Source organism: Alligator mississippiensis, chromosome 2 (genome assembly GCF_030867095.1).
Source record: "Alligator mississippiensis isolate rAllMis1 chromosome 2, rAllMis1, whole genome shotgun sequence".
Taxonomy (NCBI): Eukaryota; Metazoa; Chordata; order Crocodylia; family Alligatoridae; genus Alligator; species Alligator mississippiensis.
This window is the reverse complement of record NC_081825.1, coordinates 141,156,783-141,228,871: the sequence shown is the minus strand read 5'-3', so window position 1 is coordinate 141,228,871 and position 72,089 is coordinate 141,156,783. Positions and strand designations below refer to the sequence as shown.

At 45.4% G+C, this 72,089-nt stretch overlaps 1 long non-coding RNA gene across 1 annotated transcript; it reads left to right on the top strand.

The window, feature by feature from the left end:
• Nucleotides 1-30,402: 30,402 nt before the first annotated feature.
• Nucleotides 30,403-58,825, top strand: LOC106738026 (uncharacterized). Its single transcript, XR_001371973.3, has 3 exons — nucleotides 30,403-30,490; nucleotides 35,989-36,107; nucleotides 58,110-58,825. It is a non-coding gene; the product is annotated as an uncharacterized LOC106738026 (long non-coding RNA).
• Nucleotides 58,826-72,089: the final 13,264 nt, after the last annotated feature.

Sequence of the window (72,089 nt, the reverse complement as noted above, 5' to 3'; positions counted from 1 at the left end):
TCTTTTTTTTTCTTTCCCTTTTACAGAAGAGGCCAGACACCAGACTCATCAGATGCATCTTGAGTTGCATGAGATGATGTTTGCTTTTAGGTTTTGCTGGGAAGTAGATGAGAAACTGTACTTGAACTCAGCTCTTGCATTTGATTATTGGTTGCTAACATTTCCCTTGTGCAGCACTTTGCAGAAGGGTTCTGTCTCCTAGCACCTGCTCTCAAGCTCATTCAAACCAGTGGCATTCCTACCTTCAAAACATTGGACCCGAAGGGGTGCTCCGAGCCATTGAGTTCAGTTTCCTGCCTTCACAGATTCACAGTTAACCAAAAGACTCCCCCCACAGCACCACTACAAGCCATCACGATAACGATGAGAAACAATACCTCAGTCACCAAGAACACCTTACAACCTGCCACAGGTAAAAGCAGGGGAAATGAGGACCTTGTTACTGCAGCAGTAGGAAAATAGCTGGTTAATGTACGCTTAGAAGATCCTAGGAAAAGAGCCATGCCTCCAAGTTACATTGAAGGCAAAGCCTCCTTTGATCTATGACAATCTTACCTGAGGGAAATTCCTTTCTGACCCCAAATTTGGCAATGGGTCTGACCCCAAGTGTAAGAGCAAAGCCCTTTAGCTAGAAATCACTGGGTTCTGTGGGCATTGACAGGAGCATCTGCATATCCCAGTCAAAAAATCAGTGGGTTTTTACTTATCCCCCATTTTGGGAAGTATAAAGAAGGCTGCCCCCTGTGATGAATTAAGTAGCTTTTAATCCCCTGTTATGTTAAGCCAAGGCTGTGCTTCCAAAAGAGAATAAGCTACCTGTCTATGGTACTGCTGAACTGCTATTATCATCAACCCCCCACCTAGTCAATAATAGATTGATTAATTTTTATCAACTGAAGCAATAACAAAAAAATCAAGTACAGAGCACTTCACATGGAGGAGCAGTTTGGGCTAGAAAGGGTCTAGCCCTGCCATATACACCTATGAGGTGCATAGAACCAGCCCCATCAGCAAAGGATCATCAGTTTCAATAGCCAGTATAAGTGGCTTATACACAATGGTGTGTCTACATGTGCATTAATGTGCCTTTTTAAATGTGCGTTAAATTTAGTACCTCCAATGTGAGGTACTAAATTAATGCATATTGGCCTGTGCTAATGCATAGTAGTGCATTTGCACACTTTTTAAGTGACACAATGCACAGTAGACTATTTTACTGCAGATTAGTGTAATGCAATGTTTTTTTACGTGACACTTCAATGTGCAGTGAAATAATCTACTGCACATTAAAGTGCATGTGTAGATGCACCCAATTATGGGCATCTTGATTCCCTATCTGAGGCTGGTAAAGGAGGAGATGGATGGCCTTTGGCTGAAAGTACAGAACTGCATTATTGCAGTACAATAGTGCCTAATAAAACCACTCTCTATAGCCCATAAAGATCACACACTCTACATAGGTTAAGAGGCTGGCCCTTCTAGTGCATCTAGGATTATGAGGGGTATAAGTTGTAGCTATGTTGATCTGCCTCTAGGATTTTGTGGGTTTTTTCCTTTTTCAGTGTATGGATGAGGATTTTTTTTCATTTTAAAGTGGAAATAACCAAGAAAAAATATCAATAATAATTTTTAAACATATTTTTAAAAATAAATGACTGAATTTCCTCCCTCTTCCACCATAAGAAAATGACAACGTTTCTTCAAAAGGTCTTTCATTGGGATTCCTATCCTGCTAATAATTTTCCAGTCCTGTTCCTTGTAACTTGCCTAACTTCCTGACCATTCTCTCCTGAGGCCACTTTTGGTCAAGCATTGTACCAACATGCATTAGCAATGCCTTTTAATGGTGGCTTCATAATATAGAACCACCAGCTGCAAGAAATCAATTAGGCTGTTTATGAAAGTTTTGGCATATTTTCCTAAAGAAGCATCTAATTTCTGCTCCAGTTATCATGGTCATCATGGTCACCATTGAAAGAGAAATTCTTCATAGATTTCATAGATTCATAGACATTAGGGCTGGAAGGGATCTTGGAAGATCATCGAGTCCAGCCCCCTGCCCCAGGGGCAGGAAGTCAGCAGGGGTCATAGGATCCCAGCAAGATAAACATCCAAATGTCTCTTGAAGGTGTTCAAAATAGGTGCTTGAACCGCCTCCGGTGGCAGACTATTCCAGGCTTTGGGGGCTTGGACAGTAAAGAAGTTCTTCTTCATGTCCAGCCTGAAACGGTCTTGGAGGAGTTTGTGACCGTTCAATCTTGTCATCCCTCGGGGCGCTCTGGTGAACAAATGTTCCCCCAGATCCTGGTAAACACCCCTGATACACTTATAGGTGGCCACCAGATCACCCCTGAGCCTGCGCTTTTCCAGGCTGGAGAGTCCCATAGCTCTCAGCCTCTCTTCATAAGGTCTGTTTTTCTGACCTCTGATCATGCGTGTGGCTCTCCTCTGCACCCTCTCAAGCTTCCCCACATTCTTTTTGAATTGTGGAGCCCAAAACTGGATGCAGTGGTCCAGCTGCGGCCTCACCAAGACCAAGTACAATGGGAGAATGATGTCCTGGGCTTTGCTTAAGAAGCATCTAGGGATGCAAGCCAGCATTTTGCTCGCTTTACTAGCTGCAGCATCACATTAATGGCTCATGTTCATCTTGTGGTCAATCATGACCCCAACTTCTTTTTGTCCATAGTGCTAGCCAGTGTAGCACTGCTGAGCCTATAATCATGCTGCAGGTTTTTCCTCCCAAGGTGGAGAACCTTGCATTTTTCAGTGTTAAACACCATCAGGTTCTTGTCCGCCCATTTCCTGAGCCTGTCAAGGTCAACCTGGATCACCCTCCTGTCCTCAGGTGTGGATGCTTTACCCCAAAGTTTAGTGTCATCGGCAAACTTGGCCAGTCTGCTTCTGACACCAATGTCCACATCATTAATGAAGCTGTTGAATAATATAGGCCCAAGGACAGAGCCTTGAGGGACCCCACTGGTCACAGCACACAAAGACAATTGACTTCTATCAACCAGCACCCTCTGGGTCTGACCACAGAGCCAATTCCCCAGCCAGCGGATCATGATGAAGCCAAGGCTGCAGTTGGCCAGTTTTGCTAAAAGGTGATCATGGGATACCAGATCAAAGGCTTTTTTAAAGTCAAGATATATGACATCAATCTCTTCTCCCTTGTCCAGGTGATAGGTCACCTGGTCATAAAAGAAAATAAGATTGGTCAAGCAAGATCTACCTGCAACAAACCCATTCTGGCTATCCCTCAGGATATTGCCATCAGCCAGTCTGTTAAGAATGGTCTCTTTGATAATCTTTTCTAAGATCTTCCCTGGGATACAAGTCAGGCTGATGGGCCTGTAGTTTGCTGGATCCACTTTCCTCCCTTTCTTGAAGATAGGTACCACATTGGCCTTCTTCCAGTCTTCGGGCACTACACCAGAGCGCCAGGAGTTCTCGAAGATCTTTGCCAGGTGCTGAGCTATTATGCTTGCCAGCTCCTTGAGTACCCTCGGGTGTAGATTGTCAGGGCCAGCTAACTTGAAGGTATCCAGCTTCTCAAGGTGCTCCTTCACAAGGTCAGCATTGATGGAGGGTAAGGAATCTCCCTCACCCAGGCCTTCCCACCCCGTAATGAGTAGGGGCATCCCTTAGGACTGCTGAAAAACTGACGCAAAGTACCCATTTAGCAAGTTGGCTTTTTCCTGGACGTCGGTTTCCAGTTGTACCATCTGGTTCAGCAGGGGTCCAGTGTTGCCCTTGCTTTTTCTCTGGCTCCCCACATATCTAAAAAAGGACTTTTTATTGTCCTTCATACGTCTAGCTAGCTTGAGTTTAGTCGTAGCCTGGGCTACGAGTATCAAGGAAGTATCTTCTTTTTTTCACAGGCTACAAGGCTAAAATGAAACAATCATGAATAAAAATTGAAACCAAATCCCAGAATTCATCCATAGCTGTCTGTGGGCACATCTACACATACAACTAATGCGAAGCAATAAACTCCAGAGCTTATTGCTTTGGAGTTTATTGCTCTCTGGGTGCCATGTTTATGTGTGTGCCCAGGATCATAGCACATTGAACCAGGCTGGAGCAGTCCCGGCTGGCAGGGGACCCCAGAGGTCAGCATGCCATCCCAGGGCTTCACCTGACTGGCTCAATGTGCTGTGGAGAGGCTGGCTGGGGCACAAGGGTGCTTCAGGGTGTGGCTACCTGGCAGTCAACCCCTGCACTGAAGCATCCTCATGTTCTAGCCAACCCTATCCAGCATCTATACCTGAAATGCTTCAAAGTAAAAAACTCCACACCAGGATAGTACTTGTATCCTATTTTCAAGTACTGTCCTGTGGTGGAGTTTATTAGTTTACTCCAGCCTAATTGCCCTGCACATGTAGATGCCAAGATGTTTACTGCAGAGCTAATTAGTCTATTCTGCAGTAAGTGTCTTGTGTAAATGTTTCCTGTATGTACATGCCCATGTATTTCAGCACTACAGATCCCAAAGATGAAAAAATCATGAGTAAAACTCTCCCCACATTCTGAGATTAGCCTAAACATCAGGAGACTTAAAAATAAGAGTAAAATGTTGTGGTTTTTCGTTGGTCTCCTGTTTTCTGCATCTTCAGGATGCATTTGGTATGCATTTTCAAGCTTTACATAACAAGCTAGAGGCTGGAAGCTTCCTTTTTGGAAAAAAACTCCAAAGCAGAAATGCTTATGTACTCAGTTGTCTTTAGGTGTTCAAGCTGTAGGTATTGCCACACACAAAATATTCAGTTGAGTTTGAATGAAGGGTGTGGGAGGCATATTCCAGCTGTGCAAAGCACAGACAGTGAGAACAAAAACAATGAAGTCATTCATCCAGCCCTCCCTCCACTCTACCCATCAGTTCCACTTCTCAAGACTCATCTCTTCGTCTTCTACCCTGTACTGCCCACATGTCTCTGCCTCTGATGCTGGAAGTACTGCTGTTCTGAATCAATGTTAATAGATTTATTTAGGAAATACAAATTAGCAACAGAAAGCAAGAATGGAAATGATATTCCAGTCATAGGAACAGCCTTGGCCTCTGGTATAAATAGAATTTAGTCCACTGTGCTTTATGTATGCTGTTATTTTTTCCCCCCACAGCCTCAGGAAAATTCCCATGGGTGAAATGTCAATTCCAATTGCATTTTCCGTTTTTAGTGTTTTGCTTCCTGTAGAATATTTTCCCAACCATTATATTCGCCTTTCTCATATAGTACCAGCTTGGGTGCAGTTTTAATGGTTTCTTGGGGGAAAAAAAAATCTCCCCTTTGTGACTGGAGGAATACCCAAGTCAGCTGATGTAGCAGGTGTATTGTGGAAGGCAAATGTACCCACAAGAGGAGCAATCCATGTGTCTGCTCTACAGGGACTGCCCCAGCTCCATCATCAGTGAGTCAAATGTTTACCCAGCTCCTTGTGGTTTCAATTGTTTGAAAAGAAATGTGCCCCCAAAGCTAATGCCCAATGCTTTCCAGAATACAGGCTTCCTAACCAATGAGTAAGTCACTTTCACTTCTCTTGTACCATAAGTATAAGAAGGTTACTCATTCCTGCTCCAGAATGCCAGCTTGTCAGGTTTGCCCTGCACATTGTAATTGTTTTTCCTTAAAAGAAAATCATTCTTTTCTTCCTCTTAGCTTTTTTGCTGACTTTGTCAAATGCCTTCTTCCCAGCCCTTACCAGGGACATATCTGCCATTCCTAGATGGCTATGCAGATAAACCATATAAGAAACAATTCCCTTGCATCTACCTATAGAATGCTTCTTTTCCTAGGAAACCACTTACCCTCATTGGATGAAACAAGGGCAATGTTTTCAGGGCAGACATGATAACTGCACGGTGCCAGAAGTCAGTACATACAGCCATTCCTTCACAAGCAGAGGGAAACACTCTAGGACCTGGTTTGGAAGAATTCCTGCTGTCCATGTCCCCTCTGAGTCTCTTGATTGGAGTCTTCTATTTTAGTATATGCAATAATGGCCCGATTTTGAGGTCTGGTATGCTCAGCCATTTCCCATTGACCTCAGTGGGATTTGTAAAGGTGCATTTGAGAACAGGAGTGGCAGCAATGAATTACACTCTAGATTTTGAAATGTCAGGAAATACAGCCAGCTTCATGCGTTTTAAGTACATCTCATAGACTATCAGAGAGACATGCAGTCCACTGCTGTGCAAATTGCCTAGGGCACAGCTCACTCAGCAGTCATCAGTCCAGTTTTTTTCTTATTGGACTAAATACAACGCTTTTCTATACCAGTGCATCACATGCCTAATTTGGGACTGTTCGAGGAACCATATTCACCTAAGTGCAAAACCAGGGACAACAGTTAAACACTGAATCAAGTTCAAAGCCTTAGAACTCGTTTTCAAAGCCCAGGCCCTTGACAGCTCTGGGGTGAAGATTTTAGTCAAAATGTTTATTGCTCAGGCACAGTGAAACTTTCTATGGTTAGTGTAACACTTGCCAGTGTGAGAGAGTGAGCTTTTTTTGGAGTCAATGGGCACATCTACATGTTTAATAATTTGCAGTAGTTACTGCGCATTTAATTTAGTACTTGCTTAATGAACTACTAACTTAATGTGCAGCATGAACGACTTGTTCCCCCAGCGGCTGGCAGGGCACGGTGGCGGCAGGAGCGTGGTGGCGGGAGTGGCAGGAACAGAGTGGTGGAGAGCGAGGGAGCTCCTGCAGATGCTACCGGTGCTGTTGGCAGTGGGGGGTGGCGAGTGCTGACCAAGGGTCGGTAACCACCCACAGTCACTGCTGGTGTTGTTGTTGATGGCCAGTGGGGATCGTGGACCGCCTGCAGACGCCACCAGCGGTATTGGTGGCAGGGTGGCGAGTGGCAACTGCCCACAGGCACCACCAACAGTGTCAGTGGTACCCTTTTGTAGGGGGTATACTGCCACACTCAGGGGGCGCATGTGTACTTGCATGCACCCCTTATGCGTCACCCCTGATATGCAGTAACTAGCGTTACTGTGCAGTAGCACTAGCGCACAGGTTTTTTGTGATTCTTACTGTGCAGTAGCCTAATATGACTACACAGTAGTGTATTAGTATGGTTTTGCCCGGCACACTACTGTACAGTGTTATTAGTCTACTGCACATTTAGTGTCTCAGGTAGGCGCACCCAGCAGAACAAACTAAAAACCCTCACAACCCTCAGCACCTTCTGCTTCAAACTCACAGGGTATTTCTTTAGCTCTTTTTCTTACCATACAGCAACTATACAGCATGCAATAGACAATAACACAACAACATGGTGATCCTATGGATGCTATGGCTAAAGGAACTTATACAGTGCTAAGATTAGTGGAAGGAGAATGGAGATACAAGACCAAATAAACACGTGTTTGAAAGCATTTGACACGACTTTCTCCATTTTTGCCTAGTGATGCTCTTGGTCTTTCTTGTGTGGTCCCATAGCCATTGTTGCTGAGCACCTATGACAATCCATGGGTCTTATTATTCAATTCAATTGAATTACTATTCAGTTCACTAAGGGATATCTATCTGCCTGTCTGTCTGTCCGCCTATATTCTCATTCTATCTGTGGAGTTAGAGCCACTAACGTGGAAAGGATGGCATAGTGCAGTCATTCTCAACCTTTTTAGACTCAAAACACCCCTCAAAGCACTCCTAGTCTGCTATGCCGATATGCAGACTACAGTGCATATGGGGAAATAGTCCCTTTTTCCTTATAGAGAGCAAGCAGCCAATAAGATTGTCTCAGCCTGTAGAGAACTGCAGAGCTTAACCTACTAGATTATCCCATATGCATGCCCATACTAGCCCTAATATGCATGGCACTGTTTGCCTTAAAGCATTTATGCCTTTTGGCCTCTTCCCATGTCCTACAAATAGTTTGAATAATTCATCTTGGCTTGGCAAAAGTAATGTCTTTCCTCTCTGCATGCTGGAGAAGGATGCAAAGTAAGAAGCAACACAAATAATAATAGTAGTAATAGTAATGATAGATTCAGTAGCATCAGAACAAAGCTGTTGCTTTGTTAGGAAAACAGGGCGTTTCCTGAATCCTGGCATAAGTATACTCAGCCTGTATTAATGTGTTTATCCACAGCCTGTATTCTTTATTAAGTTTAGGTTGTTGCTGCTGCTGTTCCCATTAAAGTGCTGTGTTGTGTGCTGGGAGAGGAGCACGTGCAGTTTCATGGAAATTGGAACGTTAGAATGACAGTCCACTCTTATCAGAACCAGCTCCATGGCCATAAGTTTGGGAGCTTCTTAAAAACGAATGGGAAAGCACATATATTGAAATCAGTGGTTTGAAGCAGGTGGGAACTGAATTAATTCTATGGGCCACAAAATCTCTTAGGAATTCTCTATCCACTATACCAGTGTTTCTCAATCAGGGTGCCTTGCCATCCTTTCAGGGGCACTGTGGGGTGCCACACAGTGTTAGCACTGTTAAGTATGCAAGCATGATTCACAAAGTAAGCCCAGAGAGATTTCAAATAGAAATCCACAGCATTAAAACCATTCTGACTTACTGTGGTCTTTCTGAGTTCTTTGCAACAGAAGAATTGCTCTAATATTTTTCTGTAGTCACAAAACAAGTGGAAGCTAAGAGCTGGCATTTTTGAGGGGGTGCCTTTAGTTCATCAAGGGGTGCCTTGCATTTATTGAGGGGTGCTTTGAGACTAAAAAGGTTGAGAACGACTGCACTATGCCATCCTTTCCACCCTAGTGGCTCTAACTCCACAGATAGAATTAGAATATAGGCAGACAGACAGACAGGCAGATAGATATCCCTTAGTGAACTGAATAGTAATTCAATTGAATTGGATAATAAGACCCGTGGTTTGTCATAGGTGCTCAGCTACAATGTCTATGGGACCACACAAGAAAGACCAAGAGCATCACTAGGAAAAAATGGAGAAAGTCATGTCATACACTGTCATTATAAAAATTAAAAAGAAGGAAAAGTCATGGCCTATGCTATTTCATTTTTAAGGACATTAATTTTGTCATAGGAAATTGTAAGAAAACTCAAACAATGTCATTTTAAAGTATACCTAGTCCAAAAACGTGTATTAGGGTGTGACTAATAGTGTGACACCAATTAGTAGCCTTCAATGTGCCCCACGGGACATAGAACCTCACTGTCTATACAAACATGCATGGAGGAGTCTTACTCAGTTCTGGGCTGGGTTGGGTCATGGCAGCACCTCTGTCTGATCACAGTCATGGGCGTGGGAAAGTCAGAGAGCCTCAGCCAGGACAATGCTTACAAACATGAATGCCTTTCCTGCTGATCGCTTCTCCTCTTTGTACCACTTTTATTCACTAGGGACAAATCCCCAACCCAGGGCTCAGTCCATGGAGTGGGGGAGGGCACAGAGGCCTCCTCTCCCTTCCAGGCTGCAGTATGGTAGCTGAAATGTCTCTAAGAAAATTCTCAGATTATAACAGCCTAGGTCCAGCAGGCCCCTCAGCAATGTGGGGTGAAAGCCCAGTGGATGGGGGGAGTGGGTATGTGCTGGTATGGCAGGTAGCCCTGGGCAGTTGGTGTGCTATATCAAATGACTACTGCTACACTGCCCCTGAGCAAGCAGTTTTTATGGAGCTCAGCCCCCAATACCTGGAACAACACATGTGGTCAAGAGGCTTCTCCCAATCCCACCGGGCAGATTCCCCTTTATGTGGGCCCACTGATACTAGTAGGGGAGCAGGAGGGTCCAGTATTTCCACGTCCTGCCTGGAGCCATTCCCTGCTGAATGGGGAGGCTTTCTAAAGGGGAGGCTAACACTGGGGAGGGGAATGGGATTGACAGCTGTATTACTCACAGAACAAGTACATTGAAGACAATGCCAGGGTGGGCCTTCCCCACATGGTCCTAGCATAGCTCTTACTTATTTAGTTGCCTTGTGTGGACTTGGAAGACTAACTCTCATTCCTGGAGAAGGTCAAGGAATTAATTCAGTGATTCTCAACCTGGATGTCACAGTACCCTGAATACCACACACTGTTACCTTGGAATACCACACTGCCTTGGAATACCACACACTGTTACCACTGTTAGGTGTGCAAACATGATTCACAAGGTAAACCTATTGATTTCAAATACAAATCCATAGTACTAAAACCATTCTGAGTTGTGGGCTTTCTGAGTCCTTTGAAACAGAAAAATTGGTGTATTATTTTTCCAGTCAAAAAAATGGGTGAAGACTAAGAGCTGTCATTTTTCTGAGGGATGTCTTGAGTATGAAGAAGGGTGCCGTGAGTCTAAAAACATTGAGAACTGCCGCCCTAATTAGATTCCAGCAGGGCAGAAGCTCAGGGCATGAAAGGGAGTGTAAGATTTTGATCATCCTGTTGTTGCATGGCTTCCAGCTCATTAGTATTTAGGATCATAGGATCATAGGAAAATAGGTCCTATGATCCTAAATTAGGTCTTCTCTCTTCGGCTGGAAATTGAGACTTAAATAAGCCCCTGTGTCTGGTCAGTGCATTGCTGGGGTTTATGTGGTTTATATAGTTATTGTAGGGCTCTTTGGCGTACAAAAAAAGCCATAGTACTGTCCCCCCTCCCTCCCACCCACCTGTTTACAGGTCTTTTCCTTATCCTATTACCTCTCATTTTCTACCTCCTATGACCTAGCTTCCAGTACCAATCATCAGTCTTCTCTCCATCTCCTCCCCACATTGCTAGAACTCATGCCTTTGCCACTATGGAGCCAAAATGGCTGAGTAAGCCATATGGAGAAGACCACAAGTGAATCCTCTTGGAGTAACATAGTGTCTGTGCATTGCTCCTTGCTCTGGGGGGTGCCCCCTATCTCAAAAGCTGAACCCTCAATATCTGTGTTCTTCAGTTTCTGCCCATGAGGGAATCAGGGGCAATGCTAACACTGAGCATGTCTACACAAGACACCCACTGCAGTTGTTAGTGTGCAGTCATTTAGGACTTGAATAACCAAGTACTAAATGACTGTGCAGTAACCAGCATTACTGCACCCTGTGCGCATTAGCATCCCGGCACAGTTGCCTGGTGACGCTTACTGCGCAGTAGCTTGTTATTACTGTGTAGTAGTGTCGCGTCACAGTTTGTGTCTGGTGATGATACTGCACAGTAGTAATGAGCTACTGCACAGTAAGCATGTCATCTTAATGCACCCACTGAGCTGGAGTGTACTACCCTGATAATTCAGATATCCAATTCAACTCTTCTGTTAGGCACCATAACTCTGCCATTTATTTGTTAGAACTGCAGTGCCTATGTAATAGCTGACCTTTGGGGCAGTACTGGGAATGGTGAACCAGGGGCCCTTGCATTTGAAAGGATGGGTCTACATCTTGAGTTACAGGCTGCATGTGAAGCTTTGCATTCTGTTAGCCCTGCTATTGCCACCAGTGCTCTTGAAAATGAGCTGTCTGCCTTTTGGTAGGGTGGCAATGAGTGGCAATGAGTATCTCACGCATACCACTTCCCTAGCAGCAGCATCTTGTATTTGAGAGGAAGTAAATGAGGAAATGGGTCAGGCCTTATCAAGATAAATGTGTAATATGTTTCTAGAAATCCCTACAAGAAATACACAGATGAGTCCTGAGACTTCTGGAAATGCGCTACTGGGAACTTGGATGGAGTCATTTTTGTCTACTGAAACCCCAAATTCTTGACTTTTCTTTTACAAGTATGAAGTAAAAGTTATTAAAAAAGGAAAACTTTCATGAAGATAATGACTTTAGGACTGTGTGTGTGCACCTCTTACCATTGCCAGTTTGGAAATGGCAGGCAGCCCTCTGGAGCTGATTTCAGCACATAAATACTAAAACTCTTGTCAGGAGCTGCTTTACTCCTGTCTCCCCACATTCAAAGGAAACTTATGGGGACTCAGCACTGCTAATGCTGAACCCAAATGCTAGCTCTGATACTACTCTGAATCTCCACCTTTATCCTAGACCTAATTAGATTGTCTTGGCTTAGCTAATCATTAAATAATTCAAGACATCTGGTAGGACTAGTGAATAGGTTCTCTTTAGATTGTAGTTATGTGCCCAGAACATGCTATATCAGGCATGGCCAAGAAACATTGCAAGGAGGACTAGATATTTTCCTGCATGTTCATGATCATCAGTGGCATTCACATCACTGTAGGAATGCCAGCCCCAATATTTCAGCTCTCCTGCTAGGCCCTGCAGCCTCTCTGTCATCTACTTGTGTGATGGCCACCATCACTGGTATTTTCAGGAAGATCAGATTGGGCAGATCCTCCATCGCTAAACGAATGGGTATCTGCAGTGCTTTAAAGAAATGGGCTCCCTCACTAAGACATGCAACAAACCCTTCAGTCTCTGAACCAGGCATTTAGAAGGATGAGTAACTTACACTGACCAGGGGATTATGCTTGGTTAAATTAGAGCTGCTGTATAGAGCAGTCAGAGCTCCAGATATTTTTGTAGGTAAGGAGCCATTATGTTTGCTGATAAATTAGACACATGCTTGAAGACTTCCATACTGGAAATTGTTTTATCTTCTATGCAGCAATAAAGGTTCGTGTGACTTTTGGAAATCTGGAGCAAGTGTGGGCAGAGAGGCTTCCCAACAACGATGAACCAGTGAACTGCTAGTCAAGAAAGCAGAGGGTTGTATGTGAGTGTACTGTGTGCCTGCAGTTGTCAGCCAGACACTTGCTTATGTGATCAGAAGTACTGGCTATGCAGATATTTAATGGACTGAAAAAGACAGGCCTCCCCATCAGAAGACAATAGGTAAATAACATCAAGTAGCAGGAAGGCCAACCATCAAGATACAAGGACAAAACCCCTATATGGAGTGGGGTTTTGTGGGTGTGGACCCAATTTGATGAGAGTATTCAAGGCTCTCTGTAGAGTCACAGAGAAGACCCAGACGGTTCCAGACAAGGCCCACCGTCTGCACTGTGGGGAGGAAGGGGCCAGTACAAGAAACTGTGGCATTCCAGGTGTCATCATTCTGGGCTACCCTCTTCTCACCTAAGCACCCTGCTGCATGTCACTAGTACCTCACTCCCAGACAGGAAGCAATGCAAGCCATCCTATCCCAGGGAATGTCTTTCAGATGCTGCTCACCTACGGTGGGATGCCTAGGCTGCTCCCCTAATTGGGTGGGACAGTCCCAGAATGGGAACATCAAGTCCCAGTCCTGGGCTGCTTGACTCTGGGACAACATTTGTCCCAGATTCACAGCATCATGCAGGGACCCAGGATTTCCATTTACTGCAGAAAAATGCAGGCTGGCAGCCTTGCAGGCTGGCAGGCTGGCAGTTCCTGCCCACAAGGGGCTGCTAGGAGCAGGACGGGAATACATCCCCAGGCAGTGTGGAAAGCAGCTCCCTGCAGGTAAGTCTATGGGAGGAGGGTACATAGGAGGCCCAGATTGGGGCCCCCATGGTGAGGGAGGGAGTGGGGCAGGGGCTGGGGGTGCTGCCCAGTCAGGGCAGTGCATGGGGCCTGGGGCTAGGGCATGGAGTAGAATGGAGCCATGGATGGCTTGTTCAGGGGGTGTAGAAAAGCAGCTCCCCATCACTGCACATACTTCCAAGGGAGGAGGTATGGGGGGGCATGTGCCCCCCTCCAGATTCATTTGTGGGGCAGATGTGGGCTGCCTGCTGTGGGCTTTGTACTCCCCACCCTGCTGCCCTCCTCCCAGGAGCTCCATGCTGGCTGCACCACCATGGTGAGGTGCCCCTTGCCTGCCCAGCAACAGCAGGGGTGGTGGTGGTATGGAATTGTGCCCCTGCTGCTGCCAGGTAGGCACGGGGCACACGGCTGACACGGGGCTCCTGAGGGAAAAGCAGCAGGGCATGGAGCCCTGAGCCCACAGCGGGAAGCCCATATACACCCCCACTCCACTCAGCTCTGCTCTGGCCATGCCACCAGAGGGGGGAGGAGGGAAGAGGGAGGAAGGGGCAGGCATGTGTCCTGCTGTTCCATTTTGAAAAAGTGGTCACCCTGTGTTCACCCCCTATCAGGGGTTTAAAATTTTACCTCTGTGACTTTCTGGGTGTGTTTACACCAACAAGGGAGAGCTAGTCTTCTTGGCTATGAGATCAGTACTCTTCCCCCACTGGGCAACCTACAGCCTGATTGCAAAGCTGGCACCAGCCTCAGTGAACCTTTACATCCTGAGCTTATCTGTTCACACCTCTCGTTCACAAGACAAGTTTCTAGCACTAGCTTTTCCACGTGTCTCATGTGAAAGTTGCTCACGTTCCAATGAGACATCCCAGCCGGCAGCAGCATTCCTGTCCTACCAAAGCTTCTGTAGTGGGTGTGATTTGGCAATGCCTGGGGCTCTGACAACAGCTCCACCTTGTTGGACTCCCACAGGTGTATTGCTTAAAAATTAAACATGAGACCAGTGCAGCTTACAGAAATAGCAGCCTGACAAGAAACCAGCTGTTTCACTGTAGTTTCCCTTGTTCTCTGAGTGGTCTCTTCCTGTCTCTTCATCTGCCCACTGCTTACAAGAACTCTCTTCATTCAGAGAAAAGACCATTTGACTGAATACACCTCATTTGTTCTGGGAGCCTGAGAGCCCAGGTTAAAAACAGAGAAACAAAAGGAAACCCACTGAAGGCCTATCATGTCCACCAGGGCTTTCTGCATCCAGAAACCTTCCCCATCCCCCAAATGGATATCTGTGCTGTTTCAAAGTGTATTGGCCTTAACTATTATGTTTGTCCAAGGGACTCATATATAAATAACTGTAGCCACACATGTGGGAAAGAGTAGTGCCAGACTGGCAGGCATCGCCTATATTGTAAACATAAAGTAAAACAAGACATGCACTGGCATTAGCCAATTCAACAGAAGGTATATTTAGATTCAGATGTGAAGATTCAATACATTCACATAGCTCACATTAACTACTACTACTCTTTGTCCCAGACTATCTATTCTAAAACCCTCTGGCTGAGACACTGCACTTCAGTCTCTTTCTTCAACACATCCTGTACACTTATGTGCTTTTCCTATCCTATCAAATCTACAGGTTTCTACCTGCTGGCCATTAAATATCCCTGTTACATACTCGCATACCATAATAGGATCATCTCAACCTCAGTATTATCTCTGGCTCAGTCATGAAGAATGATGAAGTGAATGTTCAGAGTCATTTATTTGGGTTTATTAATTACTCAACTAGCAATAACAATGGTTAAATGGCACTCACAAGACCATATCTAGGACCATAATGACACAGCTAGGACTAGTTAATTGACACTGAATTACTTCTCTAAGGTGACTGTCAGATCTCATGCAATTCATACACAGACAGCTTTTGCTACTTGATTGTAGCAACTCAAAGATAGACAGACCCAAAAGAATAAAGCTCAAAGATAGGCCCAAAAGAATATAAAGCAAATGCTATATTGCCCTATGCAGAATATGGTAAAATCTACACTTTGAGTTAATTACCAGTTTGCTCTTCATTGGGTAAATCTTCCATTGAGCCCAGCTATTGTTATTATTCTACTGGTATTCTAATAGTGCCCATAATATATGAGGTATTAGTACACTTAGGAGCTACAGTCTTTGAGCCAACAAGATGTCAATCCAGTACATCCAGTATTTCAAGCTCATTACAGGGGTGCTTAAAAGAGATTTGCAACTTGTGCACAGAAGAGTGAATATGAATGACTTTGATGAGTTTCATTTGGGCAAAGACAATTTTTTCGTTATATGTAAATGACATATGAGATGTGAGACCCCCCCTCCCCCCCAAAGTGCACATTAGCTCCACAAAGCATAGTGTCAGAAACAAATGAAGCATTCTTTTTTCAGAATAGTGATATTTTTTATGCTATTAGTCTGGAGAAAGATGGCTTTGAATTGGCAGAAGGATCTGAGAGTGACTGTTTCAGTCGGACAGGCAGTTGATGAGGGATGTGGTCAAGTAGTTACAGCAAAGGGCTTGGAGTCATAACTTTTGAGTTCTATTCCTGGCTTTGGCTCTGACTCACTCTCAGGCAAGTCATTTAGCCGCTTGGTGCCTTAGTTTCCCCACCTATAATAAATAAGCACAATAATACCTTACTGCCCCAGTGGGTATTGTGAGACTTAATTAATATTTGTAAAGCACTTTAGAGTTCTGAGATGAAAGGCTATGTAGAAGTGTATAGTATTGTTATTGCCATCATTTTGTGTCCCACACTTGTGATACGTTTTCTGTGTGCTGCATCTTTGCTAAAGAGAAAACTACCATTTTGTGATCAGATAGGTGGCTGGTTGGGTAGTGGGCATACTCTATGCTCTCCCAGAGAGTTTAAATTGGTTCTTTCTTATTTGGTGGCTAATATAAAACAGAAGCTGTTCTGATTCATAAAATATGAATGTTCTTTGTATACAGAAAAACACAATGCTCAGTAAGTTATCATCTGAAATAACACATCGTGATGGGGGGGGCTGGTGAAGTGAGTCACATGGTTCTTAAATGTCACACGGAGAAGTTGTCTGAGAACAAGAAGCTGAGAGACTGGACTGCACCTGTACAGGGTGTGGACACATGTGTATTTGGAGGCCTTTCAAAAGGGGAGCATTTCAACAGGGCAGCAGCTGGTACCTCCTAATTGGTATTTGTGAAGGAGCAGAGAACAAATCAAATATAGCAAAACCTCTCCAGCTTTAACACTGCCGTATCTAGGGTTAAAGCTAGAGTGGTTTTGCTGCATTTGAATAATTCTCAGCTCCTAACAATTAGAACATAACAGCTGCTGCCCTTTTGAAAAGCCCCCTTTAGAAAGGGCTCCAAATGTACATGCATCCACACTCTGCAGTTCAAGACCATGAAAATACATCCCCCATCACATTACCTGGTGTCTCTTTCCCTTTGCTTGGATTGACTGGTGGTGGGGTTTGCCTGTAAATGGGAATAGACATGTTCAGTCTTTCCTGGATGTCATGCTAACAATTTGGGTGTCTGTTCCGACAGCCTGGGAACATAAGCATTCTGGAGCAGATGCATACCACCACAGAGAGCGACCTGCATGGCATCATCTTAGCTCTGTATCCATCCTTGGTTTTGCCCACTACTGCAAGGCAACATCCACATAAAATACCATATTTTATCACATACAGAACACACCTATTTCCTAAAACTCTGATGCTGGAAATTACGGCACACATTACAAGGAAGGAAATACAGTGATAGTCGTGTCTGCCTCTGCTGGGAGTGGGTGGAGTGAACGTAACTCTAGGCACAGACAAAAGCGACAATTTTGACCCAGTCTGGCCCCTGAAAGCTCTCTAAAGCTGTGACCAAACACAAGAGCTGGTTGCTTTAAAAGGGCCTGACTCCATGAAAATCTGAACTCCCATAAATGAGGGTTCAGATTAAGGCACTCCAAAGTGAAGCACCTTCAGTAATTTTTGTCTGTGCCTGCGGAGAGCAGAGTTCAGCTGACACAGCCCAGCACTGCTCCCAGTGCTGTTTTCAGAATGGGAGAATGGAGGGAGCTCATTCTGGGGGTTGCCCAGCCAGCGCAGGAGGGTGGGGTGATTGGATTGAAGCCCGCCCTGAGGTGGGGGCCCAGTGTGGCTGGGGATACCCCAGAATGGACCTCTCTCCCCTGCTTCTCCCCCTCCCATCCTGAGTCAGTATGGGAGCTGGGAGAGAGGGGGAGGAGCTAGGGGAAGAGGTTGCAGACGTGCAGCCTCTGTCCCCGCATGGGCTCCAAATTCGAGCTCAATCTCCCACCCTCCCAACCCAACAGCTAATATCTGTTGAGTTAGGAGGATCAATCTAACTCATGGCACTTTCTGCAAAGCACCGTGAGTTAGACCTGGGAACTGCATTTCTGCCTGTGCCTTTTGCAGTGCTGCAGTTGGGGCTCCTTAGCTACTGGCTGTAGATACTTTCTCTTTCTCCCAGGAGAGCTTCTGCTACAGAAGCGCTACTCAGTTACTTACTGCTATTTACCAGTATTTTCAAGGAAACCCCTTTTTTGATTCATTCTGCTTTTCAAAAACAGTGTGTGTAGCTTATTTGGAGGCACATTACACGTGAGAAAATATAGTAGATCACCAAGAGCAAGGTGCTGAGTGGACTTCCTGGCTTCTCTAGCTCCTCTTATTTCAGATGATAAGGGACTCTCTTGGACTGATCTATATCTAGATGTGCATGGAATTATCTCCTGAGCCCTAGGAGAGCTTTGGCTGCCTCCATAATATACCTTAATCCCTACTGGATCCCTAAATAGTGCTTAAATGTAATTTCCCTTTTATTTCCTAAATTGACTTTATTTTTAACCAGACCACCCAATGGCCATTCAAAGAGGGAGGGTTTGACACCCCAGATAACACCTAGACAGACTGGAGCAGATTTTCAAAGCTAAATAGGTACATGTACTCATAGTCTTCTTCTGTACCAAAATGCTAGGCACACATGCACAAAGAAGACACTTGCACTTACATGTGACCAGCTAGGGGCCTTACCAGTAATATGGGCCCATGAATCCAGCCCTATATACATTATGTGAGGTGTCTCTGACTCTCCTTCCCTTTTGGTTTCCAGTGCCCCTCCTGTTTGTACACACATAGCAACAATAGAGAGGGGAATAAGGAATACCTGTTATGAGCCCAGTCAGAAGACTAATGTACTAACAGGATAATAAGAGTAATGTTATGTAAGCAGCATGATAATAAGCCATAATGCAATGCTTTAATGGGATAATATGGTTGGTGAACAAGGATTATGCTCACTGCCACTTAGTAATATGTCGAGCTCCACCATGTCAAATACCATGAGAATAATGGAAAATGACTCCTGACATCTGCCTAGTCACCATGGAGCAGAACAACATCCCATCTCCGTGGGGGCTTTTGCTGAGTTAGGGAAATGTATGTAAGCACAGGCCAGGTGCATTGTTCTCTCAGCATTTGAGGTGAAGATTATGGACTACAGTCAAAATCAGGGCTGAGCCAGATCTGGATTTTTTAGCTGAGGTGCATCTCTAGTTTAAACAAAGTTTTGCCCTATCACCATTGATGGCAAAGCTGTGTCTGGAGCTAGACAGGAAACACCATTGATGGCAAAGCTGTGTCTACACTGCTCCCTCCCTAGGGCTGCTCCCAGGCCCCTTCTTTTGCCTAAACATGCCTATCAGCCACATTATAAACCTCTAAACTGGCCACTTCCCCTGCCAGTGGTAGTTCAAAGATGCCTATAAAAGATCTGCTGAGCATCTTCCCTGCTAGCCTTTGCTTGTCCCTCTCCATGAGTTCTGTACACACCTGAGAGTGGCAAGGCATAAGCACAGGAAGTCTGCCACTGGCCTTTCTGCCCCTCTCTTCCTGTCTCTACTGAATATAATTTAAGCACAGAAGGGGATGCAAGGAGTGGGCGTGATTTTTAAAAGAGCTCCACCACAGAACAGGAAGCTCAAATGGAGCTTTCCTAGGGCTGTGTGTGAATGCTGCTGGTTTTTTCTGTGCTTCCCATGTGCTACCAGAGCAAAGTAATTTAGGTGGGGAAGAGGAGTTCATGTGGCCTGGGTGAGTAGAAAGCTGGCACTCCTGCTTCTAGTCCCTGCAGGAAATGCTGGAGGGAGTGGAAAAGGAAGATATGGAGGAAATAAGTTGATCGAGCACCTAGCAAGGCGCTGGCTCAGATCCAAGTTGGTCTGGGTGGAGACAGATCAGTAGCCTTTCCTTTCCCAAGTTTCAGTCTCAATTTCCCACTGGCAGTCTGCCATGTAGGGTGGGATTTCATGACAAAAGGGGCAGTTAGAGGACACATTTTCATGCTTGTGGTCTCTTAAGCATAGACATTTGTTTCTGGGATCACTGCATGGGATCCTTGGCATCAAGAACATTTGAATGCATGTGTGCCATGATCTAGGAAATGAAGGTGTTTCATTGTGCTTGGGCTCTCAGGGGCCAAGGGAGATTCATACATTTTAAGACCAGAAGGGACTGGTCCATCAGTTTGATCTAGAGAGCACAGGCCATGGACCCTGACCCAGGACTTCTTAATTACACTCATCACTCGTGTGTCAGCTACAGCAGATCTTTTAGAAAGATGACCAGTCTGCACTGAAAGACTCCACATGATGGAGAATCTGTCATGTGCCCTGGTAAGTTTTGCCAAAGGTTAATTACTTTTTGCACTGAATTTAATGTGGCTCCAGTTCCTACCTTTGTCTTATAGATGAAGAGTCCTCTGCTACCAGAAACCAGTTGAGAGCAAACAAGTCACTTCACTTTTCCTTCATTAACCTCAACTGAGTGTCCAAAGGCAAGTCTCTGGACTTTGATTGATTCTCGTAGCTCCTTTCTGAACCCTAACTAGGGATGAGAACTGTATTAACCACAGGTTAAGGTAGACCACTGTTGCTATGAACTGGATTCTAGCAAGGCCTCCCTAATGTGGGAATACAACATTTTTGTCCAGGCCCTCCTGGTGTCTCAAAATCACGTCAGACTGGCTAGAGGCTGGGCTCTTACCTGGGTTAGCCTGCACTACTTGCCGAGACAAACCCTTCCTATTGATATTGACTGGAGGCGAAACAGTGCTAGAACCTGCTTGCTATGTAAATATGATTAAGGTTGATTTAACCATGTCTTCTTGGCAACCTTTCAGAGCTTTGCAGTGCTGCCTTGTGCAGGTTGTGCACTATGTTGGAGGCAGTGCAGTCATCTCTGCGTGGGCAAGGCTCTTTGGGTAGATGTGATGTCTTTTATTAGACCAACTGACTAGATGGAAAAAAGTTTTTTGCAAGCTTTTGGGAACAATCACCCTTGTTCAGGCATAGGAAGTATCTGCTGTTCTGAGACTTCAGAACAGTAGGACTTGAGACTTGGGGAGTGTGGTCATGATAGGTTGCAGGTACAGGAAAACCTGGACAGGCTGGAAAGGTGGGTGGACCAGAACCAGATGAAGTTCAGCACTCAGAAGTGTAAGGTTCTCCATCTGGGGGCAAACAATCCCCAACATACCTACAGGCTCGGTGGCGACAATTTGACTTGCACTACGGCAGAAAGAGACCTAGGGGTAGTGATCGACCATAGCATGAACATGAGCTGGCAGTGCGATGCTGCAGCCAGCAGGGCAAACAACACACTGGCATACATTAACCATTGCATCTCATGCAAAACTAAGGAAGTGATACTCCCACTGTACTCCACACTGGTGAGACTGTAGCTGGAGTATTGCATCCAGTTCTGGGTGCCACACTTCAACAAGGACGTGGAAAAACTTGATAGAGTCCAGGGAAGAGCCACCTGTATGATGAGGGACTTGCAAGGCAAGACATACGAGGAGAGGCTCAGGGACTTGGGCCTCTTCAGCCTACAGAAGAGAAGGCTGAGAGGGGACTTGGTAGTGGCTTACCACTACATCAGGGAGTACAACAAGAACTTGGTGAGCAGCTGTTCACCAAGGCACCCCTGGGGAAGACCAGGAGCAATGGATACAAACTCCTGGAAGGCTGCTTCAGGCTCAATTCCAGGAAAAACTCCTTCACAGTCAGGGTGTCCAGACTGTGGAATAAACTCCCTCCAGTGGTGGTGCAGTCACCTACCCTGGAAATCTTCAAAAGGAGCCTGAACAGTCACTTTGCTGGGGTCACTTGATCTCAGTTGCCTAGTGCAGGGGGACTGGACCCAATGATCTACAAGGTCCCTTCCAGCCCCTAACAATCTATGAATCTGTAAGACTCCAAGGAATAAAAGAAGCTAAAAATGTGACAGGGTATTTGCTGTTGAGGTTAGCTTCTTTTTTCTTCATGTTGTGAAGTTGACATTTCAGCAGAGACTTCCTATGCCTGAAGAAGGGTGTCTGCGCCTGAAAGCTTGCAAAGAACTTTTCCCCAAGTACTCAGTTGGTCTAATAAAAGATATCACATCTATGCAAAGTGCCAAAACCCCAGTCAGCTCTGTGTGGCACTTCAAACACTCTATTAATACTTTCGAGGAACAGGGCCAGTGAGACTTCCCCAAAGCTAGCTGGCCTACCCCTTGTCTACCTGGAGCCAAGTGTGATGCGGATGTGGTGACACTACTATTTAGAAAGGACACCATGTGGAATAGGGTTGTGCAAAATGGCACCATTCTGTTTCGACTTGAGTTTTGAGGTTTCGACAGAACAGCATTTGGTTCCGAATTTCATTTTGATTTGAAACTGCTGTTCCGTTTCATTGAAACAGTGATGCTGTTTCACCGCTGTTTCAATGTTTTGCCAATATGCTGTAATGGGGAAGCTCAAAACAGCCTCTCTCATCCAGCGGGCAGATGGGAGCCCACAACCCGGGGAGGGCTGTGGGGGCTGTGCCAGTCCTCCCAGGGCTGCGGGCCCCCATCTGCCTGCCAAATGAGGGAGGGGAGCCAGGTTCTGCCGCATGGGACCAGGGAGCTGGGGAAGGGAACTGAGCCTGATTGCTCAGTTCCCCTTCCAAAGACTACGGTCAATCAGGCTGGGGAAGGGAACTGAGCCCAGCTGCGCTGAGTTCCCATCCCCAGCACTATGATCCAACTGGGGAAAGGAACTCAGCCCAGCTGAGCTGAGTTCCTTACCCCAACCCCATTGTAGTGCTGGGGATGGGAACTCAGTCCAGCTGGGCTCAGTTCCCTTCCCCTGCACTGTGATCGGCTTCCCGCAGCCCAGCCGCAGGAGGTGGGGAGAGCCAGGGCTGCACTCCCAGCTGAGCCACATGGGGCTGTGGAGTCACTAGGAATGCAGCCCTGGTTTTCCCCTGTCTCCCACCACCTGGCTGCTGGCTGCTTCAAAACTCAAAATGTTTCAAAACTTTTGAAACATTTCAACTAGCCTCATTTTGTTTCGAGGCTGTTTCAAAGCTCTTTGTTTCAATTTGATTTCGCTGTTTCAAGCCTGAAATGAGTCAAAACAGTGTCAAATAGAAACAGCTGGCGAAATTTCACACAGCCCTAATGTGGAACAGTATGGTGTGTCTGAGGGCACCCCTGCTGGGGCTGATGTACTTTCCATGCAGACATGGACTCAGTTTGATTCCAAGTGAGCAGAGCTTCACCTGAGTTATCTGCATTTCAGTTACTGCAGGGTGAACCCAAGTTATCTACTAGTAGCAGAGATGGATTCAGGATTTCTCAAAGAGGGGTGAGGAAGGAGCAACCTGCATTGCAGGGGTGGTTATACCCTTTGCTCCCAGTCTCCTCCACTCCCACTAGTGGTGACACCATGCTGCATGCTGTGGAAGCCTCCAAGGACTTTTCTAAGTCCCAAAAGCAGGTGAAAATCCCCTCTCCCTTCCCCTTGCAGCTCAGAGGAGGGAAAAGAGGAGGGAAGGGGTGTGACTCTGAGCTGGAAGGGAAGGGGCATTTTCATCTCTTTAGGGGCTTTGAAAAGTCCCTGAAGGCTCCTCTGATGCGATTCAATCCAAAAGGGTGGTGCAGCCGCACTACTGCACCCCCTCTGGATCCACCCCTGACCAGTAGCATAACTTGGAGGGAGGCGTGAGCAAGGCACCAGCACCAGGTGCCAATTCAGAAGGGATTCCAGAATAGCAGCCTCCAGGGATCCCACACTGTCACCACTGCCGCTGCAGTAGCCCCTGTTCAAGGAGTTTGTGCTGAGCCCACCCCAGAATACCAAAATGTCAAGTTACACCCCTGTTACCAACACTCAAATGACTCCTCTTAAGGTAGTCCTCTCAAGAGGTGCAGTCATACTGTGAAATAGTATTTGGTGTAAACTGAGCTCCTCTGATTCTTTTCCACTGAATTGTGGGAGAGCTTGTCTGTCCTATGTGCATATTTAAGGAGAGGAAAATTATGGGAAGGCACTGGAAGACTAGTGGCACTTGAATGACACAAGTCTCAGTGCAAAGGACACTTCTTTCTCAGTCCAATTTTAGCTTATGCCTCCTGACACACCAGTCAGTTCAGGTTACAAGCATCACCACACCTGATATCAGAGTTTTTACAGGAGGTTGGGACTTGAGATAGAGGCAACGTTTCTGTTAACTTTTATCATGTAGTTCATGTTAGCTTGGAGAAGCCAGCAAGGATCAGGCATTTTGGAGGCAGGAAGAAAAGAAGTTAGTTCCTCCATACTGCACTCATGTGGAAATTTTCTTTTAAAGTTGATTTATAATGTGATTAAACTGGCTTGAGTGGCCACAACTGAAATATAGTTTGCACTGACCTATGTGACTGCAGGTTACCAATAATATAAAGAGCCCTCCAGGTTTCGCTGTGATGGATGTCAGGGTTTCATTTTGGGTGATGTCAGTGTTTGTATAGATGTGGCTGTGACTGGTTTATTCCTATCTTGCCCTCCCACTCTTGCCTGCAAGAACCAAGCAGGCACAGATCACAACCCACAGTGACCTCAAAGACTTGGTAACACAGCTGGATAATCATGACTCAGACTTTATTTGGTAGGATTTCCATTTTTTTCCAGCAGCATTCAGAGAAGGCACCACACACTTTAAAACCACATGGAATAAACAAACCACCTTGCTTTCTCAGGGAGGTGCAGCTGAACAGCGGGGGGCAGATGCTGTACTTAGATGGCCAAATGCAGGCATGGTGCACCCTGGCCAGAGTCAGTGCAGAAATGAACTCAAGGCCTTTTTTTTAAGGGCATTTTTGGTGGCCAGATTTTCCAAAGGACTTTCCTCCCCCTTAGCCAACTGAACTTCCCGGCCTATCATAGATGCCAAACACCCAGCAGTCACACCCTTCTCTCTGCCTCTGCTTATCCACCTTTAAAAGGCACTAATTACTCTTGTCTCTTTGAGTGTCTACACACGTGCTCCAGGGTGGGGGGCGGTGCTTTAATTAAAGTGGCTCTAAGACCTGCTCTAATTAAAACGCCTGCAACATCACATGTATTCAGCATCCCACACATCAAAATGGTGGTGGGGGTGCTTTAACTAAAGTTCATTCAACAAGCTTTAGTTAAAGTGCCCCTGCTGCCATTTTGAAACATGGGGATGATGAATACATGTGACACAGAGCCTGCTGGAGCATGCTAATGAGCACGCTCCAGCAGACTCGCAGCAGACTCTATTAATCAAGTCTGCTCCGTGTGCTAATTAGCACACATCGGAGCAGAGCTTTGTCACATGTATAAGTGTCCTTTGTAACTGATGGTCAGATCTCAATGGGAGCTGGCAAAAATGTGCCCATGCATTAGAAACCCAAATAGGCACTAAGGCCAGATCTCCAAAGGTATTTAGGTACCTGTCTCCCACTGCAATCAGAAAGTGCCCATGGGAGCTGGGGATCTGGGCCTTATCTCTTTGGGAAATCTGTCCTGTGGAGGGTCTGTGCTCATCTAACTGGGATTATGAAACCAAGGGATCACAGCTCAAATGGGAGATAATTCTGCATGAGAAACAGTCCTATTGCAAAGGGATCACAGAAGACCAGGGCAAGCAGCTTGAAGACTGACCACATGCTGCATTCCTCTGCTGCACTCGCTGGATGTGCCATCCATCAGCTCACTGCGTTTCATTACCAAACAAACCACTTTTATCTAAATGCCACTATGCCTGTGTCTAACTCAGGGTCTTAAGTATGTCAGCTGCAGCATGCAGAGCAGATCAGCCTCATGGGACTGGAGGAGTCATAGGGCAGCTGGTCTATACACATGGAGCCAGTTAGAGAGAAAATAAAAATTATCTGGGGATTGTAATAGAAGTTTAGTTTACTGCAACTGTAGGACATTAATTTTGGGACCTATTGTAGAAGCACCCAGCAATTAATTTTTTTCTTAACAAAGAGAAGGGAAATAAGAAAATATAAATAGCAAGGCTGAGAGGGTGGCGGGGGAGGGGGGGATCAGCAAAAGACAAAGCTGTCTTTGATGAAATAATTGCCTTTGGTGTCTTCTTAAGTCCTCTCAAACAGGATGGTAAATATTTCAAAGTTAATTGGGACTTTAAATGAGGTTTCTGCCAATGCAAAGGACATAGGAATGTAAAGCAGGCTGGGGTGAGAAAAGGTCTGGGACACAGAGGACATTGCTGTCTTTCAGGGTTTCTTAGGCTGGGATTCACGCAGTCCTGTGGGCAAACTTCCAGAGTTAGGAACGGGAAAGGAGGAGAAGGGGAAGAGGCAATATAAGTGGAGGAAAAGAAGGACAAGAAAAAATGAAGAGGGACTCTGTGATTCTGTCTTAGGTGGCTGGAGAGCTGCATTGTGGATGTAGTGACATGAGGTTACCCAAACATGGAAACGTGGGGTACACAACAGCAATACAACAGGGCAATCTTTGCACCCTGGGCAGCCCTGGTATGTGGGGCAGCACCAGCTGCCATGGCTTTAATGGCTGCAGCTGCTATTTTTGCACCCCTTCTCCTCCAATGGCTGCCCCAGTCACCTTTCTCATACTCCCCATTATGCTACTAGTACACAGCATACTTCAAAAGGGGCATGTAAACTAACACATTTTGAGAACCGCTGCTGTATTTAACAAGGAACAGATACTGGTGGTGAAAGCTGGAAGAAAATGTTCTTTTAGCCAGCTGACATTGTTAACTGCCCTAGTCCCTTTTATTAAAAGCTAAGAGTCTTATGGTGATACCGCCCACACTGCACATACAAAGTACCCAGTGATCAGGACCCTTGCTCAGTCACTGTTGTTTAATTATTGAAATTGTCCAGTGCTTTGGGCATGTAAACGGCCATATAAAATACTATTGTTATCTTTCTGATATGCTTATGCTGTATGTCCATACGAGCATGATCCTATTCCTACTGAACTAGGGTCCTAGCTAAGGAACAGGCACTGCAGGCTATTGCAGTGAGCCTCAGCTCCTGGAAACATGCAGCCATCCCAGAATCTCATTTTTTTAAAGTAAATGTCTAGTCTTCATGAAAGTTTGAAAACATGAATTGAGTGCAGCTGTTTCAGTGAAGCTTGCCTTGTGTCTTCAGTGAGCCTGAGATAATGTGAGAGAAGAAGTTGCCCTGAGAATGACAGATAAAATATTTACCTTGTGAAGGCTTACCTGAATGGGGAAAGTCACTAGCATACTGACAAATACAGTGCTATGGAAGTTTGTTGGCATAGCAGTGTTGGCCAGGAGTGTGGAACAAAAATCATGTTTACGCGACAGTTATGCCAGCAACCCCCACCTCCCCTTCTCCCCATGTACAGCTTATACTAGCAAAACAGCCCTTTTGCCAAAGCAAGTTTTGTTGTTCTGGTGGATTTAATTTAATTATGGTGGCTAAAGAAATTAGGGCTATGTGAAACAGCACCGTTCCACTTCGACTTCCGTTTCGACAGAACAGTGTTTCGTTTCAAAAGCACTGTTTCGTTCCGCCTCCCCCAGCCGGGCTGAGTTTCCCAGTGCTGGGAACTGAGCCCAGCGGCAGGAAGCATCTCCCCCCGCTGGGCTCAGTTCCTGGCAGCTCGCAGCCCCATGGAGCTCAGCTCGGTGGCAGGAGGCGGAGTGCAGCACCGGCTCTGCCCGCCTTCCGCCACCAGGCTGAGCTCCATGGGCCTGGCGGAGCCGATCAGAGCGCAGTCCGGTGGCGGGATGTGCAGAGAGCCAGGGCTGTGCTCCCCGCTGGGCTGAGCCACGTGGGGCTGCGGAGACACTGGGAGCACAGCCCTGGCTCTCCCCTGCTTCCTACCACCTGTCTGGCTGCTTTGAAATGTGAAACGTCTCAACTGGCCTCGTTTTATTTTGAGGCTCTTTCAAAGCCCTTCATTTCATTTTGATTTTGCTGTTTCGAGTTCAAAATGAGTCAAAACATCATCGAAACAAAACAGCCGGTGAAGCTTCGCACAGCCCTAAAAGAAATCCCTCTGATGGTATAAACCAGGGGTGGCCAACCTGTGGATTGGGTAGCCTCTCTCTGTGGTACATAGCAGACGAGGGAGGGGACAGGCAGCGCAGTAGCAGATAGGGTGGGGAGCAGAAAACAGAGCAACAAATTGGGCAAGGAGCACAGGACAGGAAGCAGAAAGCAGAGCAGATCAGGGAAGGAGCACACAACAAAGAGAAGAACCCAGAACAGATGATTGAGTAGGGTAAGGGTATCAGAGTGGCACTCAGAGAGGGTGTGAGGCTAATTTGTGGTATGCCTAACAAAAAGGTTGGCTTCTATTGGCATAAACTGCTTCTGCTAAGAGTCTTTCATAGAATCATAGAGAAGAGGTGGGGCTGGAAGGGACCTCCGGGAGTCATCTAATCCAACCACCTCCCTGAGGCAGGATCATCCCAATCCAAACCATCCTATACACTTCCCCATAAGCTAAACTCTTTGTAAAACTACTTGACACAACACAAGACATAACCTGCCACAGGGGAAGCAGGGGACCCACAGCAGCCGATGTCCTGCTTCTATAAAAGGTTGTTAATATACACTCAAGAGATTCCAGAAAGAGGGCCATGCCTCTTGCTAGGGAGAAAGACAACCTGCCCCCACCAGTCCGTATCAATCTAAACATAGGGTAAAATTCCTTCCTGACCCCAAATATGGCAATCAGCCTGATCCTGAGAGGAGGGGGAAGACGTTCTACCCAGGAACCTCTGGCTTTGGTCTCAGCAGTTATGGTACAGCATAGCTGTAGTACAGGCTAATCCCTAATGTGGAATATACTATAAAAAATCCCAAAGTTATATAAAATAAATCAAAACTACTCCTAATCCAGACTAAGAGTTTTCACACAGGGAGTTATACTGGAAACAACTATGATATAATTCTACCAGTCTCAGGATGCTGGTAAATTCGGTCATGCAGACAAGCCCTGACTCTTCAGAGAGCCTGAGACAAGTGCACCAAAAGGGGAACTGTTCCTGGTGTAACTGAGGCAGTGACATCAACATGAGGCTTCAGACAGCCTGAAACAATGACTCTAAGATTTGGAGCTGCTCTGAGTTTAATCAGTTTGGCAGCATCTGCCTGAGCCTTCAGGCAACCTGGGACAATACCTCAATGAAAGGGGGAACCATGCTTTCCATGCCAAGAGGAACTCAGTGCCAAGACAGCCCGGCTGTGCATGTAGAAGGAAGGAAAGTGCAACAGATCAAGGCATTTATGCAAGCAGATACAGGCTGGGTGCTAGGGAAGCACCGGGACCCATTCTGTGCTTCAGGTGGAAAGAAAGGATTGCTGCTGCTGCTCCCAGGGGACTGCCTGGCTTCCATGCTGTGAGGGCAAGGCCACAGCTCTGCTCCTTGTTACCCAATCTCTGCCTCTAGAGCAGGGGTGTCAAGCTCATCAGGCCCAGGGGGCAGGTTGAATGGCGTGACCAATGCTACTCACGCAGTAGTATAGCAATAGGTGGGCGAGTGGGGCAAGAGTTTCGGGTGCTGCTTAAAGGGTGGGGTGGGCACTAGAGGGATGCCTCAGCCTCCCATCCCAGTCCCTGCCTTCCCCCTGACACGTTGAGCCTTCAGCAGCTCCAGCTCTGGCAGGAGGGAAGTGGCGCACAGTGCAGGAGCAGTGGCTGAAGGTTGTCTGTTACAATGGGAGAGGTCACTTCCTTTTTTGCCACCAAAGATTGGTGTTTAAATGGCTGTTTGATACACATCAGTGGCAAAAAAGGTGACATCTCCTGCTGAGGAAGCGAATCTCCGGTTGCAAATCCTGTTCCATGGGCTGTGCCACAGCCCAGGGCACAGTACTAGCCAGTTAGTTCTCCGTGCTCACTCATTTTCTTTACTAATCCGGTGATGTTTCCATCATATACATATACATACATACATGCATTATATATCTTTATATCTATATATATAATGTGTGTGTGTGTGTGTGTGTGTGTGTGTGTTTAAACCAAATTCTTGATTCAGCAAAGCACCTTTGAGACTGGGCTCAGACGTGTTGACTCCAATAGGATTTGGGTCAGGCCCATAAGCAACATGCATTATTTATATTTCATCACAGAAGAACAAGCTTAAGTCTGATCCAAAATACATATTATTCTTTCATCAGTGTCCTTAAGCTATCAGCGCAGCATATACATGACCATATTGATTTGGTACCTATCAATGAGTTGTATAGAACAGCCACCATGAGCACTATCTGGAAATGACCTGTTTTCAAAAACGCTGACTGAATAGCATTCAGCAATCTGACCTCAAGTGCACCTTGGTTTGCCTATTTAGGTACTGTTCCTAGTTACTGTTGACTTGCTTCTCCAGAGGATAAAATGCAAATGAATGATTAACAAGCTCCTAGAGTCCCAGTGCATTAGCATGTTTTTAGTAATTAATACTGGTGCAAATGCATTTCAATGAATTAATGAAGTTTCTGTTACTTGGGTGGAATTTCCTGTTGTTGGCACCTGGGTTGGATTTGCTGTATATTTGCATAAGCATGCACATATGTAACTCCAGACACAAACAAACCGGGCCATTTCTAGATGCACGTGGTCAAATGCTGCAGAGTCTTGCGTAAATATATATTGGGGGGGGGGAGGGGCTTCAGGGTTCAAGGTTCAGTGGCTCCTCTCTCAGTAGGAAAGGAAACAGTGTTTGCGATGGCTCTTGTATGACAGAGCAGCATCTGGCACAGTCTGGTGAGTCTCTATTTACAGTTCACATTTCCAAATGTCTCTTCTGGCACCTGGGGTGAGATGTCTCCTCCTTTCTTCCTCCCAATGCCTTCTCCCAGCCTGGTGATCCAGCCTCCTGAGCTTGGAGCTACGCGTGATACTCTGATGATATCAAGTGCAGGATTTCAGTTCTACCACCAGGAAGGTTCAAAAGGCACTGCTTATCTGACAAACCCCTTCCACTATGGCAGGGCACGTTTGTGAAGGTGTTGCTGAATACCCAGAGAAAAGAAGCCCTGTGCCCTCTCCTGGGTTCCTTGAAATGGCTTTGCACGGGAATGTGGCTGTGCCTGTAGATCTGGGCAAACTGGAATTGTTTAAATTACCAACCCAACTAAAAGAATTAAAGAAAAAATCGTGGAAGTTTGCACAGAATTAATTATTTTCTCATTTTGTTGCCTCCACCAAAAATACAAATCAGGTCAAACTGAACATTTTATCTGCCTTAAAACTAAACATTGCCCTCTATTTTCAGAGAGGGAGGCATTTTGACTCTTCTTAAATTAAAATGTAGGCACATTTCAAAATAAAATGTCATTGCAGAATGAAAAATCAAAATATTTTGTATAAAACATGTTGGCTGCATGTTTGTGTTTTCCTTTTTTTTTTTGGCATTTCTTTGGACTGAAGCTGTTTGATAGGGCTTGTGAATAGCTGCAGTTGGCTCAAATTTGTGTCTTTCAGGAAATAAAATATTTAGCTGAAAAATTTTGCCCTGCTCTACATGCCATTGGATCCATAGCTGCTTTGCCAGGCATTTTGCTCAGGGATGTATTTGTCCCTGCTCTAGGAAGTATAATGAAATCAGGCACAGGCCTTGGACCTACCAAGCATAGTACACAGAAGGCAATCCCCAACCCCTGGCCTTTCAAGTGGTGAAGCTCTGAAGAGGATGTCAGAGGCAGCCCCCTACTCAAGAAAGTTCTGCAGGCTTTTAACTTAAGAACTGACAGCAGAAACTTGCTGGCCAGTCTTCAGTGCTGCAGTGAAGCACAAGGCAAGAAGCAGTCTCTCAAGTAAACAGGGTCAAACACTTCCGGCTATAAAGGAGCACCTGAAGGGGCATGAGAAGCCAGCGTTTAAACAGAGCACAGTTGTCAGAAGTGCCTGGCCTGATGCTGTGTTTGGCAGCTCTGTCCTGTGTCCAAGGTGGGGATGACTGACACAAAACCTTCATGGTCCCCTGGCATCCTGGAAAGCTGGAAAGCATTAGATAGAGGTTTGAAAGGACAATGTAGTTCAGGGGCTGGGACACTGAACTGGGGGCTCAAGGGGTGGAGCTTTGCCAAGAGAAACTAGGATCTGATACTAGACTGCAGCAGCTGCAGCCGCTCTGTGGCTTTCGATTTGCAGTCACTTTGCACTGTCAGTAACTCAACATTCACCCTTCCACAGTTGATAAGGTTACCCAATAGCAACTAGTCCAACTATAAAAAAATGCCTGGTGCCTGTGCAGGTGTGCAGGTAAATGTTGAGCTTTTAAGGGCATCCACTCTAATTGTTTGCATTTACATTTCCTGTTAGTTTCAACAGAAATGTTAGGTCACATGGCTTTGGTGGATTTTATGTTTGTCCTTTTTCAGAGTCAATAGAAAGCTGTGTCATCCAGCTTCCCATTACTTTTCAGTCATAAACATTCGATCTTTGAGCTCTGTAAACCCCAAGTTGACCTAGCTAATCTTTTGGATCATTTGGAGGCATGTAAGCTCTGACTACGAAGATCTTGTCATGTTTACCATACTCAGGTGAATTATTCTAATATATAGTTTGCTAAACTGAGCAGTAAAAATGCAGTCATACTGCAGACTTGTGGTGGTGAATCAGTTATTCTTTCAAAGGGGGGTGTTATGTTTTCTGTGCAAGAAAAGCAAGAAAGGGATCATATAAATAGAGGCAGTATCCACCCAACATCCTTTACTTGAATACGATTCTCAGAATTCTTGATCAGAGTTTCCTCCACTATAACCTACCGGATGTGCTCTGGCCATTGAACATCACCCCTCAAGTGTTGGAAACAGTGTGTGGTTTTCATGCTGTGCGACTTAGAGTAGAATCAATGGAGAAAATTTAAACAGAGCTTTGAAAAGAGATGTAAGGGCTGGTTAGCAGCACACCCACACAAAACTGTGAACAACTTATTTCTTATTAAATCTCATACCGGCAAATTATGGCACAGCGCTCTCCTGGGGGGGTGTGCAGTTTAGCCTCTTTCTGCTGATAAATGGAGGTGAAAAGCAGCATGATATATACAGAGCAGTAGAACCAGGATCTGGAATAATAGAAACTTAAGATTAAGCCCCTGAGTCTATAGTCAGGCATCTAAATGAATTGTCCCATGTTTTCAAGGGGTACTTAGTACTTAGCACTAAAATCCTCTTCCCCTTGAGCCCCTGATAGCAGAAGGTGACAGTGCTGTGCTGGGGTAGGTGAGTCAAGCATGGTGAGCGTGCAGATGACTGTGCAGGCTGATGTGCTCAGAGCACCTTTTGTCACATCATTCACAGCACCACTTAATGTGTGAACTGGTCTGCCCTTGCAGCTCTGACCTGCTCCCTGCTGATACATCCTTTGTCTTATGTACTTTTTCCTGTCCAATGACAAGGTGCTACTGTTGCTGTTCAAACAGGCTACTGCCTTCCTTCCCCATGGCCCTCCACTGCAGGTGCTTAGAGCTCTTAGAGCTCCAAAACTTTAGCCAATCAGTCAAACTTGTCCAAGTGCCCTTTTCAGAGCAACCTTGAAGCCTTTCTTTGGACAACCATGTGTCCCCTACTCACATGCTATTTCACCATTTTGGTAGCTGCTGCGGCATTTCTGGATCATCTCTCTGAGCCACAGGCCCAGCTCATTGCAACTGAGCCTTCATCATTAGCAACCTGACTGGTGTGACAACTCGGCAGCAGCTGGGTGATGCACACACCTGTTTCCTTACACTGGTGATAGATAATATGGAAAATAACTTTAAATATTGGCCTAAACCATTACCTTATATACTACCATGTTGGGGTAATCTATATATCAACACAGTGCACTCTGTTTAAGTGCATAGCCTGAGGACTGGAAATAGGCCATGCATTTAGCCAGAGTTTTACCCCAACTCAAAGTACACAATATTCATTAACTACAGGAACTGCCTACACATTAAGCTTTTTGTATTTTAGTAAGGCTCTATACCCACCCTGTTTCTCAAAGCCCCCTGTTCCCCAAATAGTAGCTGTGAGATTAAAAGGACCTAGTCAGTTCTAGGCTGCTTAACAATCTTGACACTGACAGCTTCTTGTCACTTCACGTTCACCAATTATGCAGTTAAATGGTGTGTACTTCTGTTACAAAGTAGACAGTAGAACTGAAAGATGCTATGTGCGTAAGCGAGTTATGCACTTCATCAATATTCATAGATTCACAGAAGTTTAGGGCTGGAAGGGACCTCGTGAGATCATTGGGCCCAGCCCCCTGCTCTGGGCAGGAAAGACTGCTGGGGTCAAATAACCCCAGCAAGGTGTGCGTCTGGTCTCCTTTTGAAGCTCTCCAGGGTAGATGCCTGCACCACCCCTGCTGGGAGTCTATTCCAGAGTCTGGTCACATGAACTGTGAAGAAGTTTTTCCTTATATCCAGTCTGAAACCTTCTTCTAGGACAGCGGTTCCCAACCTCAGGTCGTGACCCAAATGGGGGTTGTGGGGGCAGTGCCGGCAACGCCACACACAAGGGCTGAGCTGCACTGTGTGCTGGGAGCTCCCCTGCCACCGCTGCACTCCGCTCCCAGCAGTGGGTTGTGGCAAAAAAAGGTTGGGAACCACTGTTCTAGGAGTTTATGACCATTCCTCCTGGTTTTCCCCTGGGGTGCTTTGGCAAATATTTGTTTGCCTAGCCCCTGAGCTCATCCCTGATATATTTGTAAGCCATCACCAAATCCCCCCAAAGTCTTCTCTTTTCTAGGCTGAACAGTCCCACATCTGTCAGCCTTTTCTCGTATGGCTTGCTCCTCAGGCCTCTAATCATATGAGTGGCTCTTTTATGGACTCTCTCAAGCTTCTCCACATCCACCTTAAAGTGTGGCACCCAGAACTGGATGAACTAGGGCTGTGCAAAGCTTTGGTAGCCGATTCAATTTGGAGGAGATTTGGCCTGATTCGGGGGCTGAATCTCCAAATCCAAATTAAATAGGGAGACCCATTAAAAGGTCTGAATCAAATCAGAAGCCTCCCAATTGATTCAGAGATTCAGGAGGTCCCCACTCACTGCCACAAGGAGCTGGACCTGAGCTCCATGCTGGTAAGAAGGGGGCAAGGTCAATAGAGTGCACTGTATTTCAATGTCTAATAGAACATATTTCACAGTTTGTCTTTCAATACATATAATATCAAATGTAATATGATGCAACATGCAATGTATGTATGTCAAGTTTCCACAGGAATCATACTAGGGAAAAAAAATCATATGATTATAAGCGTGGGCATCATTTCATTTTCCTTACCTTCAAATGAGATCCTCCACCCTATGATTTTAAATAATATTGTCTATGGCACAAAAGAATCTGCCCTAAGAATGCATTGCACCACACTCCTCCTTAAATATACTGCACGTGCTATATTAAATCAAGCCAGGAGAATCTGAGGAAAGCATAGTACAGAGCGTATCCCATGGAGCTCAGAATCTGTGATCCCTTTATTGGCCCTGTGCACCAAACCTTTATACAGTAGTTGCAGGCATTCCCCTGGGGAGAAAACTCACCAGCCATTTAATTATCATAGTCCCTAAGGCTTGCTGTGAAACACGTGTTCACTTGCTGTACCTCATGGCAACTTTACATTTGTTCTTTTTTGAGGACTGTTTTTCCTCCATTGCCAGATACTATTTTTGATTAAAAAGATGTAGCCCATCTCAGTGGGCAGTCCCTCACTTTGCTGACTAGAGTTTCAGATGAGAGTCTATTCTCTTTACACTGCACTTTCTCTTGCTTTCCTGAGAAGCAGTGGCTGCTTTGAAATTGGTCCATTACACGAAAAGTAGCTACAGAGCTCCCTCAGAGGCAGACAACGAACTTTCCAGGTTGTCATAGGAGGCCGAATGATCCACAGATCCCTGGTCAGGAGCATTCAGTTTAAATAAGACAAAAGAAAGATGCCTTTTCTTTCCCTCAGACATGCTCAAGATGTTGGCCAAGGTCTAGCAAGGGACGTGAGGTAAACCTGTAACCAGTCATGTGAACTGGTGACCAAACACAACACTCATCTTTATTTCTAGCATCCAGCTGCATTTAGTGCTGTTATGTAAATCTTATTTTTCAGGGATGACCATTTTGGAGTGTACAACGTTCCAGCATCATAATGCTGTGATCCCACTGGAATAAGTGTTGTAGAAACATATGAGACAACATAGAGAGACAGAACAGCTGGCTTTATAGAGAGCCTTCTGGTTAGCATCTCTTGGATCGTGTTTTTTTTCCCCTTGTTTTTACAGGAATCATGCTGTTCAGTTGGTGCTTATCTGGACCTTTCAGTTCAGGCTTTTCCAGACGTTAACCAATGAAACTATCCAACACGCCTGGGAGACAAGTCAGTCTCATTCTCATTGTACAGGTGGGTGAATGGAGGAACTGTCATAACCAGCTGGGTTTAAACAGCAAGACAGAACTATGAATGTACAGCCATCTCTGCAGGAGGGTGGTGAGAGAGAGGAGTAACAGTCGGCATGTTTGGCAGGTTAGCAGAAAGCTCCCATTTTTACAGGATGAAAGAGGAAATGTGAACAAACTGCTAGCTTAAAACTATAATGGAAAAGACCAGTGGAAACAAAGAGATCACATTTTCTATCTGACTGAGCCATATAATCCCGCAGTACCATTATAAATGGCAAAGTTTCCCACAGAGTTAATGGGACACTACTGAGTCACTCTTAATAGTTTTTTATTTCATTTTTCCGCTGTTCCTAATATCCTTTTATGAGCCTGGAAATAACTCTTTCCAATACAGCTTTTGCACTTGTCATACTGTGTGTGTGTGTGTGTGTGTGTGTGTGTGTGTGTGTGTGTGTGTGTGTGTTAGTACGTGTGTGCACCTGTGCATGCTGCATGCCAACTTATGAAAACATAGAAATATAGTCAGAAGGAAACTCAAAAAGCTGCCTAGTCCAACCCCTGCAACGAAGCCCTGTACCTAGATGGAACTCTGCCAGCCTGCAAGGGAAAAGCTACCATTTCCCACTTTTTTCTCCTTTAAAAGCGAATCCATTTTTAAAGTTTGTTTATGACCCTTTCATATATTCTTGTGACCCACTTTTGGGTTGTGACCCACAGGTTGAGAAACACTGACCTAGACCACCTTTAACAGCTATTTGTTTAACCCAGTGGGTGCCAACCTTTTTGGTAGGCATGCCACAAATTAATATCCAAACCTTCCTTGAGTGCCACACTGACCTCATTCCCCTGCCCCATCTGCTGCCCTGTGTTTTGCTCCCTTTTCTGTCTGCGGCTGTGCTGCCTTCCCCTCCCCTGCTCTTCTGTGTGCCATATACAGAGGCTGCTTGTGACATTTGTGGTCATCCCTGGTCTAACCTGCTCTCTGGAATGAGCTCATTACTTCAGGAATTTTCTGATGAAACAAAAGTTTTTTGAAACAGAAGGTGATGATTCAGTGAACCCAGAAGGATTATATTTGAAAGCACCTTGCATTTGCTAAGCTTTTGCTGAATCCAAGGCAAGGATCCATTAGAATCCAGCCTGAACTCCTGGTGGTTTGCATCGGGCCAGGAACCCAGTGTTTTCAGGATCCCTGACTCTGGCCCTGACGTAGCCTCCAGACTGCCCTCAACTGGGGATCTGGGAGCCCCGACTACCCCAGTATTGGAGCAGGCTGGCTGGCAGGACAGATGAGGAGTCACAGACTGGAGTTTGAGGGTCTGCAGAACAGGGCCAGTCACTTGGCAGGGCTTCAGAGTCCATAGGTTTTGGGCAGGTGCAACCAGGCACACAGATGACTCCTGTGCTGAAATCCCTGGGATTTCAGCGGCCACGACTGTGAGGAAACCAGCCACGCCAGAATTTCCAGACTTTCTGCTGTGGAGCTGGGAGCCCCAACACTTTGGAAACCTGCTCTAACAGGGTCTGAGAGGTCCTTGCTGTAGGGAGAAGACTTGGAGCCTTGACATCTTGAGACAGACCTCCAGAGTCAGCGGCTTGAGGGAAGTCCACGTAGCGAGAGTCTCACAGCAGCTCAGCAAAATGAACATACTGTATTTACTTGCATAGCCCATGCACCTTTCCCCACAAAATCAGACCTCAAAAAATTGGGAAAAATATCTTAAGTGGGGGAAGCTGATTTTTCTTTGCTGGAATAGAAGCAGGGCGGAAGAGAACACGCAGACACCATGACTCATGGCCACCAAAATGGATGTGACTTCTCCCTGAGGCTGCAAAAAGTAGGGGTGGAGTCCAGTGTTAACCTCACCGCTGCTGGTGAGACAGTAGCTTTTGGCTGAAGAGCTGCTGAACTGCCTGAGGGCAAGTGAGCTGCTTCAGGTGGTCTGCAATATCTTGATGAGGCTTGTGATGTGGAAACAACAATTTCTTATTTAGATGTACTTCTATGAAGAACTATTAACCACAAAGAAGCAATAGTCTTGCTACTGCCTTTGCAAGGATCTGGGGCTTAACCTTGTTGTTGTCCTGCCATGCCAGAAAGTCCCTGCTGCCTCAGCAAGTCTGTGTGCAGGGATGCTGCATCCTGGGCACTCAGTGTTTCCTGGAGGACTTCCTTTATATTAAACAGTTGGCCATGACTCAGGAAAAAATCTCTTTTTCTCCATATTCTGTCTTTCAAAAACAAGGTCTGTGTTTTATTTGGGGCATGTGATATGTGGGAAAATATGTTATTTGTCCCTACTAGTGCTGTTACTAAATATCAGTTTTACTGAGCAACCACAAGGTCAGGGAATGTATTTTATTTCAGAAACACCATGCATCAATGAAAACAGCATCTCTGATCAAAGGGAAATTTTCAAAATGGTGTCCTCAGACTTGAAAGCAAATTTTAGAAAATAGAAATTTCCTACCAAGAGGAAGATCCTACTCTATGCGACTGGTCAAACTGCAGTTGGAGTACTGAGTCCAGTTCTGGGCACCGCACTTCAGGAGAGATGTGGACAACATGGAGAGGGTCCAGAGGAGGGCCACTCGCATGATCAGGGGGCAGCAGGGCAGGCCCTACAAGGAGAGGCTACGGGACCTGAACCTGTTCAGCCTCCACAAAAGAAGGCTGAGGGGGGATCTAGTGGCCATTTACAAACTAGTCAGAGGGGACCAGCAGGCATTGGGGGAGTCCCTGTTCCTCCGAGCACTCCCAGGAGTGACAAGAAATAATGGTCACAAGCTGGCAGAGGGTAGATTCAGACTAGACATCAGGAGGCGCTACTTCACTGTCAGGGCGGCCAGGATCTGGAACCAATTTCCAAGAGAAGTGGTGCTGGCTCCTACCCTGGGGGTCTTTAAGAGGAGGTAAGACGAACACCTTGCTGGGGTTATTTGACCCCAGTACTTTTTCCTGCCATGGCAGGGGGGCAGACTTGATGATCTGCTCAGGTCTCTTCCGACCCTACCAACTATGAAACTATGAAACTAGGAAAGTCTGATTTTACTCATCAGGGGTGTTGTTGCCCTCCAGGGCAACCTAAATTTTAGAACTATTTTAGTCAAAAGTTGCTCCCTCGGTATTTTTCAGAGTTCTGGCATGCAAACTAGTATAAGCAAAAGGGATGCTGTGGCCTGAAGACTTCTTCGTGCCACAGGAAATAGGACTGAAAGTCTTGATAATATGATGAACAATATTTGTATTTTGCTAAAGAAGTTTCCAGCTATGGAAGCATCTGTACTGCGTATGGATTGTTTTGCAAACACTTGAAATCCAAGAATCAGACTTATCTCAAACTGCCCTTGAATGGGTGGAAGGAATTGACAGACCATTCCAGACATAACAAGATATGATTCAAAATTCTGTCCCAAACTTGGACAAGCACAGACCAAACCGTACCTGTTCTGGGGAGAAGAGGAGAGAGGCTTTTCAAATTTGAGATCACTTTTGTTTTGATTTTTTAAAGGATTAAGTTCTTGGGGGAAACTGTGCACCTAAACAGCTTATTGAGGGTACAAATCTGCCTTGAAGAGATCTGCACCTACTCTCAATTGTAAAAGGGCCAGATACTCCAATGCCAGTCACCCACAGCAAGGACCAGATTTTGAACAAAATCTCAGTTTCTTTTCTGCCTCCTTCAGAAACCCCAGACCCTCCCATAGTAGTGCTTCTGCCCATGTTTTCCAAAGATCTCAATCCCTAACCTGCATACACCATGTTGCACCCTTTGGATAACCTGGCTTGGATCCTGGATACTGTGCTTTTTGGAAATCTGGTACTAACTGCCTAAATTGTCAGCCTTGCACCACAAGTCTACCACCACCATTAGTCCACCAGTATCTTACCCACAGATGTATCCTGCCAGACCTTTTATGTAGCTCATTGCTATAATAGTTTGTGTTGTATATTGGATCAGCCAAGAAAAATAAAACGGGCTTTAATAATTCTTGGCCTTGGAGACTTGAGAGGAGCTGACTAGATGACATAAGAACAGCAGCTGTTGTTGTTTCCTAACCCTATGTCTAGATCAAAAGAAGTTCAGAGTAATGTGTATGACCTCTGAATAAAAAGACAAATCTCAAGCTTCTGATGCTAACATCTTCTACCTTTGATAATGGCCTAGTCTGAGAATAGCTTTTGTGCCAGTACAAGTCTGCTGGTACCAGGTGTGACTAATATGGTTACTAATATGGTTATACTAGTAAAGAGATTCTCAACCAGGATGCCATAGCAAACACCTACAGATGATTTGCAAACACCTCCATGTGATTTGCAAGATAAACTCAGATATTTCAAATAGAAATTCATAGTGTCAAAAACATTCTGACCTGCTGTGGGCTTTCTGAGTAATCTGCAACAGAAGAATTGCTCTAGTATCTTTCCATAGCCTAGAAATAAGTGAAAGCTAAGAGCTGGCATTTTCTGAGGGGTGCCTCGGGTCCAAAAGGATTGAGAACCATTGTAATAGTGAAACTCTGACTCTGGTGCTGCTTAGGGTGATCTGTTTGCAGCCCAGACTTTCCTTGTGAAAACAGGGTTAATGGTAAAAGGCACCTTTATGCTCATCCCTAGGGAGACTGCACCGCCTACACTATGCTACTTTGCTATGGCTTTTCTGTTTAGACAAGCCTTAATTGTCACTCATTCTGCAGGCAGCAGAGAAGACAAGAAGTCTTGTGGGTAAAACACATGTCTCAGAGTCAGAAGATCTGAGTTCTGCCTTTGGGTCTGCCACAAACTTCCTATGGGATCTGAGACAACTCTTGTGACTCTCGTTCACCTTCTGTTAAAATGGAGGAAACGGGGGCGGATCTAGGGGGACGTGGCAGTGCATTTGTAACGCCCTTTGGAGTTGTGTGAAAGCAAGAGCTGAGCACCACTACTCCTCATCCCTTCCTTCTCCCTGCTGCTGAATTCAGGAAGGGATGAAGGGGAAGGCAAATGCCCAAGGTGCTCACCCCAGGGGCTCCGGAGCTGTGGGAAAGGGGGAGGTCCAGCCAGTCTCTGCATTGACCAGGTGGTGCACCAGGTGGCATGTCACAAGTCCACTAGAAGCATGTGCTATACAGTTCTCTTTTCACTGGATGAGGTAAAAAGCTTTCCAAGATGCACTACTACCAAACATTAACAGGTCTTACAAGGCCCATGTTCTCCTTGTAGTGTCCACCAGGCCTGAGAGTCACCCGCTCGTCCTGGCACCCAGAACAAAGGAGAACTTGCTGGATAACTGGCATCCTTCTTAACTTAAAAATTGCAAGTCCAGTGGACTGAATGCAAATCTGGAAACTCTATCCATGCATAGGCACCTGTTAAAGCAGTGCTCCCATCAGAAAAAATGTTTATCACTAACTCAGTCCAAAAGCACTGCCTTTCGTGCAATGAGCTGTGTAGGAGCTGTGCATCTGGCCAGCGAGGGGCAAGTAAAAGAATTGAAAGACCAGAAAGCAGAGGAAGAAAGACCTCGATTGAGCCGTATGGAGCAAAACTGGAAATGCTTTCAAATGTGGTCTGTGAAAGGAGAAAAGTGTCTTCTCAGAGATCCACAGTGCTTTGGAGAGGATCACAGGGCTAAAGTGGGAACCCCTTCTTCACAGCAGGCTTCAGTGGGACTATGTGGATGGGTAACTCCTCTGGTGAGTTAGAGGCTCTCTGTCTACCCTTAAGAGTTTAGCTTCCTTTTCTGCCCTTAGGACTAGTGAAGAAGAATGTCCTCAGAGTTGTTTGAAGAAGGATCATGAATCCTGATGGATGAGCATTTGTGATGTGAATCGATGGCTATGGATGTAGCATGGCCAGTTCCCATGATGTTTAAGTTTTTGTTAGCTTTATGGGTTGCATTGTATCAAGGCTGGCACAGACACTAACTGAGGAAATCCAGACTCAACCCCATGCTCCATCACAGACTCTCCCTGTATCCCTCAACAAAGTCACTCAGTCTCTCTGTTCCTCAGCTTCCCATGTGTTCACAAGTACTACCCTGCTGCCCAGGCAGTATGGGACAATAAATACATTAGCGACTGTTCAGAGATTATTGTTGATGTGGCCACACAAATATCAGTGAGAGATAGATGGCAGAGACTAGATGACCCTTGGAGTCCTTTCCAACTCTTCCAGATCTCACAGGCACATGCATGTTTATTTTTAGCACATCCACTTAAGCCAATCAAACTGTAGCTATTTGATAACAAAAGGATTACAGTGAGGAGCTGCTTAATTGAATAGTTTGGACTAGAAAAACCTGGCATCCTTTCTGAAGCTGGTTGATGTAGGTGCAGAGTTGAGGGGAAAAAAGGGTGCAATTTAGACAGAAAGATATAAATTAATAAGATGCTGCAATTCATGCTGGCTAATGTTTTGTGGTGCACAGACAAACAGCCATTCACACCAAAACAAAGAGTTAGTTATGTGTGTTGAAAATACGCAGCACAAATGTCTTGCAGTCTGCTTTCCTGACATCATGCCTGCTGAAAATACTTCACAAAGTGTTTCCTAATTTCACAGGAAGACAGCCTTCTGGCATCTGACAGTACACGCTGCAGGAACAATGCTAAGGGCTTTAGAAGCATAGCGAGGGCAGAAAGGGACACATTGGGATTGGGCTGAGATATTTTCTCTGGAATCATCATCTCCAAGGCAAGAATCTGCCCTCAGGCCAGCCTGATGATGTCTGTATTTCATTAGGACAAGGGCCAGGCCTGTTCTCACTCCTCCATATGCAGGAGTTCAAACAACAGAGTTAAATGGAGTGACTTAATCCTGCAGATCCAAGCCATCTCTCTCAGGCCCAATTTACAGCTGGAATGCTTTACCTGCATAGGTATAGGTTGTAGCCATGTTGACCTAAGGGCACACCAGCCTCTGGCTTCTTCACCATTCATTCCATCCAGAAAGAGCACAGTCCAACTGCAGATGCTTCCTCAGCCTGACAAAGGGTATTTATACCCAAAAGTTTGCAAAAAATAAATTTTCCAACTATTTGAGTTGGTCTAATAAAAGATATCAGATTTACCCAAAGAACTTTGTTTACCTGCATAGGGGTATAGTGTCAATGTGTTGCTTGTGTGGATAATGCTACAGTGAACCTCCCCTTCACGTGCAATGAATTATACTGGTAAGACAAGCTTGCCAGAATAACCAGGTCTACACTGGAGGTTTCCGTTGGTGCTGCTGCCTCGGCGAGGGATTGCACCTCTTCACATCTCTGACCAACAGAGCTCTGCCTGGAGACAGCTGCCCTACAGACTGAGATGGAAAGCATTGCTGCACATTGGAAAATGACCCTCTGGCAAGCATTTTAGATGGACAGTACTTCTAATCTTAACAATTTGGGGCAGTTAGCATTAGGGGCTATAGGCTCTAGGGGCGGGATAGAGAAGGAAGGAAGGGAGAGGGTGTGGCACTCTATGTCAAAGAGCAGTACACATCCTCTGCCAGCAAAATGGGGTCGGAGGAGGGGCAAGCTGAAGTGCTCTGGGTCAAGATACAAGGGGGTCATGGGGAGAGGGATTTAACGGTGGGGGTCTACTACAGACCCCCCAACCAAGGGGAGGAGCTGGACCAGGAATTTTCGGGCCAGCTTGCAGAGGCACTTAAGGCAAGGGATGTAGTTGTCATGGGTGAACTAAATTACCCGGACATCTGGGAGGAGCAGTCAGCCAGGTCGGTCCATTCCAGGAGGTTCCTGACTGAGGTACAGGACCTCCACTTAACCCAGGAGGTGCATAGTCCCACCAGAGGAAATGCCGTGTTGGGCCTGGTCCTGGTCACAGGCGATGATCTGGTAAGGGGACTCCAGGTCCTTGACACCTGGGTGATAGCGATCATCGCTTGCTGGAATTCATCATCCAGTGCAGGGTGTCAAGGGCCTGCAGCAAGGCGGTAGCCCTAGACTTCAAGAGGGCCAACTTCAACAAGTTGAGGAGATTGGTGGGAGAGGCGCTGGGGTTCTTGAGGGCAGGGGAACTCAGTGCCCAAGATGAGTGGTTGTTCCTTAAGAAGACGTTACTCAGGGCCCAAGGGGTGACGATCCCAACAAGAAGCAAGCGGGGCAAGAGTGCTCAAAAGCCCCCCTGGCTCACCAAGGAAGTCTGGGAATGCCTGGTTGCCAAAAAGGCGGCGTACACCCGATGGAAGGGGGGGCTATCTCCAAAGAGGAGTATACCTCCCCAGCTCGGGCCTGTAGGGCAGCTGTTAGGAAAGCTAAGGTGGACATAGAACTAGGGCTAGTGTCCAAGATCAAAGATAATAAAAAGTCCTTTTTCAAATATATAGGGAGGATGAAGAAGGCACCGAGAAACATGGGACCCCTGCAAGATACGCTGGGCAATCTGGTGGTTGCACCAGAGGAGAAAGCAGACATCTTTAACAAATTCTTCACCTCCATTTTCTTGTGCAGGGACCGGGACTCCCCCACCGTGATTCAAGACAGACTCGAGGGGAACGCCTCCAGACCTAAGGTTGAGGATGACCGGGTTAGAGTGCTTCTGGAGGGGCTGGACGTGTTCAAATCAGCAGGTCCAGATGCTCTCCACTCCAAGGTGTTGAGGGAGCTAGCAGGGGTTATTGCAGGGCCCTTGGCATGGCTTTATGAGTGCTCGTGGTGCTCGGGCCAGGTGCCAGATGATTGGAAGATAGCCAATGTGGTCCCCATCTTTAAAAAAGGGAGGAGGGAGGACCCGAGCAACTATAGGCCCGTCAGTCTTACCTCAATCCTGGGGAAACTCTTTGAGAAGATCATCAAGGAGCACATCTGTGATGGGCTGGCATCGGGGATGATGTTCAAAGGCAACCAGCATGGTTTCGTTAGGGGCAGGTCATGTCAGACCAACCTGATTGCCTTTTACGATCAGGTCACAAAAGCATTGGATGCAGGTGTCGCCGTGGATGTAGTCTTTCTGGACTTCAGCAAGGCCTTTGACACTGTCTCCCACCCCATCCTCATTAAAAAACTAGGGGACTGTGGCATTGATGCCTACACAGTCAGGTGGATTGCAAATTGGCTGAAGGGTCATACTCAGAGGGTGGTGGTAGATGGGTCATATTCGACCTGGGGGGAAGTGGGCAGCAGAGTCCCCCAGGGCTCGGTCCTTCAGCCCGCACTGTTCAATTTCTTTATCAGCAATTTGGTCGATGGGGTGAAAAGCAACCTGTTTAAATTTGCTGATGATGCCAAAATTTGGGGTGAGATGGGCATGCTAGTAGGGAGGGAAAGACTGCAGAAAGACCTGGATAGGTTGCAAGGGTGGGCTAACAAAAACAGGATGCATTTCAATACAGACAAGTGCAGGGTGCTGCACTTGGGCAGTAGTAACCAGCAGCACACTTATAAGATGGGAACTCCCTTCTTGAGAGCACAGAGGCAGAAAGGGATCTTGGAGTCATTATTGACTCCAAGATGAACATGGGCCAACAATGCGAGGTCACGGTCGGCAGAGCTAACTGTACCGTTTCGTGCATCCACAGGTACATCTCAAGTAGGGCCAAGGAGGTGATCCTCCCCCTCTACACAACACTGGTCAGGCCACAGCTGGAGTACTGTGTCCAGTTCTGGGCACCTCACTTTAAGAGGGATGTGGGCAACATTGAGAGGGTCCATAGGAGGGCCACCTGCATGATCTGGGGACAGCAGGGCAGACCCTACAATGAGAGGCTACGGGACCTGAACCTGTTCAGCCTCCACAAGAGAAGGCTGAGGGGGGACCTTGTGACCATCTATAAACTCACTAGGGGGGACCAGAAGGGTTTGGGGGAGACCTTGTTTCCCCTAGCGCCCCCCGGGATAACAAGGAATAACGGCCACAAGTTGTTGGAGAGTAGGTTCAGATTAGACATCCATAAGAACTACTTCACAGTCAGGGTGGCTAGGATCTGGAACCAACTTCCAAGGGAAGTGGTGCTGGCTCCTACCCTGGGGGTCTTTAAGAAGAGGCTTGATGCCTACCTGGCTGGGGTCATTTGAGCCCAGTTTTCTTCCTGCCCAGGCAGGGGGTCAGACTTGAAGATCTACAAGGTCCCTTCTGACCCTACTTCATGACTCTATGATAATGTGGAAAAGAGTACCATAGGGTTCTATGCACATTGTCGCCCAGCAGCTCCACATCAAGACCATGAGAAGAGCTCTGCAGCTCCACACAAGATGGAAATCAGAGAGGACCACGTCCCGTAGCAGGAGAAAGCAGCAGAGCTCCACAACCACCGTAGTTATATAAGATTAAAGGATCTGGGATTAGTTAATGGAGGAAATAGTGTGATCGAAAGGGGAATTCTGGCTCTCCAGCTAGGATGTGTCATTTGCAGTCCCCAGGTTGCAGAGCAGAGTGGAGGGCCTATGTTTTTTTTTTTCCCCATGCTTCTGGGCTTTGCTGGTTGCTCTGGGCTCAGGAAGGAATAGTTTCCCCCTCTTGTTGTTACAGGCATCAGGGAACTTTGACTGGGGTTTGCCGATGCTCCTGCTGAGACTAAAAAACCCAGAAGTTCCAGTCTAGAATGTCTTGTCCCTCTGCCCAGGGTTAAACTGACTGCTACATTTGAGATCAGGAAGGAAGTATACCCCATGGTCACATTTGCATGGACTGTGGGGGAGTTTCTCTTCCTCTATAACAGGATCTCTCAAGTATATTTAAAAAACCACTTCCTGTTTTTGCAGTGGCAGGATGTTGACAGTGCACTCATACCCGTGCTTTACCTGTGGCAGGCCAGGGTGTTCTTGGTGGGTTTAGGCAATGTGCGTAGTAGATGGGTGACAGTTTTTTGTGTGGTTTCAAGATTAGGTAAAACAAACATTTGATGTCCCTTCCAGCCCTACTTTTCTGTGATTCTATGTTCCTATGATTCTAAGGTTGTTCTACTTGAGAGTGAAAGGATTCCATTTTCCACTCAGCCACCCCTACAAACAGCCTTGAGGGGCAGCTGAACTCATATAAGTACAGGGGGTAGAGCTAGGTAGATGCTACAAAACATTGCATGTGACTACTTCTTGACATCATTCTTGACCGCTACAGGCTTGGGACCAACTGGCTTAGCAGCAGCTCTGCAGAAAAGAACCTGGGGGTTAGTGGGCAATAAGATGGATATAAGTCAACAGTGTGCCCTTGTTGCCAAGAAAGTTAACAGTATACTGGGCTGCATTAGTAGAAGTGCTGCCAGAAGATATAGAGAAGTAATTATTCCCTTCTCTTCTGCACTAGTGAGGCCACATCTGGAGTACTGTGTCCAGTTTTGGACTCCCCACTTCAGAAAGGATGTGGACAAGTTGGAGAGTCCAGAGGAAGGCAATGAAAATAGTTCGGTTGGTGGGGCACATGACTTCTGAGGAGAGGCTGAGGGAACCGGGCTTATTTAGTCTGCAGAACAGAAGACTGGGGAGAGATTTGATAGCAGCCTTCAACTACCTGAAGGGTGGTTTCAAAGAGGATGGAGCTAGTCTATTCTTAGTGGTGGCAGGTGACAGAACAAGGAGCAATGGTCTCAAATTGCAGCAAGTGAAGTTTAGGTTGGATATCAGGGAAAACTTTCTCACTTGAAGGGTGGTGAAGCACTGGAATGGGTTACCTGGAGAGGTGGTGAAATCTCCATCCTTGGAGGCTTTCAAGGCCCGGCTCAACAAAGCCCTGGCTGGAATGATCTAGTTGGGGACGGTCCTATTTTGAGCAGGAGGTTGGACTAGATGTCCTCTTGAGGTCCCTTCCAACCCTAATTTTCTATGATTCCATGATTTGGTGATGTAGACACCCACTAGACTGTGGCCAGTAAGCAGGAAAGACTACAACAGGACCAAGAAAAGAAAGAAACAGAACTTGAAATGGGCCAGAAGAGCACATTTTTGGTCTGCATTTTCCTGTAACCTATTCTGCTTGGAGCATTAAGTGAAAAATTTTAGTTCCATATCCTCCCTAAAGGAAATGCTCATACCAAATTCAAGTTCTATGAGGCAAGCACCTCCTTGGGGTAGATCCATGGCACCAAGTGCTCAGAAACCTTCAATGACAGTACACAAACTGTCATGTCCTTCAAGCCAAAACCAAAAAGCAACACCAAGGGAATATTTTGTAAAAGACGCAAAAGCACTGCTAGGCTGATTTTACAAGAAATCTGAGATCAGCAGAAAGACAGAACTTGAAGAGTACTTCATCAAAAAAATGAAACCCAGGAAAAGCCTTAAATAAATAGTACTGTATCACAACATCTGTTGAAATTCTCCAGTTGGACAGGAGCTGAGGAACTACTTGAGGAAGCTGCAAAACTAGTGGATCCAGTGGTCACAAAGGAAGCATAAGAGCTGGGTGCATATATAGGGTTTGGCTGTGTCTGAAGCATTTATCACAATAGGGTTTTTTTGGCAGTGGCAAGCAACTAGCTGGTCTACTGTCTCCCTTATAGTAGATGATGGGCACGTCTACACATGCATTAATACACTTTTCATAATGTGCATTAAATTTAGTACCTCCAATGTGAGGTACTAAGTAAATGTGCATTAGGCTGCCCTAATATGCAAAAGCAAAAGAGCATGCTTTTTTAGTGACACTTAATGCGCAGTAGCCTATATTACTGCACATTAGCGTATTTGTATGGTATTTTCCACAACGCTTTAATGCACGGTAAAATAGGTGACTACACATTACAGTGCACGTGTAGATGCACCTACTGACTGTCTCTTTAATGAGGAAGACTCAGGGCAGCAATTAATACCTCTGGATGGTCAATATAGTATCAAGCTGCTATGCGGACAGGTGTTTAGAAGTCCTGATGGGTTGTATAGATTAGATACTGGAGATAGATTACTGGAAATGACTGCACAGATGCCGTAAAACAATTGGATTTTATACTCAAGAAAAATGTGGAAAGTGGTCTGTCTATGCAAGTGACTAAGCTGCAGGGAACGCAGCCCAGGTGAATCATACTGAGCGTGTATGTGTGCACATCTGAGCAGGCAAGAGAGAAGGCAGCAAGTGTAAAGCAAAAATAAATACATGAGTAAATAAGTAACTACAACAAAATAAGAAACAAACGTCTGAACCTTTCATTTGGTGACCTCAACTGATGCTTGTCTCCTGCATTGTATCCCATAGGAAACTGATCATTTCTTGTTAAAAATGATGCATTTCAGTGTGCTAACCCGGATCTCCACTGAAAGTCTAACCACTGTTAAGACCGACTGTATCAAGCAGAGAGGCCGCCCTGTTGGATTTTGAGTCTTGGTCACTGGGAGACCTGGGTTACATGTATCTCTAACAAGGCTGGTGTAACCCACCTTCCTCTGTTCAGATGGACTGTAGTTCTCCTTCTTGCCCTGCTGGGAGCACAGAGATCTCCTCTTCCCAGAGTATAGAAGACACATGATTCTACATGAAACAAGGTTGTTTTTATCAGTTCAGCATGGGGGCCATTTGCTTTCTGGATTGCAATGGCAGAGGTGCCATCAGGAGTTCAAGTCCCCACAATGGTGACATGGAAGGGCAATTTGGACCTCACCAAAAGGTTGCTTCCTGCAGAATTCAGACCTCAGAATTCAGGCCTGGATGTTGGGAGCCAGGCTTTCTTCAGGCACTGAACCAAAGGTCCAGATGGTACTAACTGGAGGGAGCAGGGAGAGGAAGACATCTTATGGGGCCACCTTACCATTGTGGAAGGTGCCCCAACACTGTGGTGTTGAGCATCAAGTAGGAACCTAGATTAGGCAAGAACACATTTCAGGAATGTCTTCAGTGAAGTCAATGGAGGTACACCTGAGTAAAAATAGGACACATGAGATTAGCATGAAGCCAAAATGCCAGGGGGAGAGCCTGGTGAGGCCCATATGAACTATAATGCCATTGTGGGATTGGTTGGCTGCATGCCTCGTAAGGTATATACGCTGCCTCTCTCCCTCCCTGGTTTGTCAGATAGCATTCCTATTCTCCAGGTGCAGTGACTAACTTTTGATTCAACCTTGCTTCCTTTGCTTGTTTCTGCTGGCATTTATTTTCCCCTGCTGCATGTCCATTCTCTTTTCTGTGCTCCACCACCCTGGGGGAGATGACTCATTCATGGTTAGCTGTATCCCACCACCCCCTGAAGTTTGACTCAGAGCAAAATGTGCAAGTGCCCCATGTAGCTGTCAAAAGAAATCCACCCCCCACAAATCTCAGGGATTGACAGCACCCAAGCTTTCTGTGGGGAGCAGAGCATGAAAGGCAGCCTGCCTGCAAGGATTGATAAGAGCGTTGTAAAAAGGCAATGAGAAGGAAGCTAGTGTGTGATTAACCACTGAGTAAACTGCCTGGTATGAAGGCCCTGCATACTTGGGCAGAGCCCGCTTATAGCTCCGGGCACTTCCTCAGCTCTTCTTTGCCTTGGGTATCATGATTCAGTGCATGCTTATTGGTGAAGTGGCCTATCTGCAGATAAAAGAAATAGTGGCTGGAGGGAGAGCAGTGATGAAAGCTGGATGGCTGATCCCAGGAAATTACCAAGGAGGAATCATAGTTAGCACAGAGGTTACAGGGCTGAGAACTTCCCAACATGTGAGGTTTCATGGCAAAAGGGTGAAAAAAGGGTCTTATGGGTGTGATGTGTAACTCAGCAGGACAGAGCTCAGGCTGGGATCTGAAAGTAGAGGTAGGCATCCCATGGGACAGACAACACTACCAGCAAGGATGATTTCAAACCTGGGACTGAGCAGACAAATCCTCTGACTGTAGCAAAGAGCCCAGCTTGCAGTTCCACAGCCAAATGGACCCTGTGGCTCTGAGACAAGTACAAGGGTACCCAGACCTAAGTCTCCTTGCATACAGAGAGCAGCACTGCTGGGTGAGAATGAGCTGTTTCAAGAGTCACAGCTGGGTGGAGGCAGGAGCTGGGCAGAGGCAAGGATTGCTCCAGGTCTTGCTGCAGCAGGGCGGTTCTGTGGGAGAGCTCCAGACATCCCGCCCTGGACAAATGCTCTCTGCTAAGGCCCAGGCACAGGGATCCAGATAACATATGCCCATGTCCCCTGCATCCTGGCTAACTTACCCTTCCTAGCATGTGGCCCAGGGGAAGCAAGCTTCCTACCTGTGTGCCCTGCCATGTAGCAGCACCCAACTTCCGTAGCACCAAGTGGGAAGCATTTGCAGGTTAGAAGTAGGGGCATTCCACAGAGCAGGCAAGCAGAAAGGCAGTGATGGTTGGAGGATGGGCAAGACAGCAATGGAGTCTGGCACAAGGCATGGCTTTTAGTAGCACTGGAGTGACATTATAGCTATGATGGTCCAGGCAAGGATTCTTGTGGGTGATATCTTTTACTGGACCAACTGCACCGTTGGGATAGACTTTAACAAGCTTTCTGGAAGTTACATGAGCCTCTCCCCTGCACTAAGGTTTGAGCAAAGATGCAAATGACTCAATAATACTTGGCAGCCAGGCACCCACTGGCACCCCAAGTGGGGTTAGCAGAGCTATTCACAACCCTGAGCAATCCCCACCCATGTGGAATGGGGCTCTGCAGGGAGCCCTTTGTGTCACATGTACTATGAATGCTCAACAGGTCTCACAGTGCTCTGGCACCTGCAGAAACACGAGGCACATGGAACTCAGCCCAGGGCTGGGGAGGAGAAGGGCATGGCCCATAGCATCCTCCCAGTGGTTTGTGTAGGAGGCATAGAAATAGGCTTTCGGCTCTGTCCTTGAACTGCAGAATGACATTGAGGGAACGTGATTTTCCTCATGAAGTGCTGTGGCCTGGACTCCCCAGAGCATGATGGGAAAACAGCATTGCCCAGCCTAACCTCAAGCTCCCCATGGAGACCATACCCTGCCTCGGGGATTCTTCCTAAAAACGGAGGTGGCTCCTCTTCCTCCTTGCATCCACTATACTGTCTGCCCAGGGAAGGGCAAGCAGGGAGTCAGTGGTGGACAAGGCTTTGGTAGCACAGGTACATGGAGCTCTATCAGAAGCCAGGTGCGGCCGAGTGGCTCCACATCATGGAGCTGTAAATGATTTCTGACCCCCCCTCCCCCCACTGCCACATGTACTTTTCCCATCAGCTCAGCCAGAGGGGAAAACTGAGGCCTGTACATCACTGTAAGAACTGGTGGGTGTGGGTGATCCTTGCACTTGTAATCATGTCTGTGCAAGAAACAGCAAGCATCTATGTTGCCATGGGAGCTTGGCAGGAACCAGACCATAACAGTGACATTCTCCTCTGTGTCCCGGTAGCTTGGGGGAAGGAATCATCACTAGGGCAAATTCTTGTCCCTTTAGCCCTGGGTGCTAGCAGGTGCACTGTGAAGGACTGAGCCACAGCTTCATTCCATGTCACAGCTTACACACCCATGCAAAAGGGGGAACAGCAACCAGATATCAATCCCTCTCCTTGCATCCAAGTTCCAGTGAGGCAGAGGAATTATGGGTCTCCCTTTCTCTCCACATGTGGGTGTACAGCAGGGCTCTTGACCAAGCCCTTTGAACAGCTGTGTGTTAAAGTCCCCTGGGTTTCCACAGTACTCATGGGCCTGTGGGGGGTCTTTTGTGGCTTAGTGCCACATTTAAATAATCACTTCTACCACCCAGCAACTTTCCAGAGAATTGGAGCAGCTCCCAAAATAACATCTGGCCTCCCAGGAGCTCCTTAGAGTCAAAATGCCCAACAACCCGACGTTTCTCTATTGCTATGAGGATTCTGAGACAGCACAATCGCACGTGTGCACGCACACACGTTGTGATGGGGCTGATGTAAACATATTCTACTTTTTGGGGTATATTTGTTGCATGGTTTGCTGGAAAACCAAGCAAATGGCAGCAGGAGACAGTGCAGCATTCTCACTCCAGGCGTGGGCAGGTAAATGCATCAGTGAGTATTTGCTGTCCTTCTATAACCAGTTATTGCAGAGGGTGTCACTCACCTTTCAGCTGACTGTAAGTGAGGCGTTGCTGGAGGAAGCTCCTTTACATGTCAGAACTTTCTCACGGTCGGGACTGCTTCTGGGCAAGGGAAGGGTAGAGGAATGAAGGGCGGTGTCACTTTCTGACTGATGGTATGTCTCATCCACTGAGGAAGCAGTCTCACGAGCTAAGAGGATCAAGAATTGGGCTGAGTGTGGTTGCATCAGCTTCTTCCTTGTTAGACTTCACTGTCTTGGCCATGGTAGTTTTCTATTCCCTGCCCAAGCCCCCACCTCTCAAATGAAGAGTGTTTCTCTACCTGACTGCCCCTTCCCTTCTTAGTGCTTCTGTGGCAGACTGAGCACATGGGTCAGTCTGGATACCATGAATCAAAGAAACCTGCCCAACAAGATAATACGCTAGCATTGGAATTGTTATTCTGGCTTCAGGCATTGGTGGCTGCTTTGGGAGAATGGCAATACCTGAAATACTCATGTCAACAGCCTGGAGTTCTGGAGGTGATGACTCTATCTTTGCTTCCACAGATATTTTTCCTGACACAGATCATTTAGAATTACTCACAGGCTCACATCTCCTCTAAACCTCCAGTGTTCCCTTCTGCTCTTAATATCTCTCTGGATTCCATTATCTTCTCCTTCACAGATCCATCACTTTTTCTTATATCACTGAGTCACTATCCCATTCTCCTCCCACCTCTCATCTGCACAATCAATTGTTTAGGTTGAAATAGAACAGGCGTCAGGTAGCATAAGGTTCTTCTTCCCCATGAGCAACACCTGCAAGTTCATTAGTTGCACCGAGTTTAGTTCATTACTGTTTTGCCTTAAGTATACCTTTGCTGACTCACAAGGTACTTGTTAAACTATGCAAAGAGTTCAGAAAAAAGATGCAAGAATAAGAGCATGAGGCCTGAAAGCCCTGACTCACAACCAAAGAGTTGGCTAAGTTCCAGTTTAATTTATCAAAGAAAACTCAAGAGTTGACTTGATTGCAACTGGCATGCAACCTACAAGGGAACGTATTTGAGAGCAGAGGTCTCTTGGGCAGTATGAGAGGATTCACTAGTGAGACCGCCCCCCCAAGCTACAAGAATTCAGGGTAGAAATAAGGCAGAGCTTTTATTCCAGGGAGAGTGATTAATCACTGAAATGACTTTCCTGACTTTCCACAACTGGATGTCTCTTTGTAAAAGCCCCTATACTTCACCTCAGTGGTTCTCAATTTCTTTAGACTCAAGGCACCCCTTATAAGACTCAAAGCACCCCTGGAAAAATGCCAGCTCTTAGCTCTCACTTGTTTTTTGACTAAAAAAAAATAATAGAGACATTCTTCTGCTGCAGAGAACTCAGAAAGAGTACAACAGGTTGGACTGTTTTTGATACTTTGGATTCCTACTTGAAATCTCTTGGTTTATCTTGTGAATCTTACATAGGTGTTGGTGCTCTGCAGTACCCTTAAAAGGATCTCATAGCACCCAGGATGCTGCAGTACCCTGGTTGAGAGCCATTGCTTTAGCTGAACTCCAAAATGTGGACCTTTTGCAGAAAACCTGGGTGAAGTCCATCCTCTGGCTTATGTAGTATAAGAAGCCAGACCAGATTATCAGAAGGTCTCCTTCAGGCCTTAGAAATCTATTAATCTATTGTCTAAATCTCCTAGAGCAAACTTTTCACTTGAGCACATTATGGGATACAAGGTTGTTGGTTGTAGCCGTGTTGGTCTAAGGACATAGACAGGCAAGATTCTTTGGGTAGATGTGATATATTTTTTTAGACCAACTAAATAGTTGGGAAAAATTCTTTGCAAGCTTTCAGGCACAAACACCGTTCCTCAGGCATTGTGAGACTCTGCTGCTGTTCTGAGGTCTCCAAAATAGAAAAGAAGCTAGGGTAAGCAGATGTCTGTGAAGATGCAAATGAGTGGAAGTTTGGAAGACAAAGGGTAGAGATAGGGTAAGAGGAGAGAGAAGGGGAGGGAAAGGTGTGAAGGAATTCAGGCTGTCAGCAAAACAGCAGGTTATTTGGTGTATAACATGTCATGCAGGTTGTAATGTGTCATAAATCCAGTGTCCAGTCCATGATTTTTTGTATCCAGTAGATTTATGAAGTGAAGTTTGTAGGCTTGTCTATGGAAGGTATTTTGTAAGTTCCCTTTGAAGATTAAAACTGAGAGATCAGAGAGGGAGTGATTGTCTTGTGAGAAGTGCACCACAGGTAGTTGGATATTTTTGTCCTCTGATGGATATTCAGTGTGCGTTCATTTTGGTACATAGTTTTGTTTCTCCTACATATTTTCCATCTAGGCATATATTACATTTCTGGAGGTGCGGGTGTAAGATCCAGGAATGGTGCTGGTTCCGTTGTGTGGGTGTCATTATTGTGGGACTAGTGGAGATGTGTTGTTAGGTTTTACATTTCTTGTCCTGGCATGGTCTGGATCCATTTGGTGTGGTTTGGGTCATAGGAAGTTTACTTCTGGTGATGAGGTTATCAAGGTTTGGTGCTTGCATTTAAGACACCCTGGGCATATGGTTTATGCTACAGTTAGGACAGTGGGTGGTAAATTGCAGAAAAGGGCCCTTTCCCATAGGTAGATTTGGAAACCCATCCAAGCACAGTTCCAGCCTGTGACATAGTGAGGTTTATGAGAGGCCAACTTTATCTAGTAAATGTGTTTTTACATATTGCTGAATCCCACTGCCCTGCCTAGTGAACCAGGAGTCCGGTAAAACACAGAAGGCCAGACTGAATCCCTTACTCATGCTTCAGTAGGGCTGTCCATAGGAGAAATTGCTCCCTTTGTGAGCAAAAGTATTCTGATCTGGCCCAAACCTCCAAGTAGTTACCAGCTGCAAATCTAGTATTTGTCAAACCTATGGTAGGAGGTCAAATCACTGTTGCTTACCAATGGGAAGCAAAAGGGAAGCTTTTTATGGCAGGGACTGCCATCAACTCTGCATGTGCACACGCATACACATATGCATAGCATCCAGCACAATACAGCCCTGATCTTGGCTGGCATCTGGGCACTACTGCAATATAAAACGAAGCTGTATGGTGCTGGGGGGAAAAGTGGCTCCATTCACTCATAAAAACAAAATGTACATGCAGATAATAAGGTCATTTAGTCCAGCCCCCTAGTCAAGGCAGGATTATCCCTGACTAATCCATCCCAGCCAAGTGTCTGTCCAATCAACTCTTGAACATTTCCAGGGATGGATGGAGATTCCACAACTTTTCTAGGTAGTCTTCCTAATGCTTGACCATCCTCATAGTCAGAAAGTCGCTTCTAATCTCCAACCAAAATTTCTTCTGCTGCAGTCATTTCTTAGTCCTGTCCCCTATGGCCACAGAGATTATCTCCTTCCTCTCTATAATTGCCTTTCAGGTATTTAGCGAGCTTCAGGCCGTCCCCAGAGATAGTTCCACTCCTAAAGGCAACACACATAGCCGGACAAGAACCACAGGTCAAGTGTGGTCAATGTATCACCACAGAATTTGGTTCTTTCCATGGTTCTGATGCCCTAACAGCTAATTGGGAAATGGAGGGTGAAAGCCGGTGCCCATTAAAGTCAATAGGAATTCTGTGATCACCCTCAAGTGGAGCTGCAATTTCATTCACCATTCATTCCACCCTCCCCCTCCAACTCATCTTTAAGGTCATCATTATTTGCTCCTGGACTTCATCTTTCAGTTTGCTTCTGATGTAGCTTTGGCAAGACCAGAAATCCTCTTGCTTAATGAGAGAAAAGCTGAGGTTGGCTGAGCAAGAGGAAGCTACTTCTCAGTTTGGTCTAGCTACTCTCATGCTAACGCTCCCACTCCCAGTCATTCTGGATAGGCTGCATACACTCTCATCACTACCACACAGGCTGCATGCTTAAATGTTCTCCTCTCCAACAGACTATGAAAGGCGTGAACCAGATTCTTAACCAAATTGTTTGGAGCAAAGCTGAGGAGATTTCTCTTACTAAACAGGAAAGACCCTGGGGGACTTTTGAAGCCAACAGCAACATTCCCCATTGACTTCAGCAGGGCATGGTGGATGTGGTCTTTAGTGAGACCCAAGAAGACTATGGATCCCTAGGAGGATCATCAGTGTGCACGTTTTTATCTAATTTGTTTACATCTCATGTGTAGGGAGCAGTGGATTCAATTAGAAATTAGTGCCCATTGCAGCTGATTGCCCAAGATGTAAACTTTAATAGCAGCTGGAGAGAGTTGGGTGCTTGAATTGGTTCTGAATTACTCGCCCTAGTTAGCACACTTCTAATTACAATGAATCTGCTATTGTCAACAATGTTCAATGGTAAGGTGGGGAGAGCCAACACTGATACTCTTTTGGGAGGAGGCCTGGACTTTCTAGAGTGTTGTGCAAGGTGGATGCTCTGCTTAACTAGCTTGCCTATTAACTACTACTAATTAAAAAGCCTTCAGGCCTTATCTCCCTGAATGAGAATGTGCAGATAGACTGTGGGAAGTTCCTCTCCATGTCTGGTAACATTCCTGTTTCTTTTCTAATACACATGGCTCTTGCACGTCTGCTGACACAGTTCTTTACTTTCATGTCTTTATGGCTGTCCCATTAGATCACATCCATCGGAAATGTGTTCCAAAGAGGTCACTGTTCTCATTGCCATCATTGTAGAACTGGGAGACAGGAAATAGCCCAGAGGCTAGTACACAGCTTGTTCCCTTCGCTAGAGGTTTACACTTTGATGAAGAAGCAACGTACAAGTGCATGTTATTTAAACAGAAATAGCATATGAGGTGGTTAGTGGATGTCAGTGAGTTCTGCTGGCTCAAGGGCATTTAGGCCCCCTTGGCATGACTCTTCTTCGCGACAGCAGTGTAACTCTATTTCATTCATAAGAGTCATTCTAAGTAACTATAATAAAGAGAGGAAAATGGGCTGCTTGGCATGACATACACATTGAGCTATTTGAGTTATACCTATAAAAAAAAGACTGGTAGAGCAGGGAATTTTACCATGTATTTGCAGGGGTTGAGGGGAGGTACAAAGGACTGCATGTGTATATGAGGGTGTATGTTATTTGTTTCAGAAAAATAACACATCTAATCCTCTCCCTTCTGCAGCTCTTGGAATGAAAGATGGATTCCCTGCACTTTCTACCTTCTAACCCAAATATTTAAGGGCAAATTGTCACTCTGACTGCATAAAAGCAGTGCCCATTAAAGTCAAAAGGAGCAACATCTGTACATCTGAGGGCAGTATTTGGCCCTACAAACATTAGGCCTGGATGTGAATTCCACAGCTTAGGCCTCTCCATCCTTTGACTGTGTACACGGTTCTCCATCCTTTGCTGCTGGCTCCATTTGGGACCATTCCTTTCCTGCTACAGAGGCAGAAGTAGGAGCTTGGGGCAGCAGTGAAAACGCTGTTGAGGACAAGATTAGGAAGATCAAAAGAAGCTGGAGATCCCAAGAGCAGGGCTGCCTGTACCAGGAGAGCTCTATCTAGCAGAAGACAAAAACAGACTATCTTGCGAAAGGCACAGGAACTAGTTCTAACTAGTGTAAGAGGGCAGGATGCGGAGCAGCTGTAAACAACTTTCACCTCCCAGTGACCCTGCACATCAGTTTAGCCCCCTGTACAAAATCTCCCCAGAATGTATTAACCTTTTATTTACTACTTTAATACAGAACAATGAAAAACATATGTCTAAAACCACAAGTCAAAGTGTTTACAAATCTGCTGAGTCTTGCAATATGGGATATATTCCTTAAAGTCTTAAGAGTCCTGTGATGACATAAACATCTTGACTTCCATTAAAAAGAAAATTTTGAGTCTGTGTGGTTGTAAAGAAAATCTTGGAAAATGTCACTGGAGTGAATTCTGACGGCTCAAACACAGGGGTAAAGGAAAGAGTCCTTTATTTAGGGGGTTTTTTTAAATCTTGAATGGGGGAGCTAAATCCTCAGACACAAGTGCCTTAATAGGACAACCAACTTCCTCATCTGAGTGCCAGGGAAAATAATTATTCATTTAGATAATCTGAATAAGTGATCTGATTTTCAAAAATGCAAGCAACTTCCCCTGATTTCAGTTCAGTCGGAAGGTAAAAGAAATGATAACTTGCTATTAGCCCATAAGGTTATGAGCAGGACTTTTAGAAAGCCTGACATAATAGCTGGAAGAAAGGTGTGAACTCCCTGCACATCTCTCTATGGGACACTTCAAGGAATAAGTAATAAAAGAAAATGAACCTTCTTCTTGGAGACTTTGCCATTGTTAGCTTTAAAAGCATCTGTCTTCAAGTGCTGCAGAATTGGAGACACATTATCCAAGGTATTTAAGGGCTAGAAGATGCAGGAGGATAGCCTCGCAGGATATTCAAAGGGGTCTGAGCAGGTTTGGCACTTTATCATTGAAACCAATAGGAGTTAGGTATCCATCCACCCCCTAAATTCCCACTGGGTACCTGTCTTCATCTTTCAGTCCCAGGAGCAGTGCCAGCCTTTTCCCGGTGAGGGGGCTGATGTGGGATAGACACTAGACAGAAAATTGGGGGAGGGGGGAACATGGTCCCCATAAGCTGGGCTGGGCCAGGCTAAATTGGGAGTACTGTACCTCTGTAAGATGCAGGCAGGAGTGGGGCAGGCTCAGCTGTGCAGGGCAGGAAGCAGTGGCCCAGGGAGAGGAAAGGGGCTTAGACAGGGGCAGAACTGGGAAGGGTGGATATGGGGCAGGAAGGTGAATTTTGGAGTGGCTATAAGCCCCACAAGCCCCCCCCCCCCCCAAATGCCTCCCATGTTCAGCCCTGAAATAACTTTGGAAATCTCATACTCAGTGACTAAAGGCCTGATTTAGTTTCCTTTTCAGTCTTTGAAAGTCTCTCTCTCTCCTGTCTTCAACAAAAGCTGGGTTAGGCCCATATGAGCTACATAAGGGCACTAAACCAGTGATTCCCAATCAGGGTCCCAAGGCACCATGGGGAGTATGCCACAAAGTGTGAGGAGATAAACAGATAGGTGCAGGTTGAGGCGTATCCCTGCCTGGCCATTCCCTGTCCTGCATTGCCTAGACCCTCTAAAAGAAGGTAAACATTGTAATTAAGTTCATTTTTGAAATGGTGCCACTCACTTCACAAAAGTATGGAGGGATACCTTGAGCCTAATGAAGGGTGCCTGGAGTCTAAAAATGTTGAGTACCATTGCACCAGACTGGGTGCATCCACATGAGATCCTAAACGTGCAATAGACTAATCCTACTGCACATTAGCATTTGAAGGCAAAAGCTGTGCTATCACACTAATGTACAGTGGAATTAGTCTACTGTGCATTAGCATCACTTTAAAGGCATGTGCCGGCAGTACTGTGCAGCTATTACAGGTACTAAATTTAACGTGCAGTAACTATGGCACATTAATGCATGTGTAGACAAGCCCACTGAGTCTGTATTATGCCCTCTTTAGGATCTAAAGAGAAATGGGATTTTTTTTGAGCACCCTCAAATTACAGATGGATGACTTGCTCTGCAGCATAGGAGGGAGTTTACTGATCACTCTTCAGCATTTAGGGGGAACAAATTAGGACATGGTTCACTGAAGTTCAGGGTACGAGATGGAGGAAAGCCCTTAGAAAACTCTATGGTGCTGAGATATTCAGGTCACAGGTAAACAAAACAAAAAAGGATGAACATGGAGCAGGCAAGGAGCTTCCTGGAAGATACAAATGGAAGATTTGCTATTCATAGTCAGCTTAGCGAAGATGGTGGTACACAGATGAAGCAGAACACGCCATGGGCCATTTCTGAACTTGATCAGCTTTCCACAGGAACTGGAAGTGTCCAGAACCAAATGGTGCGGTCCTTCAGGAGATTTACGGCAGGCTTGTTGACACTGGTACCAAGGAGCTGAAGAATTATCCATACCATAGCTAACTGAAGTATACTACGCAAGCAAAACTCTTCAACATCCGTTGCTTGAGTTGTGAAACACATCAGCATACCAAACCCTAAAATTTCACATGGAACAGCTGAAAAGGGAAAGAGAAGAAAAAGTCACAACTGTAGCTTTATGGCTCTTGGACAATAAAGTCATCAGAGAGGAATCCTTACACTTCCTGGAAAACAGTGACATGACTGGATGAGACATGGGGGGTGGGAGGGAGGGGATATCCAGCTGAAATTCCTAAGAGCAAGTTCTTAGTGAACCATGGAGTTAGCACAAGGAGAGAAATGTGTCGCTGGGGTTTGGGCACCTGTGAGCTCTGAGCACTCGCTTACCCTGTCAGTCTGTTGTGCAAGTCACTGCCTACACTTGGAAATGTGATGAAGTGTCTGCCACTTCTAATTGCACAGTCACTGGAAAACTGCCTCCATGTGAGCCAGTTTCGTAACATTCACTAATTGCAGGGAGATTTACTATTATGCATGTGAGTATGGCTACTGCGAAATGTTCTTTCCCCACTCTGGCTCAGCTGGAAACTGACAACACAATGACATATAAACAGGCTAGCTTTGATGTTTACTTGTTAGGTTAACCCAAGCTAAAGAAATAGAAAATCTAATTGACCTCCTTGTGCCAGGGTGCAACTTGAATATTATCGCTGGTCTTAGGTGTCATGCTGTACCTGATATCGTTCATGAAGTATTACTCAGAAAGACAAAAACCAAATGTTTCCAACTAAGGAGGAGGGGCAAGAGGGGCTAAGTTAGGCACTTAAAACCACTTGACAGCACCTAGAAGAAAAGAAGCCTCATCTCCTGAGATGCTGAGCATATGTACTCAAAGCTGCCAGTCCCACCAGCAATGCTGCCACTTAGAGCTCTGCTGATGGAATGACAAGGATCCAATTCAAGCTTACTGAGGTGAGTTGCTGTTTTTCCACTGACTTGATGAGGTACTGGGTTAGGCCCTAAGTTAGAAGAGGCTAGCTACAGCTAATCTGTATTCTTCTGCTAATTCTGTGTATCAGCCCTGTTTACATACCCAGGGCGTGTCTACACATGCATTTAAGCATGCCTAAATTTAATGCACATTCACTTAATGTGCATTAAGCGGGTTTAGGCAGCCTACTCCAAGTGCAGGCATTAAAAATCATTAACGCTGTGTGTGTGGACTGACTGGGGACTAAAGTTAGTCCCCAGTCAGTCCCAGTCAGTCCACACACACAGGGTTAATGCGCCTTAACACGTCTACACATGCATTAACGCACCTTAGTATTTGTGCCTGAATTTGATACCCACATTTATAGGTATCAAATTTAGGTGTGAACAGTCCCAAATCACCATTTTTAAAGTGCATTAAGGGTGCACATGTCTAGACGCGTACCCTAACACACCTTAAATTTAGGCTAATCTGCCTTAAAGAATCTTGTGTAGACATGCCCCCAGTTACTCTCCAGCTCTGCAGCAAGAGTGGGCTAAAGGGCTACAAGGGGGTGGAAGTGGCAACCCCATGAATCTCCATCCCTGAGTTCCATTACACTGTAGCTAAAAATCTTGTTGCAACTCAGATGCTGTGAGAGCCCCCATGTAGCTGCTGTGGGGTGGAGGAGGGGAGTGAAGGGGCCCTGGATCCTGGGACCTTCTATTTGCTGTACAAAGGAAAATAAACTTTTGGTGGGTGGGTTGGACTGTTCCATGCTCTGGATGGCTAAGAACCCCCTTGGCTGACAACACCATTTTAAAACTCTCAGACAGATGAATGTGCTGTACACTGGGTGGCTCACAATTCCCCTTCAGCACCATCCCTAACTGTGGGACTTCATGGAAGAATTACCTTCTAGGCTGTCATTCCCTATTTCCCAACTACCACTGAAGACTATTCACATCCATTAGGAGGCATGTGGACTCCTCAGATTTCATACCTACACACACTCTTTTATTCTATGGACAAGCCTTCCTAGGGCCACAATGCAATGCTCCCATCCACACTGGATAGTTCTCGACTCTACCAGCATTCCCAGTCATCTCCATGAATTTACTCACAGAGCAAGGCAATCTTCTATGTAAGAGAGGTATCACAGCGGGGGCTGTGGTAAGGATTTACATTCCTGCGGTTTTGAGATTAGCCACCATATTTTGTCTGGATATGAAGGAAATCTTTAGCCTAGTCTTTGACGTCCCATGCTGAGTTCACTAGAACTTACGTTCCATAATGATGTTACCAACAACAAGAGTAAGGGCATTTGGAATTTGACTTTAATCAACTAAAGGGAGATTGAATCTCAGTAAGTCTGATTCAATTCCCCCCTTGTGTCTGCTGCTTTCTTACAAGGGGGAAAAGGAAATACTGAGAGAGCTCTGGAACTCAGTCAAATGCCTCCGTGGTGTGGCATAATTCAGGAATCCTTTGTCTAATCACTTCAGATTCCACTTATGCCCCAACACTAAAATACCAATTTTGAAACAAACAAGAATTTTATTCGAAGTGTGGATTGGGGGGGGGGGGGGGGGTTACACAAAAAAGGGCCTTAAATAGATTCCCATAGTGCCACTCCATAATGTATATATCATCACAGAATTTAGAAATAAAATAAATCCCCATTGGCTTACCTTATGAAATATTATCCCAGGAATATAAATATTATCCCAGGAATTCCATGCTGTAGCATTTGCCAGCTACACCTATGCATCTATGAAAATATTGCTTAATTTACATCTTAAGCGAAAGTAGGACTCGTATGCCATGCCACCATCAAAAACAGGGTTCTTCTAAACATAGTAATTTAAGTATTGTGTAATCATCCTTCTCTTTATAAACTAGTCATAATTATGCCTCAGGGACCTAACTCTCAGCACGTGTAGCACATTTTCTAATCTACATTGATTATTTACCCTTGAATATTTATTTCTCATTTTCCTGACAATAAAAAAAAAGAGATTTTAAAGTCAGAGAAAATATTGCTGAAAATAACCTTTGACAACTTCAAACCTGCAAAGTCTTATCAAGGGATTTCAGAAGATTGTTTTAAAGAAAACTTTCCATTAGATAAAGAGTCATTGAATAAAATGAAGGCCCATACATAAGTGCTTGCATACCTGAGCCTGTTTGTGTATCCATCTGTATGGAACATACCCACACTGATGCATTCAATTCTTGTGATTTTATTATAATTCTCACTATTTTTGTTGCTCTTCTTGAATTCTCAGCTCTCCTGGTTAAAGGAATAGCTTGAAAATATGACACGAGTGTACCATAAAAGCCCAGAAGCAAAAAAGGCAAATGAAAAGATTGTCACATTTACTTACAAAAAACACGTAATTTTAAGCTTCTTTCATGATTTTTGATGCCTGACTCATGACTTTGAACAAATGGGTTGGTGATCCATCCACACAAAAATATTATTTTGAAATCATATTAATAAGTTTACAAGGCGACTGCTCAGAAGTAAACACACCCCAGAATTAAAGCTGTGCATACAATCTCAGCTCTGATCCCTTGTACATGCCCATTCTATCATTCATCTCCCTGCTAACCTTTTGCCTTGCGTGTCTTATGGTTACACCTCTTTCTCCTTAATATTAGACATAGGTTAATGTGTATTGGAAGCAATACAAGAGGCACCGCATATAGCATGGATTGTCCCATATAAACACTTAAAGAAAGAAAAGGATACAGAACTGGTTGAATCATTCACTGCATGTAATACAGCCAAGGAATTTACCCCTTATTCTATTACTAAATTATCCACAGCTATTTCTACAGTGCACTCTCTTGCCGTAGCTGTTGGGTGACTATTGTTTACAAACTAACTTTAGTCTATGGGCTTTTGTTACTGCAGGTACTGGGTGAACTGTTCATTTGGTAATGCCGACTGCTCTGGTCATGCTATTATTTCTTCCACCTGACTGGAGAATAATAAATTACAGTTACTCCTGTTCCCACCTGTACAACTGTGTTGATCTCTAAATTCTTGAACCTGTGAGAACAGCAGAATCCCAACCTGCCAGAGGACACAATCCCAAAGGGCGCAAACTATTTCCCAACCAGCTTTGAATGAACTTTTTCAGATTGCACCACGTGCTTCTGATTGTTTCACCACTCCAGAACTCTCCTCAGGCAGAATCACCACAATGCAATGAAACAGGACGAAACACCAACCCTCCCCCCACCCCCAGCCCCCCCAAAAGAAAGAAATACAATAGAAGCATAGAATCATAGAAATTTAGGGCTGGAAGGGACCTCGAAAGATCACTGAGTCCAACCCCCCCTGCTCTGGGCAGGAATACTGCTGAGATCAAATGATCCCAGCAAAGTGTCTGTCCAATCTCCTCTTGCATCCAACCTAAACCCATCAAAGTTTATGGTCATTGCTCCTTGTCCTTCCCTGGGGCACCCTAGTGAACAATTTTTCTCCCAGCTCCCGATATTCACTCCTTACATACTTACGGATGGCCACCAAGTCCCTCCCAGTCATCTCTTCCCCAGGCTGAACAGTCCCAGATCTCTTAGTCTTTCCTCATAAGGTTTGTCCTCAAGGCCATTATTCTTGTGGCCCTTCCCTGGACCTTTTCAACATTCTCCATGTTGTTTTTGAAGCACGACACCCAGAATTGGACAAAGTACTCCAGTTGGGGTCTCACCAGCACCGAGTAGAGAGGAAGTATCACTTCCTTAGCCCTGCTTGTGACACATTGGCTAATACATCCCAGTATGCTATTAGCTCTGTTGACTACAGAATTGCACTGGCAGCTCATGTTCATCCTGTGATCAGCCATAACTCCGAGATCCCTTTCAGTCATCATGCTGAATAAGAACCTGCAGAAGAAAGTATAAAAGGGGTTGGCCTGTGACCTTCCACAATACCCCTGCTCAATTTAGAAAGGCAATGGTTTTGCTGGCACTATGAGAGATTGTTACATAGTTTCTGAATATAGGTGTGGGCCTAAAAATGAAATCTTGAGAATGAGCTAATAGCTGACCTCCAAGGTTCTTGCTATGTAATGTAGGAGGTAGAGAATGTGAGTGGGAATTGAGGGAACACTACCAAGTGGCTGCATCTACATGAGACACTGACTGCACAGTAGCCTGTGACTACTGCATAGTAGTGTCACATGTCAGGAAGCGTGACACGACCATTTCTAGGATACCCATTATAATTCTCAACAGCCAGTTGGGACCAGCTGTTGAAATCTGGGACTTTCCTAGCTATAGTGGGACATATGGTTACTAGGGGTGTGCAAAGTGTGCCCTATTCTATTCAGATTCGGCCCAAATCAGGGACAGTGAATTGATTCATTGATTCGGATCACTGTCCCTGATTCAATTCGGCCGAAGCTGCATCTGAAGATTCAACGCTGTTTCAGTGAATCAGCAATTCGGACATAGACACCACTTTAAAAGTTTTTTTCTACATACCTTGAGGTAGCAGGCACAGCTTGTGAATGCTGCAGTGCTGGGGCAGATGGAGAGTCCCACAGGAGCACATGCTCGGCGATGAACCCAGAATTGGATTGGAAGTACTTCTGATCCACTTCCAGGTCTGCCGGAGAGCATGCAGGGGATGCTTGGCAATCAGCAGCAGGGGGACCCTGGGTGCCCCCCCAGATCCAGGAGGCACCAGTCACCAAGCCGGGGGGGGGGGGGGGGGCTCCCAGCACATTACCTGGTGGACCCAGAAGTGGACTGAAAGTGCTTCTGGTCCACTTCCGGGTCTGCTGCTGAGTGCACTGGGGAGCCCCCCGTGCTTCTGTGGGACACTCCATCCACCCCAGCACCGCAGCGATTGTGAGCCCCTGCTACCTAGAGGTATGTAAAAAAACCATTTAAAGCTGTGTCTATGTCCAAATCACTGAATCTTTCTGAATCTCTCCAAATTGATTCAGAAGGTTCTGATTTGATTCGGAGAGATTAAAGGGTCTTGATTCAATTTGGATTCAGAGATTCAGCCACCGAATCAAGCCAAATCTCCACCGAATTGAATCAGAGGCTGAAACTTCGCACAGCCCTAATGGTCACCCTAACTTTAATCAGTTAGGCCACAGCACCATTTTCACTGGATTTTGTAAATGATTTTGTGACTGTGCAAGGTGGTCAGCAGTAGAGAAACGGACCTCATGGAGCTTGTGTCAGCCAAGATGTTGGCTTTTACATGTCTTTTTCTCTAAGCGTATTTTACTGTGGCTTCTCTAAGGCCATGCAGCCTGGTGGAGTGGGGATGGAAGGTGAAGTTTCAGGTACTTCAGTGGAGCAGCCAAGATTTGGAAGATTGAGCTGAACCTCAGCCCAAATCCAAAGCTTTCTCTCCTCATTACTGTTAGTACAGCCCACTATAGAGACCACTTTCTGTAATTTTCCATTACAAAACTCTGAGAATGGATGTAAAAGCACAGTCAATGCTGGCCTCAGGATGACGAACCATCTTGAAATGACAGATTTAAATCAGTCTCTTCTCTGCAGGAACCAGCCAAGGGAGGATGCTCCCAAGGCCATTTCTTTAATAAATGGAGGGAGGAGGTAGCAGGGGGAAGGGCACGCTGCAAAATGAATAGCTATTTGCTCGGTTGTACTGAATCAGGAGTCTGGCTGCATTCCTCCTACAGGCCTAGTGCATTGAATCAAAGGGCATAAATCAGTGAGAATCTTTCCACTGTCCTTCCTGATTACGGAGTCCACACCAGACTTCCTTCTCCGAATAGTGTCGCCTTATGCTCCTGTACTCTGTAACTGCCCAGCTGAGCTGGCAATTTCAGAGACAGGCTGTCACCCTGCCACGAACAGGGAACCTGCTGAAGAGATTTATTTTGAGAGTTGATTCTTTTCCCTGATTCACTGACAGCTTCTCCACTCTCCTGTTGTCCAACTTGTATTTGTTCCAGTGATGGAATAAGATCCTGATATTGGGCATAAAATGTAGAGAGGGAAAGCTCTCTTTTTTAAATCTTTTTTTCCTTTTTTTTTGCTAAATGCTTTTTTAAATAGAGGAAATCCACTAGGAGGAAAAAGCATAAAGGAATAAGCCAAAAGCAAACCCACAACAACAGTATTTAACTTTAAAAAGGGGAAGTATGTGAAAATGAGGAAACGAATCTGAAGAAAACTACAAGGTTCAGGCAAGGGGACAAAATGCCTCCAGGCAGCATGGAGATTATCTAAAAAATAGTATATTAGAGACTTAGATTTAATGGATACCACAAATCAAGAGACACCAAATGATCCTGAGAAAGCCAGCATAGGTGAATAGTTGAGTCAAGGAGGCTAGTAAAGCAGAAAGATCCTACTAAATGATGGAAGTCATGGCCAAAAGAGGAAAAGAAAGGCACACAAATTCTGGTAAGTTAAACAGAAAGCCATAATCAGGCAGGCTAAGAAGGACTTTGAGGAGCATTTCACTAGAAACATGAAAGCTATCATTTGTTTCCAAGTACATAAGGAGCAGAAAGCCTGTTGGAGTGTTGGTGAGGCCTTTAGATGGCCAGGGCATAAAAAGGTGCAACCAGGAAAAACAAGACCACAGTAGAGAAGCTAAACAATTTATCTGCATTGTTTTTTACTACAGAGGATACTGGGGGAGTCCCACATTAGATCTGTTCATTTCAGTGGATAAAATATGAAGAATGGCTTCAAAATAGGTGAAAATAAGAAGTTTTAGAAAAAAGTGATAATCTGAATAGTAGCAAGTCACCGCTAGCAGGTGGCATTCGCCCAAGAGTTCTAAAAACTCAGCTACACAGCTCCAGAAGTGTTAGCAAAAATTTGCAAACTGTTGCTTAAAACAGCCTCTACGTGAAAGGATGGGATTGTAGACAATGTAACATTAATCTTTGGAAAGAGCTCCAGCAGTGATGCGGGGATCTATAGACCAGTGACTCTAACATTTGTTCCCAACAACTGGTAGATTCTGTAATAAAAAAATACAATTAGTAGACACATGGACAAATGTGATATGCTGGGAATAGTCAACATGGATCTTGTAAAGCATTTATGTCCTAGAATGTTTTGAGGTTATCAATAAATTTAGGGCTAACAGATAGAGTATATTTCGATTTTCAAAAAGTGTTTGACAATGTCCCTCACCAAATGTGCTGGGGGAAAAAAAAACTAAGCAAAATTAAAAAAATGAAAATTTTTGTTGCAATTAAAAAAAAAAATTACATAAAACAGTCATTTAATCAAACCATGGGGTTGGAAAAGGTCTTAAGAGTTTCCCTACTAAAGTGTCTGCTTGGTTCAGTGACAGCTAGACAACTTCTCATTTGCCTTTGATACATAATTATACCAAAAGAGAACCATTTGCTACAATTTTTTGCACACCACTTCTTCCCTTTACTTCCCATCTCCCATCTCCTCTTCCCTGTTTTCACCTCTCATTCCGTCTCTGTAGGGTGCCCTCTATACTTAATGATCATCGGTGATTTTGGACTTGATTTTTGAGAAGTCAGCTATGCAGTTCACATGTAAAAATGGCTGTAAACAAGTGTGCCTAATCAGCGCACAACTGCCAAGAGTGCCGGCCAACATTGTATATTTGTGTGTGCAAACGGATAGCTGGATATGAAACTTGCTATCTAATGCACCAATGCTGAATTTACAAGGGAAATACAACAGCCTTAAACAATTAACACAAGAGTACACTCATGAACATTTTTATGCACATCGTTTTGGCCATGTCCACCCTGCTAGCTAGGGTTGACCATAAAGCAGTCCTCAAGCTCATGTCCACCAACCATCTAAAGGTAAACCCCTGTGTTAGATGACAGCTGCTAAACTTCCAGGTCTGAGGTCAACCTCTCTTGTGCTCATCCTTTTCATGTGTGCACGCCTGGAGCACAGGAGGTCTGCCAGCAGCGATCCCACAATCCCCTCTTTCTCATTTCCAGCACTTCTGCACCCCATTTCTTCCCTTTACTTCCCATAAGCAGAGACAAGTAGTGGCAGACCAGCTCCCGGAGAAGGACCTGGGATCGTTCTTGAGCACTGTAAAGATGTAAGTAGTACAATGTGGCACAAGGTGATAAGGCTGTAAGGTAAGAAGGAGATGGGGAAGGATGGCTTACAAAGCTCAGATTGGTTGAGGGCAACCTCAATGTCAGTCCTACTATCAATGCAGACAGACCTCAAGTGTTTGACTGTCTGAAGGTCTATCACGTTTACCTTCAAACATACAATGAAAAGGAGAAAGTAATTGAGCGGAAGTCATGATTCATAATAGCAACGGATGATGAAGCAGTAAACCGAAGGCTGTTTCCATCATTTCATAATAAGATACATTGAGATGCAGATGTTTACTTGCATGGGCTTCACAAAGGTGCACACAAACATGTGATGAGCACAGGAAAATGAGCAGCACATCAATCTGTACATAGTTTGTGCCGCACAGATGACACTCAGATCTTTGTTCACATGTTTCAAAGCAACACTTTCCTCTTAGCACATGCCTGGTCTGAAAAGCTGATGTTTTGCTTAAGCAAAAACGTGGCAGAGCAACAAGGTATTGTACAGCTGCACTTCATGTTCCTCTCCTTTCTGCTGCGATAGTCTCTGTACCGTTTTGATGACAGGAAAAGCGCACACCATATTTTACACCTCATTTCAATGAAAGGAACCAAATTAATTTCTTTATATAGTATCTCTAGAACGTCTCATGATCAGGGGACTAGTAAATTGGATCCAATAATGAGTCCCTCTTCCCCCATTTTCATTTTGTTTCTAGCTTGTTTGTAAATTTTACCTATCTTTTAAGCTTAGACATTATTACAGTGCTGCCTGGAGGTCCAAGACAGCTCAATGCCATATATTCAAAGAGTAAGAGAGTCCCTGTTTCATTTTTTATACCTGAACAGAGTGCAAAGCTCAGAGGAAATTAAGTCTTATTGGATGGGATTTTTGGAAGAGCCTAAGGAGTAAAAGTCCCAGTTATTTATCACTTAGGTGCTTTTTTCAATCCCATTCATTATCCAGAAGGGAAAAGCCCAGACACCAAGGATGAGATCCACAGTGGTATTTAGATGCCTAACTCCATTAGAATCAATAGGAGAGAGGCACCTATGCCTTGGAGGGCTTGGGCCTAAGTTACACAAGAAGCCCATAGTCAGAACTAAACCTAAGTGCCCTCAATTATAGTCCAGGGCTCTAATCATGGAGCCAGGCCACCTGTGTGCAGGACACAGTATACTGCTTCTACGAACCCCCCTTTCACCTGTACTGCTCTGTCTGATGATGACTGCTGTCACGCTATGGGAGATCATTCTTCATACAACTTTGCTTCCAATTTCTCCTCGTTTTCCTATGAAGTTGTTACCTCATTATTCTAATCTCCTGGTATTTTATAAAAAATAAATCTATATAACGAGGTTGGAATTATGCTGAGTAACTTGCTGCAGTACGGAGCAGCTCCTGGGGTTCATATCTTTGGCCCATGTAATTTGTCACAGTGCTACCGAAGTCCACGGAGCTACAGCACCTTGCACCAGCAGAGGACCTGTCCCTCCCAAGTTGCCACTGAGTAATTCCACGTTGCTCCCAACTCACATTTGTAGCAGCTCCTGTGACATTTGAGAAAATGCCAAATGAATCCATCATCGTGACATGGCGCACAGCAATGAGCTTATAATATCCCAGACATGCTTAAACTGTTAAAGAACAAATGAATTAAATAAAGTAAAAAAAAAAAAGAAAAATGTCTGTGATTTCTATATTCCACGGAAGTACAAAATCTGATGTCTCATTCAGCTTTTTATGATTTATTCAAGACCCAGGAGGAAGGAGTTTTTCTTTTTTAAATATGTTTTCTAATCTAGCCTTGTGTTAAGTTTGAAGAGGGAAGGTTATGAGACAAAACACTTGTCTTTATCTCAAAGGGAGACATAACAGAAAAATGGAATTTAATCCTAGGGAGAAAACCACAGACAATCGTGTAGAGCCTGGGAGTTCAGCTTTGTTTAAATAGGCCAGGAAGACATTTGGGCTGTAGGTATCATAAAGAATGGCAGGTGCCACAGACAAAAGAAACCCTAGGGTAGGTCTGTAGGTGAGGAAATAGTGATTCAGTGTACCTCTCTGGCTCCTTCATGCAGCCTCCTGTTCAGGAGAAGCCTTTACACTACAGAAAAGCAAAATCTATCAGTACCATGTGGTATACATGCCAGGCAAAACTCTTAGGTAAGCT